General features: G+C 40.7%; 3 protein-coding genes across 5 annotated transcripts in view; 1 reads left to right on the top strand and 2 right to left on the bottom strand.

Moving 5' to 3' along the window:
• LOC149287429 (ELMO domain-containing protein 2-like) overlaps window positions 1-436 on the top strand; it is a 10041-nt gene extending 9605 nt beyond the window's left edge. Inside the window, exon 9 of the mRNA XM_089492935.1 lies at window positions 297-436. Coding sequence (XP_089349061.1) covers window positions 297-436 — 140 coding nt within the window. The remainder of the gene's footprint in view (window positions 1-296) is intronic.
• Window positions 437-3642: 3206 nt separating this feature from the next.
• LOC149287428 (dicarboxylate carrier UCP2-like) lies at window positions 3643-5972 on the bottom strand. The gene is made up of 5 exons (XM_089492884.1): window positions 5847-5972; window positions 5508-5715; window positions 4863-5060; window positions 4596-4697; window positions 3643-3827 (listed from the first exon to the last, which is right to left on the bottom strand). The coding sequence occupies exons 1-5, from the start codon at window positions 5970-5972 to the stop codon at window positions 3643-3645; spliced, it is 819 nt and encodes a 272-aa protein (XP_089349010.1).
• Window positions 5973-23305: 17333 nt separating this feature from the next.
• LOC149287427 (TBC1 domain family member 9-like) lies at window positions 23306-61285 on the bottom strand. Of its 3 annotated transcripts, none has more exons than XM_089492870.1 (21): window positions 61162-61285; window positions 51377-51487; window positions 48672-48790; window positions 46721-46949; window positions 45623-45884; window positions 45112-45319; window positions 42532-42738; window positions 42072-42242; window positions 40382-40532; window positions 39358-39572; window positions 37412-37529; window positions 36420-36705; window positions 35792-35921; window positions 35411-35509; window positions 34986-35054; window positions 34112-34352; window positions 33161-33226; window positions 31311-31412; window positions 30938-31012; window positions 30584-30687; window positions 23306-24010 (listed from the first exon to the last, which is right to left on the bottom strand). In XM_089492870.1, exons 1-21 carry the CDS (start codon window positions 61283-61285, stop codon window positions 23306-23308), a joined length of 3792 nt encoding a protein of 1263 aa, XP_089348996.1. The 3 variants fall into 3 exon arrangements, with proteins under 3 accessions (XP_089348996.1, XP_089348997.1, XP_089348998.1); XM_089492871.1 differs by having other exon boundaries at window positions 31326-31412; XM_089492872.1 differs by lacking the exon at window positions 30938-31012 and having other exon boundaries at window positions 31326-31412.
• Between the last annotated feature and the right edge of the window lie 10804 nt (window positions 61286-72089).

Genomic DNA, 72089 nt, shown 5'->3' with positions numbered 1-72089 from the left:
TCTGCTTTTAGAGGTCTGTGTGGAGTGCCGTGGATGGAGTGTGGGGGGGGGGGGGGCGCACAGTTATAGCTACCCTATCTAGGACTGAGGCTTGTGCATGGTTATACTGAGCTGTGGCAATATCAGAACAGGAGGAGGTAGAGATGCTAGATACTGTATTTAATTAATGCAAGTAGATACTGTATATGATTTCACGTTCACATCATTTTCATGAACGAATGGTTGGATAGATCAGTGTATATCATGGTGCATATTTGGTGCAAAATTATACTGTTTTGTTTGTTTTGTTTTTTCAGGCTACCTGGTATATGAATTTGACAAGTTCTGGTTTAAGGAAGAGCCAGAAAGTATAATGTTTTTCAACCAATACAGAGAGAAATTTCATGACCAGATAAAGCTTCAGCTCAGTAATCCTGATGTTGTGCTGACCCTTTAATGACTTCTTGCCTTTCCATTCCTCAAAGCGAGAAATTGTAACTAATATTTTGTTAGTATTCCTGTTTATTTTACAAAAGCTAATGGACAATCCAGCCTAGATGTTATGTGGAGAAAGCACCTAATCCAACCCAGATAATTACAACCGCACAGTTACAATTAAATTGCGTTGCCTGCCACCTCACCTTATATACACTAACATTCAAAAGTTTGGGGTCACTTACCTGTTTTAATGGAAAATAAGGACATTTCTAGTTGTGCTAATATGATTGCAAAAGGGTTTTCTAATGATCAACTAGCCTTTTAAACTTCAATTTGGATTACCCAACACAACAGAACGTAGGAGTGATGGTTCATATTTTCTTATGCAAATATTCCATTAAAAGTCAACTATCTCCAGCTACAATAGTCATTTACAAGATTAACAACATCTGCACTGTATTTCTGATCCATTTGATCTTTATTTTAATGAACAAAGTTTGCTTTTCCTTGAACAACAAGGACATTTCTAAGTGATCCCCCCAACCTTTTGAATGGTAGTGTATGTGTTATATATATATATATATATATATATATATATATATATATATCTATATCCAAAATATATCTTTCACAGTCAAATCACACCTGGTCCATGTGTTTCACGTATAATTATCAATTTGTGTTTGGCTGTAGCGCAGGTACTAATTATTTATTGCAGGCATGCAGACAACAATGCAAGCTAATAGAGCCATCCTGGTAGTTGCTCAGGAATAATAGAGATAACAACTAAGCACCGCTCCCAACATTTTAAGGACAATGGCTCAGTGGGTAATGGCACCAAAGCGAGTGTAGTTCATCATGTCCCTCTCGAGTTCTTGTGAGTGATGTGGACGTAAAACTAACATTAGGTGGAGCCTGTGGGACACCTTTGTGTTGTCCTCAGGGAAACCTCCAGTAAAAGTATGGGAGATTTTCTGCCCTCGCTATCTTTTGGTGCTGCTGAAAGCGGAGATCATCCTAAAGCACTTACAAAAGTAGTCATAAATGTAAAAACAATTTATTGTGAAATATTAAAATATTTTTTTTGCATGTTTTGCTTTCTTATGGCACAAAATCTATTGCTGGCAATGGATTTAGATGTTTAACATCTTGATGTGTAAAACATTTGTTTTCACGCTTGGTACCTCAACCTCTCATGTCACGTTTCCTAGGACTGTTAAGTCATGTGACTGTTAAATCTATAACTGTAAAATGTAGTTTGGCATGTTACCGGGGACAAACGCCATTTATTCTATATTTTATTTCATTGAAATATTGTACAATCGCAATTTTGATTCTTTTCCATTGTATAGAAAAACGAATTTCCATAGATGGTCACATCTCTGCAATTAAAGGCTCATTGAGTATTTAATGCTTATTAAATAGAGAAAAAAACACAACCCTAGATATATCCACTTCCAGAAAACTTCTATATTTAGCAAGACTCCTTTCCTGCCTGGTGTGCTCAGTAGTGCCATTGATATGTATTAACGTTTTACGTGTTTAGTTTGAATTCTTTTTGTGGTTTAATATACTAAAACTATGCAGCTTAAATAATTTGTACATTTTATTAAGCATTCCTCATCTACTTTTGCTCATGAACTGTCTTGTGCATACCAGAAATATAACTTCCTACCCATTGTTCTCTGTACATACGTTGTTTGTCTTGGTTAAATTGCATTATCCGAATAAATACTGTATTCGTTAGATTTAGCTCGCTGTGTCTTATTACAGGTTGTAGATTATTAGCCATCATGCCCCCATGATGGCATATGATTTCTACTCCTAACAGAGAATGCACTTGCTATTACATGACATGGTTAGTACTTGATTATACCAATAATCCTGGCTCTTAATTATATACTTGAAATATTGAGCTTAACCAGAATTTTAAAAAAAAGTTCAGAAAAAAGTCCAACATAAATTAAGTCCACAAGTCAATATGACTGTATTGGTTCTAAAATCTCCAGATGCCAATGATTAGCCTTATAGCCAGGGGCCCAAAAAAGAAGAGAGAGAGAACGAAACCGCATGTTCTACCTCCATAGTTTCCAGCCTTCTTGGAGCAATGAGCTATCTGGAGCAGCAAGGGGATGGCTTAAGATGATATTATGTAACATACATAGACACATTGGGTTTTGTTTGTTTTATTAAAAAAATAAAATCTATTAAACATTTAACATTAAATAGTAAAGTGAGTTAATATATAAGACATTGATTAGTTAAACACAATAAACTGACAATATGAAGTTTAAGTGCAAAAATATGTTAAAAGGGAAGTTTCCCTTTCTTTGGGGTATCATAAAGGAATGGTTAAACCACCTTGAGAAAATACCCCAGCAGTGGTTATGAAAACTATGCCTGAGTTTATCAATTTTATTTAAGCGCCGTAGTATCTTTCTCAGCTTGTCTCCTTCCAGTGCAGTACCGTGAGCAAGGCACGATGACATCATATTGACAATATGACTGTTCTGGACATGCCATGACGGCCCCCTCAAGATCCTTTGTTTTACTCTTATGTTTATAGATGGTATCTAAATCTAGGAGTAGTTGCATAGGAACGCTCCAGGGGATGTAAGAAAAGTCTTGGGATTTGCATTCACTCTGTAAATGTTCATCTTAGAATCACACGGCGTACTCTATTCTTTGTCTTGACATCATCATGGCTCGCTTCAGTTGTTCATAAGACACAAACATTACTACATTCCAGGAACCCAGCCGAAGGAAAGAAGGGACGAACCTGTAACGATAAAAAAAACCTTACATTTTCAGTTGACTTTCCTAAACGTGCATTTCGAGTAAACAGTTCAGTGTGCTAATCTATGCATGGCAGTCCAGATTCTGGGGCATTATCCTGTGCAGGCAGTGGGATTCATGGCCTAGTTGAGCAGGTCCTCTGATCTCCCCTGACCGGCCCAAAGGGGGGTAAAGTTAATGTTACAGTGCTATGAGGCGGTTCTTTGAGTAAGGTGGGTGATTCTGCCCTTACCATGCCTGCTGTCAGGTCTGGCTATGCACATCCTTGCCTATAGCCATAGTCCCCCAACATAGATGCCCTGATTTGGAGTATGGCATTTTGTGATGGTATTGGTTGCTGTGGTTGGGACCTGTATTTGGGCCCTAAGTCTGTGTGTGGATGTGTATATATAAACACATACATATAAACCAGGTCCTCAAATAAACCTCTTACCCTTTGTAAAAGGCTGTCGGTCCTTCTTTAATAAGCATGGTCCATGCACAATTAACAGCAGACTTGTACTGCCCAGGTGGGGAATTCATGTATCTGGTCTTCACAACATCCACCGGAGAAGCTATAACCGTGGTACAGAAACCAGCCCCGAAAGCAGACATAAAATGGCACGGGAGATTATCTACAAAGCACAAAGACGAACAAACATTAGAAAAAAAGACTGATTTTTATTATGAATTATATTATTGTATATATATTATGACTTTTTTATGGAAACTTTTTCAGTGTTATATATAACACTGCAGCAGAATATAATACAAAAGAGGTATTTGAAATATAAAAATATTTGAGAATATATGCTTTCTTACTGATTATCAAGTTGGACAGGGCTGGGTCTATTATTGGACTGTTACCATTCTCTTTTTTTTTCAGTTTTCTGCCTTGTTGGATGAAATGTTTGAACAAAGTAATACACATACTCTCCCTAGAGGGAACTCCGCTAGCATAATAGCAGACTTTTATGGGACTTTTTTTTTGATTACTCTATGTGTGATGTCTGGTTTCATACAAATGAATTGAGACTTTTGTACGTCGGCTATTGATTTAGGACACTTTGGTCTCCTGCTATTATTAAAGAAAGGTAAATAGTGATATCATCTGTGGGAACAGGCTGTGGGAACAGGCTATTTTCTTTTTTTTTTGTGTGTTTTGTATATTAATAGATCTCTTATGGTAGGTGTAACATTATGTTTAGTGAATGCCACATTCTCATCCCTTCTCCTTTCGATGGCACTCCATTGGCACACCCCAAGCAGCTCTATAAGCCATCATTATGCTCTTTCGGCACCATCTATCACCCTGTAATCCAGCCTGGTTTTGCAATTACAAACATGGCCCCAGAGCCCTCCAAGAAGGACCTGGACCTGGATTCAGTGATTTTGGTTGTTACCTGTTAATAGTTTGTGATGTAGAATGGTCTCTTTTATCAGGTCATAGGTCACCAGTTCAGTGCAATTTACTATGGCGTTCCTTGTCACATTTGGAAATGTTCCTGTATGAAAAATGCAATTGTGTTAAAACAAAAGTGTCAAGATTATGAACCTTAAATTGGTTCACTGACACAATCAGCATCTAATGAGATCATAACTGAAATATTTATTGATAGGCTATATACCAATATATGGTACTTGGATTTTAGTGTTTATGTTGTACATACCTTTCCAAAGTCCCCTCATGCCTTCTTCCTTGGCAATAGTTTTGTATGCATCTAAAGTGCCGTTGTATCTCTTTTTAACCCCACGTAGACTGATCTGTGCTTGAAATCTGACTTTTACTACATCTGTGGGCTGGGCAACGGTCACAGCCATCGCTCCCGTAGTGCACCCAGCCAATATCCGGGTGCCAATTCCAGCTTCTGTACCGAAAAAAGATTATCTGTATGATGTACAATGTAAACGACATACGACTAAAGAACTAAAATACCTAAGACCTGTGTGACGGTGATGGAATAATAATGGATGTACTGTAAATGTTATATATAAAGATGTCACAGGTACAAAAACAATGCATATTATGCCAATTTATATATAGATTGGCATCAACAGTTTGTCACACAAATATGTAAGTCTGTGGTGTATCCCATGCATAAATATTTGTCATATGTGAAAGCTCTACCCCCAAGTGAATGTCATCAATAACTGCTGCATCAAAAGTGATGATATTACATCATCAGGGATATATGAATAAAAGTTGATAATTTTGTTTAAACACATCACTATGGGATGAACATATAGTGCCTATAACGTGTTTATACATAGGGACCCATGCATCATCCATGTTCGGTAAAGCTATAGGCACTTACTGTCTCTTCCATTTGTGTAGAAGTGTTTGACTTGGTCATAGAGACCAATCCGAATAGAGGCAAAGCTCATCTGTCTCTGGAGTCCAGCCACTAATCCGTTATACAGACTCTTGGGGCCTTCTGTCTTTATAATGGTGCTTATGGTTCCAAAGACTCCTTTGTACCGAATTCCATTAACTGCCCCGGCCACAGCAGATTCACCCTGAATCTAAAAAGATTATGAAGTTCATTATTGTTAATCTGCAGCTTCTATTATGAACGTCTTCCAAGTGTTACAAAATAAGTATCTCTTCTTCTGGCTCCGTTGCACCTCTGACTAGCATGTCAATGATTCCTTACCTGTAACCGGACTTTTGCTGTGTCCAGTGGGAAAGTGAACAGGTCGGCTATACATGCAGCTGTTCCGGCACCAATGAACTTAACAGCAGGAGTAGGGGGGATGTCTGAGGGTCTTAGTCCAACCATCTTTGCAAGATCAAGTGAATGTTCTGTGGGGGAAAAAATAATTGAGCACAATATAATACTATACAAGCTCCTACAGCGTGTCTCTTAAGGTATCTGTTCAGTACCACAAGTTAGGCATACAAAAGAACACCAAGAGTTTCTCTAGTAGCTCTCCACAGCTATGACACACACACATACGCACGCGCACACACAAACACATTTATGCACACACACACATTCTCGCACACACACACATTCACGCACGCACACACATATACGCACACACATTTTTACATAAAGGATCTTAAGCATAAAGAACAGTTCAAGAGCAAAGTTGCATAAATGTAGTAACCATGGTAACCAATGGAGTTTAGTCTCACATTAATGTAATGATTGTTGGACTCAGTACCAGAGTACCACCAAATATCTAGTATTGGTTGTTTCTGACTTGTTCACCTTTCATAAAGCACAGTAGCAATTATGAATTGTGCATTGATATGTACTTACCGTAATCTCCACTGAAATAGATTGCCAAGACGTGCTTGTTCTTAAGTCGGTGATCCCCTTCCTCTGTACCTGTCACCCATCAAGCATGACTTATAAAGAGCCGGCAAGCTACAACGTCACAGGCAGATCAGATACATGAGGGGGAATTACCTGGGAGAGGTGCAAATATCACACACAAGTCCTGCCCACATTCTCCAGCTTGCAGAAGACAGCAGGTCACAGCGTGCAGTGGGGTATAGTGCACAGATTGCTTCAGCAAACAGTTAAAACCTGTCGTCTAAGCACCAAGGCCCTCCACATTCAGCAAACCATTCCCTATATTATTCCCAGACACGCACAAAGGCCTTGATCTGCGGATAATGGGACTGCAGCACAAACACATCCCATTTGAGTCTGTATTCTGTATACTGGGTTCGTTGATATTTTTAATCGTACCATAAATGCATTTTTTCATATTGATTATTTTTAATTATTTAAAGAGGGAGTTGACAGAACAGAGATACATCTCACTGCCTTCATTTAACATCATGATGGGCCAACTCAAGGGAGCTTCCCCAACCCCAGTGAGCTTCTGATCCAAGAATAGCTTGGATTTACCCGTATAAAGCATATTTAAATTGGTGAGATTTCTTGAGTCACCTCACAATGGAATTATGCATTATGCGGCATTGGCTTCTTTTTCTTTCTAGCCACCTGCATTATGATTGTGCCTTACATAACACCGAGATGGCAACCTACAAGGAGTGAAATCACCGCCAATTACCTGGAAATGCCGAAGAACATTGTTCACATGCAATATAGTTTTATTAGTGCACATTGGACCATTTTCTCTTTAATGATGATACATTATATATATATATATATACGGTATATATATATATATATATATATATGTATTAAAAAGTGTTTTTTCAAGAAGGATTTGTTTATAAGAAAAAATGTATATTAACCCTTGATGTTCTGTCTGTTATTGAAACATTTGGAAAGAAAAAAAACATTGAGGTTTATTGACTATAGGCAGCACAGTATAGACAAGTGATAATAGGTGACAAGAAAAAATAAATATTGGTTATAGATGACATAATAGATAGATGTCTTGTCTTTGTTTTTTTAATACCTTGGTAATTGAGCTCTATAGGAGTTAAAATATGAATGAACAAAACACCTTCACTCACAGGTACAGTTTACAGTAAGTATTTGACATGATGATGATAGGATGCACATATAGGTTTTATATAGGGTTACATTTTCAGGTACTCTCTGGGTTATCCCATCCTGAAAGTGTGCAAATTTAGCTAAATTAAGAATATGTTGTTTTCCTCCTTTTGTTTCCAAGATCGATTTTTTTTGTCGTGCCCAGGAGTTCATCTGTGCTCAAGTTCCAGCAGGCATTTTGTTTTTATATATAAATGGTTAAAACATTACATTTTACATACCTCTGGGCTTGAAAATGTATTTCCTTCTGCAGAATTCCCCCATATGCATTTCCCCTCTTTTTCCTCCCCAGCTACTTTCTGTATAGGAGATGTGTTCAGCTGAATGTGATATACTGACCGCCAGTTGGCCCCCAGATGGCTCTGGGAATGCTGCAGCTGCTGTTCAGACCCCCATGTAAATGTGCGTAAGCTATCCTATTTACTTCAGGTGAGTTTTTGTTTTTGAAGAATTTATATTAAAACAATGACATTTAAAATGAATTTGTCTTCAGTGAGCAGTAAACCTCCTGGACATTTTATACCAAAATTTGTATACATTTTAACGCTTCAGATAAATTGTTACGCTTCAGATAAATGGGTTTTCAATGCCAATACGACAATTCCCCCATACGAGCATTGCGAGTACTGATTTTTCATGCTGCATAATAATTTACAAAGTTCAGTATGTTACTTTTAAATTAATGATATTTTGTGGCGCCTATATTTATCCAAAAGGCATTGCTGCATTAACACTGTAATGTTACCGGGATATAAATTTACTCATTTCATGGGATATGAATCATACCGGGGAACTGAGCTGACCCTGGGATTCTTCAACTATTACCCCCTTAATAGCCCTTAAAACATTCTATATACCAACTCATCAAGTGGGTTACCCAACTGGCTCTAACCATGGTCCTCATGGTAACCTTGACATTATTATTATTATTATAATCTTTTATGTATATAGTGCCAACAGTTTACGCAGCGCTTAATACAATACATATATTCAAGGGGTATGACAAGACGAGAATTGACAGACTAAGACAAACTGATACAGTGGGTGGAGAGAGCCCTGCTCGCAAGCTTACAATCTTGAAACTTGTCTTTTTTTAAAGATACACTTAATCGAGTCACCTGCATTCAAGCAGGGATATCAGCCATAACATACTGGTGGCAAAAGAACCAACTGGGATATATGATCACAGCAGGGTAGGACAGCAAGGAGTCAGCGCCAGACTCAGGGTCAAGGTGTATATATATATATATATATAAATAATGGACTGGAATACATTGTTCTCTAAAATTAGTCTTAGTGCACCGCACCTCTTAAAATATAATCAATGCAACAAACCATAGAATAATATTAAAAATATATAAATTTAAATTGAAAAAAGAAAGATTTGTATCATTAATGCATTTATTGGAATGATCATACTGCTCTGCTGATCTTGCCCAGATTCTTCTCAGATTCAAATACAAAGTGCTTTCTGGCTGTAATTTAGTGACTCAGCTTCTGTGCGTAGAGGCTCGCCCTTCTCCGTCCAATCAGATAGGAGGCTTGTACTTTCTGTCCAATAAGAAGCGCAGCAGCCCTATGGGACGAGAAAAGGACTCCAGAGGCGTGCGGCGCAAACATGGGGCAAAAAAACATTTTTCTAATGAGTAACCTGTCCAGTACATAGATCACCGCATTAGTTAAAAGGTGCAGTCATAGTAGGATGGAAAACAACTTTGTTTTTTTACTTAAAAAAAAACCGCATCAATATATTTGAATGGGCTAAAAAAAGGTTTCGCTTTGGTTACATAGGGGAGAATAAATAAATTAAATATTATAGGACAAATAGGATTGCTTTTAAAAACATTTAAATGTAATGGTTGAAAACTCCAGGTATCTACTACCCTTTGTATGAAATAGTTTTTATTCACATTAATCTACAGTCTCGACAATTCATAAAATGTCTCCCTTTTGGACATTATTTAATCCCTAGACACATTTCTCCTTTCTATATTAGTCTTTTCTGATATATTTTGTTAGACCATCTACCATTTTAGAGTCCCATCTTTGAATCCTCTTTATTATTTACATATTTCCCATATCACAATCTCCAAAACAGGACACATTTTTCTAAATGAGGTTTCACTAAGGATCTATACAGAATCACTGTATGCCAGGCCATGTGCAACCTCTTTTTCTTTTTACCAAAGCAGACCTTGGCCAATTCCATAGAGCTAAATTAGTACATTGTACTTCACAATATCATTCACCTTTCCTAATAAATCATGAGGATCTTCCTCACCAGACAACTCTTGCTAAATTAGTGGGTCCACTGACAGCCACAGACCATCAGCCTAAGCTAATGAAATTGTCTTTCAGATGACTCCTGTAACGGGTCCACCAAGAGAGCTGTAGTCACTCCTAGAGATCACCCACATGTATCCTGCTGTTGTCCCCGAAATCACTTCCAGCACCAGTCAGCATGCGCTCCTCAGAACCCTGCTATGTTCAATTGAGTACAGCAAGAAGGAACATTTTATTGAACAGAATATAGCATATTTATCCACAGAAAAATCAAGACAGCAACCAGGTATTAAACAACAGAACAAAAGGGCTCAATCACATCAATACGTAATTGAATTACATCACACAAGATTAACAAGACTTTACTACAACAATTTAAAAGCTAACTTAAGGTACAGGGAAACAATGATTATGGAAGGGGCCTCCCATGGTGCCCTTATGTCCTTGAGCCAATCTTTCTTGTATTATAACGTTATTAGGTATTGGTTATTATTTGGCATTGTTGCAAATGTCAATCTAAATGATACAGAACTTGTGGCCCGGCGACACTGTTGTTTGCAGTAGCATAGATACCTGATAGTGATTTTTCTTTTATTTTGAAACTAAGGTAATTTCCAATATTTTTAAGTTTTACAATGAGTGCAGATGTTTGCTTTGGCTTTCATTGTGATATTTTATTTTGCTGTTATTGTCTATAGTCTACCCTTATTAAGTTGATTTTAGACGTCACTGAATCGCAATTCGCCTCCGTTAAATTAATTAGGATTTACATGGGTCATTGAATGTGGTCCAATACCTTTTTTAACACCAACGTTAATGGGAGTTCCCGCTGACGGCAGCAGGAAACACCCCCATTTAAAGGATAAATGGGCGGGGAGCGGAGGATTTGGGTCTTGACCCGGAGAACCGGAAGGAGCAGCGCTCACCCGGCAATCTCCGGGTCAAACCTGGAGAGTTCCCAGGTATGCCAATCAGTCCTTAAATATTATTTTAAATTGGATTTAATAAAAGTTAAGTATTAATATTTAACAAACAAATTAGGCTGTCCCAGTCATTCTATTTTTCTTGTTATCACCTACTGAAAGCATTGTGCTAAATAAATACATGAGTAATTTACCCATAACTAATAAGTAGAGCAAACAAATAAACACGTATTTATATAAACAAAATAAGTATGTGCAATATGTAAAGAAGATATTAAAGCTGATTAAAGTATTCTTAAATACAGACAGACAAGCTTTGTTTTTCCACGTGTGTCTGTTATTGTATTTCTATTTAAACATGAATATATAGATTCTACTTTTTGATAATATACCCAAGTGCATACGCTCAAATGAAAATACAAGTACAATTTATAGTCTGCATAGGGTGTGTAATGAACCGATAAATGGCAATAAAGCACATTTAGTTTTAATCAGGCATGGATTATATGACGCATTCATCAGATCTGTGTTTGTATTCTATGGCATAATAACAGGAGGGGTCCAGGGGCAACAGAGTAATAAAGCGTCCAATCTGTTAATGTATACATGCATGTATACACTGTCCTAATCAAATGACGTATGTTCATAGTCCGGCTGCTGGGTAGCAACTGCATCCTATTGCCGGTTTAATACTATGTGTGTAGATGATGCTTGCCACGGGTAGACGCTGGCCAGCCGACTGCTCCATATCTGCCGTGCGTAAGCAAAACGTTCCACTGGTAGAATACTTAAAGATTAACATAAGGTCCACACTTATCCTCTAGATCAGGGGTGGGCAATTAATTTTCCCATGGGGCCACATGAGAAATTGGAATGGTTTTAGAGGGCCAGACCAACATACGAAGGCTCCATGCACATTGCCGTAATGGGGCCGTATTCCAGCCGCCCGATTTGCGGCCAGAATACGGCCGCCATTGAAAATGAATGGCGCTGTAATACGGCGCGGTGAGCAACCGGTGTTTCACCCCGTTTTACGGCGCGGCCCCCGTGTCTGCCAATGGAGAGGGGAGCGGTAAGGAGCACTCCCATCTCCTCTCCGCAGCAGCACGCCGTAGTTTCGCCTGGGTTACGGCCCGGGCGAAACTACAGCAGTGTGCATGAGCCCTTAACTTCATTCTACCAATACATGTATACTGCATACATATACTATCCCTTCTTAAAAAAATGGTAAATGACGAGCGTGGAACGATTGTCCTGGCACTCCCCAAGGTCCGCAACGAGCATCCTGGCACTCAGAAGTTACAGTGGCATCACTTACTCAGCATCGGGAAGCAGTGAAACTACAAACTCCGAAGCCTTGTCCATTTTGTTAACTTATGTGCTGTTTAATAAAGTTATTCAAGCCTACGTCATTGGTAGAGGTGCTTGAATAAGTAAGGCCTGAATAACTATTAGCACAGCACAGAAGTGAACAAAATGAACAAGGCTTCGGAGTGCATAGTTTCGCTGCTTCCCGTTGCTGACACCGGACTCATTGGTGAGTCACCAGGACACTCTTTGCGGGCCGGTCCGAGCTATTCAGCGGGCCGGATGTGGCCCGCGGGCCGTGCTTTGCCCAGGTCTGCTCTAGATTGTAAGATAATTTTGTCAGGGCCCTCCTCACCTGTTGTTTCTGTATGTCATCTTGTTATATTATATACTCATTGTTATGTTCTGTCTACCTTTTGTACAGTGCAGTGGAATCTGATGACGCTATATTAAAAAATAATAATAATTTATGGGGCCCCTACAAAAAAAACCCAACAAAACATGCAAGTGTGATAGAAATGAGAGCTTAAAACAGCTGCCCCTGCCTCCTCCATAAGCCACAACCTGGGCTTGCATACCATAATGACCTGTTAACCAGAGCTGTGTCTATAATGTAAATTAAATAAAATATAAATTGTTTCTGCATTCATGACGAAGTGATTTCTGTTTGTGACTACAATGAAACAAAGGTTATATAATAACAGAGTCATAAAAGTATTTATTTTCAAAGAGAAGGAAAGATGGCCAAAGTTCAAAAAAATAGCCTTCACTAAATTATCAGCATTGTTTCCGGTCATTATTGCTAAAAAAATAAGTCATAAATGATATATATGCCTGGGTAAAGAATTGTGTTTACGTCTCTTTTTAAAACATTACCCTTAAAAAGAAAAAAAAAAAGTATAGAGGATCTGGTTTGAAAACTCAAAGGTCAATAATACAAATTAACAAAAACAAAGAAAAAGCCCTCTAGCAGTTCCACAACAACTGCAAAATCAATATCAAATAATAAAAGATAAGTTGCACAAAAAAAATATACAAAATGTTAAGATTATAAAATCTTATTATAGCACAAATATACATACCAAAACCAAAATAGTCAAATAAGTCAACAATTGCATTCAGGTCTCAATAAACCAATTGGTTTTATACAAAACAAAATATGCAACCAAAATAGGAAGACTTTTAGCCGAAACTGAGGGTTTGCCCTGTTTTCTAAATGCTTTTTTAATTGGGTATCTTGTTTTGTATTTGCATTAACCTGACTGAGGTCTATTGAGGCCTGTTATTTGCCTTTATTGGTTTTGGTACATGTATATTCATGAAATAATAAATATTTTTGTACCTTTTTGTATGGTTGTGCATCTCATCTTTTATTATTTGAAAATTCAAAGGGTCAGCATGGTCCCTGGCAGAAAGCAATTCAGTACTAAGTTAGGTCAAGGGATAACTTTACAATGCGACGCTACAAAACAGGACAAGAGCCTAGTGGTAATGCAGGGCTGGTTCCAATGTGTTTATGGTCAAAGTCCTAGTAACATAGTAACATAGTTCATAAGGTTGAAAAAAGACCGAAGTCCATCAAGTTCAACCTATATACATATTGTGTCCCTACTGTGTTGATCCAGAGGAAGGCAAAAAAACCCTTATGAAGCAGATGCCAATTGCCCCATACCAGGGGGAAAATTCCTTCCCGACTCCAAATATGGCAATCAGAATAAATCCCTGGATCAACGTTCTGTCCCTATTAATCTAATATCCATAACTTGTAATATTATTGCTTTCAAGAAACACGTCCAGGCTCCTTTTGAACTCTTTTATTGAGTTTACCATAACCACTTCCTCTGGCAGAGAGTTCCATAATCTCACCGCTCTTACTGTAAAGAACCCCCGTCTGTGCTGGTGTAGAAACCTTCTTTCCTCCAACCGTAGAGGATGTCCCCTTGTTATAGATACAGTCCTGGGTATAAATAGGTCCTGGGAGTGATCTCTGTACGGTCCCCTTATATATTTATACATAGTTATTAAATCCCCCCTAAACCGTCTTTTTTCCAAACTAAATAACCCTAATTCTGATAATCTTTCTGGGTACTGTAGTCCTCCCATTCCCCTTATTACTCTGGTTGCCCGTCTTTGAACCCTCTCCAGCTCCACTATATCTTTCTTGTACACTGGTGCCCAGTACTGTACACAGTATTCCATGTGTGGTCTGACTAGTGACTTGTACAGTGGTAGAATTATTTCCTTGTCGTGGGCATCTATGCCACTTTTGATGCACCCCATGATTTTATTTGCCTTAGCAGCAGCTGCCTGACACTGGTCGCTAAAACTAAAACTCCTAAGTCCTTTTCCATGTCAGTCGTCCCCAGTGTTTTCCCATTTAATACATATTCCCAGCCTGGATTTTTCTTCCCCATGTGCATAACCTTACATTTATCTGTGTTGAACCTCATCTGCCACATCCCAGCCCAAGCCTCCAACCTATGCAGATCCATTTGTAATCGTGCACTGTCCTCTATTGTGTTAACCACGTTACAGAGCTTAGTATCGTCTGCAAAGATTGATACTTTACTATACAATCCCTCTACAAGGTCATTAATAAATATATTAAAAAGAATAGGACCCAAAACTGAACCCTGTGGTACCCCACTAGCAACAGTAACCCACTCAGAGTATGTACCATTAATAACCACCCTCTGTTTCCTATCACTGAGCCAGTTACTTACCCACATACACACATTCTCCCCCAGCCCAAGCATGCTCATTTTATGTACCAGCCTTTTATGTGGCACCGTATCAAATGCTTTGGAAAAATCAAGATATACGACATCCAGCGATTCACCCCGATCCAGTCTTGAGCTCACCTCCTCATAAAAGCTGATCAGGTTAGTTTGACAGGACCGATCCCTTGTAAACCCATGCTGATATGGAGTCATACACTTATTTTCATTGAGATACTCCAAAATAGCATCTCTAGTCCTGTTGAGAAATGCACCATCTGACGCATGCACTTCATGACATGGAACATCCAGACCACCGATGGCGTTCCTGACCACTCATTTCATTAAACTATCGTTATAATCAAAACAAATCAGAGGTTCTCCATCGTTTATCAACCCATCCGTATCATCCCCCAACAGTAATTTGAGAGTGGGCCTAGGACTATTATTAGTTATGACCGGGTTCACTAGAGGTTTATTTAACACTAAATAAATGCTGGGATAGCAAGTGGTTCCTCAGGGAAATGTAGGCACAGTAACACAAGCAGGCCTCCACTCGTATCTCAGGAAACGTCTCCAGATCCTGTGGGATTCACAGCATAACCTCTTGGGATTCTTGTTGCAGTTAGAAACGTAGACACATAGAAATTGCAGCTCTGACCGGTCTGCTGCACAGCCTACGTATTCAGAGTACATGTTCTCCCCTAACATTGTAATTCAGGTATTAAGTATAATCAGAGCCGGCCTTAGGTGTTCTGGCGCCCTGTGCGGACTACTCCTCTGGCGCACCCCCATCCCCAAAAAAGAAAGGAATAAAAACTTGTAACAAAACCCCCCTTTCTCACTATCTATCCCCCTGTATCACTATCTACCACCTCTGCCTCTTCTCACTGACCCCCCCTCTTCTCACTGACCCCCGCCCTCTGTCCCTTCCCCTTACTTACCTTGTTGAGTCCAGCGGTGGGAGCGGGAGGCGTCCTTCTTCCCGTGGTGCGCGCTTCACAGCTGAGCGCCGGAATATTCTGGCGCTCAGCATGAAACGCGGCACCGCGATGGAGTCACGGAGAGTGAGGGGCGCCGAACGGTTGCTGAAAACTTCACAAGCGACCGCTCGGCGCCCCTGCCCGGGACATAAATTAAAACATTGTTTGTTTGTTTTTCAAAAAAAACTTTATTTAACATGGAGGATGTTAAATAAAGTTAAAAAAAACAAAACAAAAAAACCCCAGATGTTTTAATTTAGTTGCAGAGGGGGCGGCGGCGAACCCAGCAGTGGCGGCGGACCCCGCGGCGGCGCCCCCTGGAGTGTGGCGCCCTGTACGGTCGCACAGGTCGCACACCCCAAAGGCCGGCCCTGAGTATAATGGATTTCTCTGATTTATTAGATGGTTGTATAAAATATGGAGGGACAAAAGGGCTTACTGAATAAAGGGATGGAAGTAGTGGCGGAACTACCGGGATCGCAGGGGTCGCGACTGCGACCGGGCCCTGGAGTTCTGCCAGTCAGGGGGGCCCAAGGGGTGCCGAGCGGTTGCTGAAAACGACCGCTCAGCAACTCTTGGGCCCCCCTGACTGACAGAAATCTAGGATGCCTCTGCTCCCCGCTGCTGCCGCCGTCGCCGCCGCCGTCGCCTGCCTCAGCGCTGCCTCAGCGCTGCCCAGAGTGCAGTGTTGGGAGCGTGAGGCGTTTGTCTCGGGTGGCAGCGCTTCACGCAGAGCGCCGGCATATGACGTCTTATGCCGGCGCTCAGCAGTGAAGCGCCGGCACCCGAGACTCACGCTCCCAACACAGGAGAGGTAGATCTACAGGAGGGTAGATCGTGAGAAGGGGGGGTAGACCGTGAGAAGGGGGGGTAGGGAGGGAGAGGGTAGATTGTGAGAAGGGGGGGTAGGGAGGGAGAGGATAGATTGTGAGAAGGGGGGTAGGGAGGGAGAGGGTAGATTGTGAGAAGGGGGGGTAGGGAGGGAGAGGGGAGATTGTGAGAAGGGGGGTAGGGAGGGAGAGGGTAGATCGTGAGAAGGGGGTTAGGGAGGGAGAGGGAGATCGTGAGAAGGGGGGGTAGGGAGGGAGAGGGTAGATAGTGAGAAAGGGATAGATGGGTTGGGGGTGGGGGGGGCCCTTAACAGATTCTCGCACCGAGGCCCTGAGGTTTCTAGTTACGCCCCTGGATGGAAGGGAGAAGAGGGTGAGACTGGCAATCACCCGTATATTGGAAGAATGAACAGTGAGAGATGGAAACAAATAAAGAAGAGAAAGAAGCCCATGGGTTAATCTACGGAGAAAAGTATAAAGAAGAGTGGAGGTGGTGGAGGTAAAGGAAGAAACAACTGGGAAATAGAGTAAAGGAGATTACCCTTTAAAAAACAACACTAATATTTGATGTCTTTGGAAATAAGCCATAAATGTCAATAAGCAGATCGATAAGCTAAGGTGTTCTGCCCACTGGCAAAAAAACACACAGTCTGATGGCGTCACAATCATTTCATGAGCTATAACAGCTGGTACTTGCAATAAATGCTAAGAAACTCAAGCAAATCTAATTTATCTGTAATAATTACCAAGTCTATACAGTACAGTAGATAAGCGTTGAGAAATCCCAATGTCGTTAACTGTATTGCCATTGTGTCATCTCAACTTTGACCTGATCCTTAGATAATCTGCGTTCAAATGAACCTTTCCCTTTTTCCTTATGCTGACTGTTCTCTGCGTCCAGATGTGCTGTTCCAACCATGCACTTTTACCCCTGTTATCTTTATGATGACTTGTACTTTATGGTGATACTCTGTCCGTGACACACCTCTGGTGATATGTTGTAGCCGGTTTTGGTCACTGTGGGTGTGTGAGGGGCAGGTATAGAGCATGGTCCTATCTAAACTCTTCTAATGTGCTTACCTCTGGTTTTTTTTTTGGTTTTTTTTTTTTACTTTTCTTATGCAGAAATGAAGGGTATTAATTTGTTTGCAACTTTTTGTGAAGATCTCAAAAATGATGGACATGTTATTTAACATGACCTAGCATCTAAACCTTCTATTTATTTACATATGGACACTCACATTCATGTAAACAGCATATTTTATTGATCCTACAAACGTAAAATAGTGGTCATATCTGCCATTTTTTCCAGGACAAATTTTTCTGCCCAGTAAACTATACATTATGTGTTAACCAGTACTGGAATTGGCATGAAAAGGTGGCCCTGATGTGGCTACACATTGTTTTCTTACTCACGCAGTGTGCAGCCAGGCATTTCCAGCAGGCAGCAATGCATTGCAGCACATGATCTGCCGCTCCAGATTAAAGTGTAGCACTGTCAGCCAGCGGCCCTCTGGGCATTTGCCGCACATTGCCTCACATTTTAGCACCCCATCTGCTATAGGAGTATCGTGCTCTGTTGGCCAGTGGCCATCCGGGATTTTGCCTGGTTTGTCAGTTGGCCCGTCTGTCCTTTCTCCGGCATATAAATAATTCAACACAACAGGGTTGAAAAGTGTCAATGTGGTATAAATTACTATCATAAAAATATTCCAGAGCAACATAATAAAAATGTTCTCCAACATTTCTTGGCATGTGTTCAGCAGCAAAGTGAACATTTTGTCCTCAAAGTTGATGTGTTAGAAGGTGGAAAAATGGGCAAATGGCTTTGGCAAGGGCCAAATTGTGATGGCTAGACGATTGGGCATCACAGCTTCTTGCTGTATGGAGTTGCATAGCCTCAGACCAGTCAGGGTGCACACGCTGACTCCTATCCTACAATGGGCACATGAGCATAAGAACTGGACTACGGAGGAATGGAAGAAGGTGGTCTGGTCTGATGAATCACATTTTCTTTTACATCATGTGGATGTCGCTTACCTGGAGAACACGTGGCACCAGGATGCATGCATGGAGGCCCCACTTCGCAACGTGCAGGACTTACAGGATCTCTTGCTAACGTCTTGGTACCAGATACCACAGCACACCTTCCCAGGTCTAGTGGAGTTCATGCCTCGATGAGTCTCGCCAAAAGCGAGACCTACACAATATTAGGCAGGTGGTCATAATGTTATGGCTGGTTGGTGTATAAAAAAAAAACATCCCATGAGTGACATATTTAAAATTGTATTACAAATCTCTTGAGTTGAGGGGAGGGAGCTGGCCTGGATGCTGCATGGGCTGAGCTTGAACCGGAGTCTCCAGGCCTGGTTTATCAAGGTGCTTGCAAGATGAGTGAAACCCAGCAGGTGAATACTGAAGTTCTTGTATGTGCATTAGTGTAGCATCACAGAGCCCTGCTAAGTGCCCGACTGCCAGCAGCAATTACCCCTCCCAGGTCAGCCTGCCCTTACACTTAACTCTGGCTTGCACACCCACACAGCTCACCTTATAAGCTGGCTGAAGCTCCCCCAGCTATACCATTCAGCCTTTTAGACAATTTTACTATAAAGGTATAGATACGAAAAGAAGAGCTATTGTATTCAGTATAATGCATATACCCAGATGCTTTCTTACATGGGTGGTCTATGGATTTCAGTGGGGATCCAGGTGAAAAGAAGCTTCCCAGCATTCTAGCCGAGAACGTATTCACTAGCCTCGGCTCCTACTGCCAAACACAGTATCTTGCTAATTCATCTAATCAGTAGCAATTCCATAGCGGAATATAGAAAACAGGGGCAAAGTCTAACCAATCTGGCTTCAACTAGCTCTCAGACTGGATAGAGCAAAACATTATTACCCACTTGTCTGCTATACTGTCATTATTATAATAAGGTCAAGAGCTTCAAATAAAGTACAGTTTAATGGGGGTATTGTATGCATTCGCTTGACATTACATTACATTATTAATTCAGTTAGTTTACTGGCTTCTCTTGGAGACATCCTAAATATTTCTACAATGCTCTTGAGTTTATCAGAAAGGAGCTTGTCCTTTAGAAAATAGAAGCTGCTTTCGTTGGGTGGTTGCAGACAGTGATCTGGTCACCAACAGCCAATCACCGCTCATGAAATGGAATTGAGCTCTATTACTATAGGGGATCCTTACAGGATCCGCAAGCATGTAGTGAAAACGTTGCTTAGTAATGCAGAAGATGGTAAAAGACATTACATATAGCAGACAGTCCATACTTCACAAGATGTATAGTGCAGATATTCCATACTTCACAATATCATATTAATCCAATACATATGTTTTCTTCAGTGCCATGGAGATTAAAGCTCCCTACCCTCTCCAAAGCGGCAGCATAGGGGCAGTGGGAGACAACTTCAACTGGAAAGAAGGGGTATCAAGACACATTTTGAGTCTTTAATATGTTTAATGAATCACTTTATACAAAAATGTTACATTGAAGAAAATGCTCACCATTTCTGTAACAGCATATCTGTAACAAAAGCTACTGATTTGTAACTTCTGTACACTGGCATATCAGTAGCGAAATGTGGAGACAAACATCCCTGTTGGTTTTTAAACTCTGGCTATATAGCTTGCATCAGTTACACGTATAGAAGGCTGATGAACTCTGAAGGTGAGTACAAAGATTGTTGTCGCTCAATCCCACTGATGTATAGAATTTAAAGCCCATGTCGGGGGGGGGGGGGGGTGTCAACTGTTTGCCTTCTTTTGCGTCATTTTTGTTAAAGTAAATGTGCATGATGTTGCATCAGCTATTTGCATGGCATAGTGTGTTGTTGGTTCATTAGGTGTACTATATAAATTATAAACATATCAAGGGTTAGGACAAATGCGAGTTATTCATTATGGGCAATGTGCGTGGATTTTAAGGACAACTTTTAACATTTTGGTAAGAAAGGCCATAAATGTATAGCACTATAAATATTGCGTATCTTGGTTTAAGCAGAATATTCTTTTTTTTTTTTACTTGTCTTAAAGATGAGGTCCCAAAAAGTCTTATACATTGGGACCCAATAACCTTGAGCTGCCTCTGTTTCCATTGGATTACTAAAGTTGCTACCGAGTTTAAAGGTCAGATGTATTCTTTGTAAGCTGAAGTCTCCCAAAGAAGCCTTTCCAGTTCTCTAAAAAACAGGTTGGTTAACCGTCTGGATCCCTTTTACTGAAAACATGCACACCTTTATGGCGCAGACAGTGAGATACACTTTTTCATCTGTAACACAGTTTGTTGAATCAGCAGAATGTGTTGTGGGGTGCGGCCACCCACCCTTTTTAACCTCCCAGGGCCAATCGAATATTCACCACGAAACGCAAAATGAGTGCTTTGATTTTTCACCTTCTGGAGCAGATTTGTTGCGATTAGAAGGTCATACCAGCTCTAGGTGAGGTCTGACCGGAGCCTGCTTGCTTTTGTAGATGCTTTATTGCTGTGTCTGATTACCTTTAAATCATCAAAAATAATTACTCCTAGGTCCCTGTCTTCCATTGTCACTGACAGATCAGTTTACCCAATGCTATATTTTTTATTCCCAAGTGCATTATTTTACATTTATCAACATTAAACTGCACCTGACACTCTGATTTACTAATTAAGTCAATTGTCTTGTTCCATTAGGAATGTCTACCCTGTTGCAGACCTTTATATCATCTGCAAAAGGACATAGCTTACCATTAAGACCTTCTGTAATACCAAGAATACAATTTTTAAAAAGTACGGATCCCAATACTGACCCCTGAGGTACCACACTAGTCAAGTCCTTCCTCTGAATATAGACCATTAACTACAACCTTCTGCCGCTCAACCATTGCCTTCCCTTGTTGGCTCCTCTACCAACTGCTTTAGACACAGTCCTGTAAAGAATTTAGGATGTCTAATCTATATCAGGGAGATTAAAGTCCCCCATAATGGTAACCTTTTTTTTAAATTGACATTTTAGTAATTTCTTCAAGTGCAGATGGTCAAGATTCTGTGTGTGTCCAGGGGTCTATATATTACACCAATGCGAACAACCACTTTGTTAACAAGTTCTAAAGTTACCAAATGGTGTCTCGGTTCTTCCCTATTATTTTGTACAAGATTAACCTATAACAATTAATTATACTGTGTGTGAACCACAGGGGGTGTCGTAGTGGATATATTATCTTATGCCATGGGTAGACGAAAGCAGTGACAGAAATGATAGGGCAACCTCCCGTCCCAGAACTGGAAGCTGACCCCTTTTCTCTGGAGAACTGGACTTAGAAACTGCTAAACAGGTCATTGCGGAGTATGGAATTGGACCATTCTATCTTTCCCAGAAATAAAAAGCAAAATTCATAATGTAGTTAACATTGACAGTTTGGCATTCCTGACCCCCGATTTTTGGTCTATGTACAGGTTTCCACCCTGCATTTTCTGTTACTTTTATTTGTTCATTTTTCCCATTCACAGGTGATGTTGATTGCAAGAGTAATTTTGAAAAGTCTATACCATAAAAACTTTTTTTCACTTACATTTATTTTCTTTATGCCAGTAATTCCAGACACTTATTCGTAATATGTTGTATACTCCTTTGTGAATGTAGAGACACCAATAATTTAAAGAATTATTATGGGATAGGTCTGGGATTATTTTAGTAAATAAAATACCCTAATGTACCTTTCTCGTAAACAGCAGCAGCAGTTTTAAATGACATTTCAGTGACATGTATGTCATGACACTTCTCACTTTATATACAATAGTTAAAATAAAAGCAGATTAAAAAGAGCAATATGTACAAAACAGAAGTACTATACAAAGTAACATGTATGGCCTGAAAAATAAAACATATCAGCATTCTTTGAAAAATGAAAATGGGCAAGTTGGGAAATCAAGCAGGAAGAATCAAAGTGCAGGTGCTCAAGACTTAACCCCTAAAGCAATGCTCTTCACTTTCGTACTTGATGGGTTAAATGGCAAATACTATTTTTTTTTATATATATATTTAAGCTGCATATACAATTAAGTAGCTATCCCCTTTTTTTTTTTTTTTTTTTTTAAAGTCTGCAAAACAAAGCTAATATAAAACGTATCATATTTGATTACCGGTATATTAGATTTTATGATACTTTGTAACATGGGCAAGGACTAATTTTAATTAGCTTTTGTGTATAATATATAGAAGATGCCAAATAATGTTAACATTTTATCATCAATTTGTGTTTAATATTCATCATATCTAAAAATTTGTACATTGTGTTATTATTTTTTTTTTTTACCTAAAATAGTTTGAAAACCATCCCTATACCAAGATCTTAAATAATATGCAGGTTGCATTGTTAGTACACCATTCTATTTCTACCAGTTGTGCAAATAGTTTTTTCCCTTCGCTCCAAAAAAATCAAAATGGATTGCTTTTCATATTCAATTTTTCATATTGCATGGGCATAATGCATATTGCATTGATATTCATATTCAATGATATCTTGCAATTTGACCATCTTTTGTTAAAAAAAAAAAAAGGTAGAAGTTTGTGCTTTTTCGTTGGCTTTTCCCCTTATCCAGAGATAGTTGAGATATCATAGTCACTCAATGAGGGTAAGGCTTTACCCATCATCCGGACATTCTTTGCATTGGTAATTCTAGCCATCATGGACACTGGCTTGTCAAAGTATCTCACCAAGGCTCCCTCTGTCAAGAGAGAAGCCAGGAATTGCTCAAACGTAACGGCCCAATCCCTGTCCAAGGTGCTATCAGAAGACAAAACGCCTTTGTGTTGGCTGCGTACTAAAATGGTGTCATCCCCTATATCCTCGCACTGCAATTTTTCATCTTCATGTGATCCAGCACTTAAAACAGAGTATGAGGACATAGAACTGTCATCTTTAGTGTCATCATCTGATATAAGCATGGATGAACAGGCTCCATTGCCTTTTGGAGAAGAATCTTCAAGTTTCACCTCGTCCATCTGATCTGAATGTATCCTTTCTACAGAGTCTCTGGAAACAGGCTTCTCTGCAAACATTCCACCATGGTCATAGCAGTATCCACCAACCGACTTCTCAACAAAGGTTTTATCTGGGACCTCTTTGCTGCTGCCGTTTTCTGTGTCTTCCATGGTCTGGTTTAAGAAGAACTTGCCCACCTCTCCAATCTCAAGTAATAAGCTGGTGACCGCTGCAGTGGCATGATAAAGTTCTTGCTCATTTTGGTCCTCACTGAACATATTGTACATGGTCTTACATAATTCAATAAACTGACCCTACAAGTTTGAAAGAAAGGTTTGTTATGATGAATCCGAGAAAACAACTTATGCAGTTAGTAGCTATAAATATATACTGTATAATACTTTTATTAATAAAAGCATGCCAATATTGCAGTCACCATTACAGACATTGTCTTGTTTGCAGTTCCAAATAAAATACATTGCATAGACTTCAAAACAATTGCTCTAGAGCAGATCGGTACACATTATGTCTGTGCGACAGTAAGATATGAAAACAGCAAAATTAGGGATTAACCTAGCCTTGGTGTAGAGTTAATCTAAATTTTATTAAAGACAGGAGGCGAGTATTTTGCATATCCTTCTTTACTGATTACCTCCAGCAGCAAAGGAGTTAACAACAAACAATAAAAAAAACAACCAATCAGAAACAAGTAAAGTCTATATCAATCTCAGCAGACTGCAGCTCCTCCTCTTTCTTTGCGAAGATGCCGAAACAGGAACAGAACGAGAATGGAACCGGAACAATCGAAAATGAAGGCAAAAACCTCAGCATCCCGCAGTCAGCACACTAAGTCGCAGAAGGACGGCCTGAAAGGAGAAGTGCAGAAATGAGAGCACCAAGCGAACTGAACAGCCGCGCATGCATAAAAAACAAACACAAGAGCAACCACATACAAAGCGGCAAACAGCCCGCACGAAACGAGACAAGAGAATATATGCAAAAACATATGCCATAAAAACCAAGAACAGAGAACAAGGGCAGGGCAGAGCAAGTAAGGGGGGGAAAATACTCGCCTCCTGTCTTTAATAAAATTTAGATTAACTCTACACCAAGGCTAGGTTAATCCCTAATTTTATAGCAAGACAGGAGGCTTCATATTTTGCATTTTTAACGCCCCGACAGAAGAGAAAAAGCAGCATGCGCGTCGGGACGAAAATAAAAGGCTCGGAACGTAGATTCCCGAGACCAGTCCGCCGCCGCCAAAACATCCGACAGGGAAGAGCCCGCGGAGAAAGCAGCCGAGGCTGCAGCGCCCCGGACCGAATGCGCCCCAAAAGTCCCGTCGATACCGGCGAGACTAAGGATCCACCGGATCCACCGAGCGAGAGTGGGAGAAGAAACCGGCTTAAAAGGGCGAACATAGGAGATAAACAGCCGACCGCCAGAGGAGGAACGGAACGGAAGAGAGACGGCAAGGTAGGACTTAACGCAGTTAGCGACACAAAGACGCGGATGAGCTGGAAAGTACGGGTACGAGACCGACAAGGAATGAGACTTGGTCCGGTGCCGGACCGAAACCAGGACGCCCACCGGGGAAAAAGAAAACGAATTAACATCAAAAGCGCGGATGTCCGACACCCGCCGGAAGGACACGAGACACAAGAGAAGCGCCGTTTTAGCGGAGAGTTGTCTGAAGGACAGACGGTCGTTATCCGGCCAACCCTCCAGAAAGTCGAGAACCCGCGAGACGTCCCAAAAGGTAGAGTACCGAGCAGACGGAGGGCGCGCAACGCGAATGCCGCGAAGGAGACGACAAACCGACGGGTCCTTGCCAACCCCGAAACCGTGCAACGGGACATGAGCCGCCGAGATGGCCGAGCGGAATAAATTGATAGTGCGATAAGACTTGCCCTGAGAAAACAGATGGGCAAAGAAATTTAACACCGCCACTATAGGTGCCGTAAAGGGATCGAAGTGCTGTGCCACACACCAGCGACACCAGACGCCCCAAGCCTGGAGGTAGGACCTCCTGGTGCCGGGAGCCCAGGATCCCCAGAGTAGGTCGCGAGCCGCAGACGATAAGCCCGACACCTGCCAGGAACCCCTGAAACAGTCCAGGCCACGAGAAGCAACCGGTCCTGCAGGACGAGGGGATGAGGGTTCCCCACGGGATCCAGGAGCAGATCCCAAGAGCACGGAAGAATCAGAGGATCCTCGCAAGACATCTCCAACAAGAGGGGAAACCAAGGCTGAGACCTCCAAAGCGGAATCACCAACACAATCGTCACCCCCTGCCGACGGAGAGCGTGGAGAGTCCGAAGGATCAGGGCAAATGGAGGAAAAGCGTAAGCTCCCTGTGGCGGCCAGGGCTGGAGAAACGCGTCCACTGCTAGGGAGAGAGGATCCGGCAGCCAGCTGAAGAAAGCGTCGGTCTGCCGGTTGGCCCGGGTCGCAAAAAGGTCCAAGTGGAGAGGACCGCGAGAGAGGTGAAGGGAGTGAAACACGCTGGGAAGGAGACGCCAGTCGCTCGCATCCCTCCAGTGCCGGGAGAACCAGTCCGCCACCTGGTTGTCCTTGCCGGGAAGGTATTCCGCCCTTATGGACAAGTGGTTGTCCAGGCAGTATTGGTAAAGGTCCTTGGTAAGCTCCGTAAGGAGCTTGGACCTGGGACCCCCGAGGTGGTTGATATAACGCACCGCGGACACGTTGTCCATGCGAAGGACAAGGGAACAGTGGGTAACGTTCTTCGTGAAACTGCGCACCGCGAAAGTCCCGGCCAGCAACTCCAGGCAGTTGATGTGCAAGTCCTGCTCCTCGGGGGTCCAGAGACCCCCGGTAGCAGAGTCGCCGCAAGCCGCCCCCCAGCCACCCAGGCTGGCGTCGGAATCGAGGACGAAGTCTGGGGACGACCCGAAAATGGCCCGGCCGTTCCAGGCGTCCATGTGAGTCAACCACCAGCGAAGCTCCAAGCGGGCCTCGTCCGACAGGGGAATCACACGGTCGTAGGAAAGGGACTCCCGAAGGCGCCGCGTCTTCAGACGTTGAAGGGCCCTGTAGTGCAACGGACCCGGGAATATGGCCTGAATGGACGCGGAAAGCAAACCTATCACCCTGGCCAGGTCCCGGAGGGACACAAGGGGGCGCTTGAGAAACCACCGAATCTCCTTCTTGATGGAGATGACCTTGGCAGGAGGGAGCCTGAGCACCGCCGCCACCGAGTCCACGGTGAAGCCGAGGAACTGAATGGTCTGAGTGGGGACTAAGACGGACTTCGCCTGGTTGATGACAAACCCCAGGTCCTGAAGGAGCTGTACCGTAAGGGAGGTGTCCCGCCGAAGAGTATCCACGTCGCGCGCCATAAGGAGCACGTCGTCGAGATAGATGATGGAGCGCACGCCGCGGGCGCGGAGGGACTCCATGACCGGCTTGAGGAGTTTGGTAAAACACCAGGGCGCGGAACTCAGGCCGAAGGGGAGGCACGTGAACTGCCAAAGCCGGCCCGACCAACGGAACTGGAGGAATCTCCGGTCGTCTACATGAATGGGCACTGTAAGGTAAGCATCCTTTAGGTCGAGGCGGGTAAACCAATCGTTTTCCCTGAGGATGTCGCGCAACAGATGGATGCCCTCCATCTTGAAATGCCTGTACACAATGTGCGAGTTGAGGGAGCGCAGGTTGATGACAGGGCGGAACTCGCCCGACTTCTTGCGCACAAGAAAAATGTTGCTGAGGAAGCACGGGGGCCCCGCAACCCGCTCTATTGCCCCCTTGTCGCGCAGGGAAGCAAGCTCTGCGTGCACTAACGCCGCCGCATCGCGAGAAAGTCTGGGGAAAGGCGGAGGGAAGGACTGAAAAGGAGTCGAAAGGAACTCGAGACGAAACCCCCCCACGGTCTGAAGGACCCAAGGGTCCGAGGTGAGGGAAGACCACACATGAGAGAAGCGAGCCAGACGGCCCGCGACGGGTATATGAGGGAGGAAGGGGACAAAGCTTACCAGCTGATGATCTCCCGCGGAAGGACGTGTAGCCTCGTCCTCTGTAGGCGCCACGGGTGTCAGGGTAGCGGTACTGCGTGCGGTACGAGGTGGAAGCCTCCGTCTGGAAACGGGGTCTTGCGCCGAATGAGGCTGCTCTGCTGGCGGCACGACCCCTCTGCCGGCCAGCCTTGGGGGAAAAACGATTCCCAGACCGGAACACTCGCCGCATGGACACCTGCGCCTTGTTGAGAGAAGTAAACGCGTTCACGTGTTGGTTGAGGTCCTTGAGGAAACGTTCACCAAACAACAGGCCGTTGGCGTCGGGACCCAGCTCCTTGGGAGCCAACTCCGCTAACTTGGCATCCATCTTAAAAAGGGCCGCTCGTCGCCGTTCAGTCGAGATGGCGCAATTGGCATTCCCCAACAGGCAAACAGCGCGTTGGATCCAGTCACGGACCAAGCCCGGGTCGAGCGGTGAACCATCAGTCAGAGCCTCATCGGCCATTTGAAAAACTTGGGTGAGCGGACCAGCTACATCCAGTAGTTTGTCCTGCGCGGTACGCAGGCCCAATTCAATCCCCTTGCGGGGGTCTTTGCCATTCCTGGTCAGGAAGGTCACAAAGGTCTGGTCAAATTCAGGTGTATTAGACACCTTAGCCGGGATGGTCGGGCGCGGGCACTCAGACCGGAGCCTCTGACGAACCTCTTTGTCGAGTGGGCGACGGAGCCAAAACTTGAGGAACTCCGCGATGTGGGAAGAAGGGGTCCACTCCGCCGAACGAGGATGGCGTAACTCACGAGGATCAAACAGGGGCAGACCAGCCTCATCCGTGATGTTGAAAGGTTGATCCTGAACGGCCGTAGAGGGACCGGCGCGTTCCGGAACGGGGACCTTGGCTGGATCCGCAATAGGAGGGGAGGCGAGGCCCGAGGAACCCGCATGGTATTCATCGAGGGTCTCATATTCCGCGGCCAGGTCGTGGAATGGCGAGGCATCGGGCTCCTGAAAGGAGGGAAGAGCCACGCTCCTGACCTTCTTTAATGGGGCTTTGCCCTTGTCTGCAGTTGGAGGAACGTCATTCCAGGCCCTTTTGCGTGAGCCATCTGGGTCTGCCGGGGAGAGAGAGGCGTCCGCCTCAAAACCATCGCCCCGAGCGGGGGAGGCAAGTGGGTGATCCGGGCGTGCAGACTGAACCTCGGCCAAAGCGGCGGGCAGCGAGGCGGCCAAGGCAGAGTGGAGCCAGGCCTGAAAGGCGGCAGGAATCTGTGTGTTGGATTCCTCAGACATAACGCACGTAAGCTAATGTGATTCTGTGGTGGAGAAAACACAAACAGAACACATGGTTAATGCATGAATCTTGGGGGTTCACCCCTGAAGCGTGCGTGGGGTTCACCCAGGAGAAAAAAGCTCGTGGCAGACAAGGAAAAGAAGGGGGGTTCACCCCTGCAACAATTCAGGTAAGGGCTTGAGAATAAATGGCTGCAGAGAGACAGGGGCAGTGTGGTGCAAACTGGGCCGAAGCCTGGACACATACAGGGTATAGGGGTCACCTATATCCATGCAAAGCATGTAGGGGTAGATTAGAACAAAATGCAGAAACTGAAACCTAAAGAAAAAAATCAAAACCTGCTAAAGAACAAAAGAAAAAACCAAAATATAAGCAACAGACCCACCAAAAAGGGTCTGCAAAGACCACCTGGGACGGGGGCCAAGAAAAACGGGAGCGCAAGGCGGCAGATAAGCCCCTAGCGGCAGAAATAAGGCCCAGACACGCGGCGTGGTGGCGGGAACGAACGCACGATGTGCGGCAACGAGGGATACCGCCGACCGCGGTCCGGAGCCGGCACCACGCCGCGGAGGACAACTCGACCACGGGGCGGCCGAACAAACGGCCGCGCCGCGCGAGGGTCGAGGAAGTAACGGTAACGGTGCCGGTGCGGTCTTAAAAAGAGGCCGCGCGGCACCGCACTAGACAGGGGACCTACCAGGGCAGAACACTGCCCACGTGAGGGGAAAACACTCACCGCCGGGCAGAAGAGCCGCCGCGGGAGGAGAGAGGAAGAGCACGTGATGAAAAGGGTAAGGTAGGTACGATGACAATAAAACTTAGATGAAAAAGGAAATAAACGGTAGACGGAAATGAAAGGCCAATAGTATAAAAAGGGAAAATGAAATAAAAAAACGCACAATATACGCAATGTGTTATATATTAATAATATATATAGACATGGAAAGTTCTCACCTTTGGAGGCAAGCAGCAAAGAAAGAGGAGGAGCTGCAGTCTGCTGAGATTGATATAGACTTTACTTGTTTCTGATTGGTTGTTTTTTTTATTGTTTGTTGTTAACTCCTTTGCTGCTGGAGGTAATCAGTAAAGAAGGATATGCAAAATATGAAGCCTCCTGTCTTGCTATAAAATTGAAAACCCTACAAATTTCAACAAATATGAGGCTTTAAGCCAACTTTTGGCCAAAGCTCACCTGCCACATCAAAGCACCCCATGGGAGGTGAGCCTCAACTTAGATACCGTGTTACTAAACCAAGGCAAAAGGCAAGCTTCCAAAAGATGTACTGAGGTTGGAGGAGAAAAAATATCATACTTAAGAAAGCAGACTTTACACACCTCATTAACTCTTTTTATCATAGATATTTGGCTTTGACGCCTAACAGTTTTGTCTTAGTTTAGGGACACTATGTAATTCAGGTCTTACATCTCATGGGATGCCTTGAAATGGCACGTATACACCCAGATACTGTATGCCATGCCAAGACCTAGGTTAGTATATATTACCTGTATATTCCAGAGGAGGAACATTTTTCACAGTCTCACAACATTCCATATAACATTTACAATTTACCTATTATAGGATACAAATCTGACTTCTTCTGTAAAGGATCAGTTACAGTACCTGATTTAATCTGGGTAATTCTTGGGCTACCTTTTGCCTGGTCCTGTTTTCTTGTGCCCATATGCGAAAGTAAAGCTGATTATCCTGGCTTGCTGATTTTTTGCCTAGAAAACAAAATAGTGCAAAAAAAACTCCAAAAACTGCCATCATAGTCATTCTACAGATCAACAAATGCCAATAGAGGGTACAAGTTTACCTATATATTTAACTAGCCAGTTTTCCAATTTTGCTAGCATATTGTATATATAAAATAATGTACTTACCTGCGGTGGATGACAGGTTTGTAGAAGACAGGTCCACTTTATGTTCTGGTATCAGCTACAACACGCACATATATTTAGGATTATAGATTACCTTTATCTGTTTTTAAACTGAGAGACACACAGCCATCTTCTGCCCTTGGTTTTGGTCTTGACTGGAGTGCTTCAACTGAATGACAACACATGAAATTTCTTAGACACTGTATAACAATAGAACACTAATTTTTGTCACTACAAACTTGTCCCCAGACCTCTCTTTAGAGCTATCTTTTTTTACTGCATGAACGGAAGTCTTTGCTGTTTACTGGACAAAGGTAAAATCAGTCTGACACCATTTGCATGATTTTGTCTACCAATACCTGTCCACTACAGTTCATCCAACAGCTCATTCAGTGTTAGGGGCTTCAGCTGCCTCTGATGATCCTAATTGGGTTTACAACGTCCCTCTTGTAAATGAATCAGTCAACAATAAATTAGCCTACCTTGGCTACATTCTGGCGTGAGATCTTCAAAAAAGTACTGTGTGGCTTCAAAAGCAGAGTCTGGTTCTTCTTGGTCAAGGGACAGGTCTACATTACAGAATGAAACAAAAATAGTGACTCTGTAATCATGTTAGAACTTTAGCATCTTGCACTCCAGACACATACATATACATATACAGTGGCAAGAAAAAGAAAATGAACCCTTTGGGATTACCTGGTTTTCTGGATTGTTTTTAAAAAGTGATTTGATCTACATCTAAGCCTCAAGTATAGACAAACACAAACACAATGTGCTTAAGCTAATAACACACAAATAATAATAATCTTTCCTGAACACACTCATTAAACACTCACAGTGCTGGTGGAAAAAGATAGTGAACCCTTGGATTTAATAACTGATCGAACCTCCTTTGTCAGCAATAACCTCAAACAAGTGCTTCTGGTAAGCTGCGGATCAGAAATCATGACCAGGAGGAGTTTTAGACTATTTTTCCTTACAGAACTGCTTAAGCTCAGCCATATTCCTAGGATGTCTGGTGTGAATGGCTTTCTTGAGGTCATCCAACAGCATCTCTTAATGGGTTAAGACCTAGGCTCTGACTAGGCCTGTAGATTTACTTTGATGCTCAGGGCCATTGACCTGCTGCAATACACAACTTCGACTGAGCTTCCGCTGGTGGAAATCCTGACACTATCTTAATAAGCTTGTGATATAATTTTTCCTTTGGCGATGCCAAGCTGTCCAGGACCTGAGGCAACAAAGAAGCCCTAAATCATCATGCTCCCTCCACTATACTTCACCATCGGGGTTATGTTTTCATCTGGGTATGCAGTGCATTTTTGTTTATTTTACTTTTTTTACGTGGTGCTGCATTTTCTTCCTGAACAAATCGACTTTAGTTTCATCAGTCCATAAAAGATTTTCCCAGTGGCATTGTGGAGTGTTGGGGTGCTCTTTGGCACACTTTAGGTGAACAGCGATGTTAAGTTGCAGAGCAGTGGCTTCCTCTGTGTTGTAACCCTTTCCAGCTTTATGCAAAATAACAAATCTTAAATGCAGGTCTTTTGAGATTTCCTTTTTGTGAGGCATGGTTCACATCAAAACGTTTGAGTGTTTTTTTTTTTGTCAAAGTAGCTCTGAAACAATCCTCCAATCCTGTTTTATGGATTGGACTCCAGGTTTGCCAACTCCTGACTTTAATTAGCTTTTGTTGACGTGATTTGCTTAGGGGTTCACATACTTTTTCCAACCCACACTGTGAATGTTTGAATTATGTATTTAATAGGGACAATAATTTGTGTGTTATTAGGCAATATATATTGTATCTTAGATGAAGATCATATTCTATTTTTAGACAAATGTATACATAAATGCTGGTAATTCTGAAAGGTTCACTTACATTTTCTTGCCACTGTATATAAAAGGTATAACGAGATTTACATATATAAGTTACACTCGTGTTTTCAAGTCAGGTCTGAACTGTCACCAATCCTAGCGACCAAGCTTCCCAAAAGTCACCTCAACCTGTGCTCCCTTCAGCAGGTAAGAGTAAGATGGGTGCACTCGGGGACCCCAGGGTACATTTATATGTATCCGTTCTGATTTTAGACTTAAGCATAACAGTTTCACATAACATATAAAAAACACAAATGACAGCAATGATCTTAGTCCTGTAGTATACCTCTTCCATACTCTTTTCTTGTAAGCTTACATAGGGAAACAGACTCCTTAGAGTATTCAGGCCGTGTACATATGTGTTACCTCTGCCTGTATGCACCCTAACACCTCCTTGGAGTATGTACATACCCGGCTTTACTTTGCGACATGTGCTTACCTGGCAATGTGTGCATCCTATACAACAGCTTGAGTTTTTCTGTGAGGTCACCGTGGCACGCTGCACCTATTAAGACAAACCAACAAATAAAAACAACAGTAGTAAAGGTAAATGTTTTGTTATACACCACTTTTAGAAATTAAAAAATATGATTGTATTTTCCACTATTCCCTGACTACCATATGCCTGGGAATTGGGGGGCTGTTTTCCCTGAAGCTGGCATTTTTCACGGGTCAGTCCACAGATGTTATCTGCACCCACTTATTTCTGTCACAAGCAGACAGAAAAAAGGAACAAAATGAATTGGTCAGGTTTGATGTCTTTGTCGAGAAAAAAACCCCTCTGCATTTTGGCCAGTAGAGGTCCCTCACACACAAAAAACAAGCAGAACTGTCTATAAGTGATAAACATAGATAAACCAAACTCTATATGAATAACATGCTAAAGAGCTAAATTAGAGATGTTTAATTGAGATAAAACCTTAAACAATTACACACCATATATTTATATACACATATAGATACACACACACACACACACAGGTATCCTTATGAGAGGGTCAGAATTGGGACATCAATGTTTTATACACATCTCGAAAGAAAATGCACTTGTGGAGGTGACAGACGTCACAATTTCATTCTAACCAGTGACCCAAACATTAACCTCTGGATAAGGCAGAGAGCATGCTCTCATCATATATGTAAAGATAGGTACATGGATGTATATATAGTATGTAGGTAAACTCTGGACCCCAAAAAACAACATGTTAAATCTACTAAAAGTCAACGTAATGACGACACATAGAAGGCAATTTCAAATTAAAACACAAGATTGTTAACGAAATTACTTTTTTCACATTTTTATCTTGACGTGATGCCAGATGTTCCTTCAGTACAACAAGATACTGAAAAAAGATGGGCTATAGACGGCTGTGCCAAAAACTGTACTCACTGAGGCCAGAGACAAACTCTCGGAAGTTGATCAAGCCGTCTCCATTTTCATCAATCAGCCTAAACAAGCGCAGTGCCATGATATCGCTGCGTGCTCCGGATGCCCAGGGGAAGAGCAGGGCAAACATTCCCTTAAACTGATGGAAGTCTATGCGGTACTGCTCAAGATAAGGAAGGCTAGGGTCATGACGGTCACCGGCACCGCTGTTTCCTCCCCAGTAGCAGCTGGTAAGATGCTCAGCCTAAAAAAAATAAGTACATTTGCATTTTGCATATGGTTTCAAGAGAGTGGGGCAAATCGTGCCTTTACTTTATCAGTGTGGCTGGTGTTACAATCCAGATCGACATGGCAGATGCTCTCAGTGTAACGAGCAATGTAAAAACATGCTGGAGCTTGGAGATAAACACGGACAGAACTCACATCTTGTTAAGATAACTGTCCAAAAATTTTATCCGCAAAACATATATAATACCCCTCATAATCACGAACTGTTTGTATGATACGTGGAATGCCAAAAGTCTACATTTGGGCAGCTAAATATGTAATGTTTTGGTGAAGGCCTACGTGATATGACTTCATATCCTCATGCTCAGCATTGAAGCTGTGTGCACCGAGATGGAGTATGAAAAGGGAGAGAAAAAGAAGAGGTAGGTAGAAAAAGAGGAGCAGAGCTCAAGAAAAAGGGGAGCCATTGAGAGATACAAAGAAATGGGAGAGGGAAAGAGGAGGAGAGATAAAAGAAAAGAGGAAAGAGAAACGAGGAGATAAAGAGAACGGCTAGAAGGATAAAGTTTTTTTACTTTACCATAAGAGAGCCAAATGCATTCAAACATTATGTTCATACAGCACCGTACAACTGATGATAGAGACTTACCTTAAAGAGAGCATATAGTTCTTCTAACTCATCAATGGTGAAAGAGGTGTCTGTAACTATAGTTCGGACCTTGCAAAAGAAATAAACATTCTTTTGTTTTTGGGTTTTTTTCAATAATGCTTCTATACAGATCATGAAATTAAATCCTGCACAGTTCCAACATGGGGAAATTAAAGAAATTAATGATGCAGGTTAACCCTGTTTAACTACACATGATAAAGTTAATAGTTGTAAGTTTCTGCACTATTTTTTCTTACAGTTCTAGAAACATAAACAGAACAAAATATATTACTGTAACATTGTTACAACAAGGTTTTCTTACTGTATACTATTAAAATATTCTTGAATCTATCAAAATGCAAGACTAAAAATCTATACAAAGAGCATCAGTTCACAACAACATCAGGAGCTAAAAGGGAACTTACCACATTCCGCTTTGTAGTGTCTTCCAGAGTCTGGATCACCTTTAGTCTTTGTTTGAATCTCATCTGCTCTATCAGGTCTGCTCTTATAGATCCAAACTTCTGCAATATTAGAATACATTTATAACATGTTCCATCTGCATTTGACACATTAATGACAGTCAGACATCCCCAATCTCTGCTATTGCAATGCCAGATCACTGGCGAAATATATCTAGTGCAACATATTAGCAGAAAGCCTTACAACTCTTTGATGAACCACTGAAATACTCTTTAATTGGCTAATGTGTCTGCAGAATAGCACTCGTTCCCTAATCCATTCCTATTATTTTTCCCTTTTTCTGTGCAGATCATAACAAAACCCAACAATATAGACATTATAACCTGGTAGGACGTGGCGATCATTTTAAAGATATCAACTTCTGGATAAGGCTTCATATCATCCGTGAGGAGAGAATGGAGGTGAGGGATTGGAGGTAGTGTACTGTCTTTGTTAGTCACACTATCTAAATATCTAAACAAACAGATAAACAAGTAAAGAAATACTGTGTTAGAATTGGCAATGATTAGAGTTCACAAAGCACAGAAAGAATTGCAGTAAAACAGATTGTCCTCCAATGTAAGCTTACATATGAACAATGTGAACAGCTTAATTTCATTCTTTTGGGTAGTCATGAATATGAACTGAACTATTTTTGAAGGATCAATGATGTGAATGCTGAACTAAAATGTAGACGGGTAATCCGTCTACACTACTTCAAGTCATAAGCAGCCCTTTTTTTCCCTATGCTTACAGTTGTAGTAGTTGGGATTAGGCTCAGTAGACATTTGGACAGCACATAGCATTTGGTCACATTTTCCAGTGCAAATCTTCTTAACGATTGTATGTTATATATCAAATCAGGGAATGCTATTCTAATATTTGCATGCAATATATACCATGCTCCTTGAGAATGAGGGCATCTTACCCAGTAGGGTGATAAGGGGTATAAGAAGAGGTTATTAAACATACCTTCCCAAGACCGTCATAGCTTCACCATCATCTTTACAATTCAAAAGCTTGTCTACATTGGCCTCCAGTACAGTGAGGGCAAGTTGGAATATCACCTTGATCCCCTCATAGAAAAAGCAATCAACCACCACAACTGCACTTTCAAAGGGCATAACACTGAGGAACAGTGTAAGGAACCATGAAAGGGAAATAGTGGAGATCACCCCCAAGTCTTGCATGCAGTCATAAAGCTGTGGCACGTAATCTCGGGCCAACTCTTCAAAAACACCTTGATCCACCAACGCTCCTGATAGGAGGAAAGAAGACACAGTTTGCAATGAATGCTACTCGTCAACGTCTACTACTACCAGTTCTAAAAACAATGCACCCGACGGTAACAACAAATGTAACTTAAATTGGGGTCTGTTTTCTTCCCCACACTACATATTTATTTTTGAGATAACCAGAGTGTGTGTCCTCCAATGCACGTGTGAAAGTTACACCAGGAGGGTGTAAGAACTTTTGATAAAGTCTGTAGATTACTGTGTAACTAGAGGGAGAAAAAGCTGTTTCAGATTTTATTTTAATAATTTAAACACCCCAGTGCACCTCTTTAAAGAGACACTAAAGAAGCTCAGAACTAATTTTTGCATTCCAATGAAAAACATCAAACAGCATCTAATCAGTAATTAACTATAATTAGTGGGTAACCTTCATGACAAAGCCCGTACATGTACAGGCTCACAATGCATTGTTTTTAATGGGTTTAAGGACAACCCATTGTCCTTAAGGGCTAAATTAAGTATTATGTTTTCAAGAGCAGTGATCAGCTTTAATTTCACATTTCCAAGAAAGACAATATACTGAGCAGACACACATAACCCATGGAGAAACCTGTGAGAGTTTTCTCTAAAGGTGAGATGTAATTGAGACTATTCAGTGAATGTTATTGTAACCAGCAGACCTCTATATTGTGTAAACCACAATGCATCCCGCCAACCCACATCTCATACCAACAACTCTGGTATTGTAGTAATCAGGAAGCATGCGTTCACACAGGGCAACAAGCAACCAAAAAGCTTCCTCCTCCTTGGCATAAAGCAGCAGTACAGATGTGACTATATTCATGGCCTGAAAGGAAGAAAAAAAACAACAAATGAAACTACAGGGGAAAAGTGATAATACATAACCCCAGTATAAACACCAATAAGGAAGTCCACAAACCTCCATAAATTTGATGGTGTACAACCAAAGGAGTATTAACCACATTTATTCTAAAGGGAGCCTTGCCAAACGGCCAACTGAGTCACTGACATTCTGTTTACCCATGAAAATATATCAGCCTGCTCTGAAGCTCTATGCTGGTTGCCTTCAGATGTCTTTGAAGAATATCTGCTAGGCGCTACTGTTTCGGGATTCGTATGAAACCTCATTAGCACCATGTTTTCAAGGCCCTTCCCTGATGTTATCCATCCAGGGGTCAGAATTGTGCGTCTACAAATCTCACACTCCAGTCATCATCGCACTTTAATGCCTATGATAGCTGAGTGGTCCCTTTAAATTCATGGGTGGTGCCGGTTACAAATCCATGGGGAGATGCAGATACCCCCTTTAGGGTACTTGGCAAGCAGGAGATGTGTTTAGCCAAATGCATCTCCTGCCGCACGATACAATTGTCACCAGCGAGCAGTGTTCCCTCTAAGCTGTGCGCTTGTGCACATAGCATTTTTAGAGAGCGCACACGTCCACACGTGCGCACAACAGTTTTTCCCAATAAAAAAAAATATATATTAATTTTTTTTGATACTTTATGCGGCGCGGATATTGTGCGCACATAATTTTGGCCCTGGGAAAATTTTTGCACAAGAGAAATTTTCTGCGCACGCCACCTAAGAAAAATTAGACGGAACATTGCCAGCGAGTTCCAGCACTGGTTCAGGAAGCTCTCCCATTGATTTCAACAATACAGAGCATGGACAATGTTTTCATCTCAAGGAAAGTAATTTATTTTCTCTGCAGGTTTAAAAAAAAAGGATGCTGAAGTACTTTATTATGCATTCTTTTTGCTAACTTGCTAAATTGTTTCAACTCAGAAACTGAGATGCAAGGAAATTTTAAGTAGAAAATAAAATCTGCTGCAGTCATCAAGTTTGATCGAAATTAAACCATAACGGAAACCTCAAACCAAGCAACACAATTGCTTCAGGTGTAGCATGCCACAACGGCAAAAGGACAGAAAATATGCAGTGTTTACTATATTATAAAATACACATAATAAATGCTTTACTATGTATTTTGTTAACAGAAATTTAAGTGGAGCTATCTAACAACAGGGCAAGTGAGCACACTTCTAACCTACCTTCTATCAAGGGTTTGCTGCAACAATTACAAAAACTAGTGAATTGTTTGAAACTATATGCAGCTTGTAGTATATTATATATTTTTTGTATATTTGCAGGTTCTGACCAAACCTCAGGTTTAAGCAGCCCCTCGTGCCACACAGGTGACCCATTAATGGTCTCCAGAGATGTCTCTTTTGGGTTAAAATGCAGTGCAAGTACATAAGCCTTGATTATGAAAATATAGGAATCGGACAAAAACGAGTTAACATAAATTTTTTGGAAAATATCCAAAAAATATTGAAGATTTACAGTTATTACACACTAATAAAAATTGCTTATCTTTTACCCAAATTGTGGTGCATTTATCTCAGGTACAACACCGTGAAACCTGATGGTGTCAGGCAGCATGTTAATAAAAGATTATTCGGGGAAATTAATGGTTTTGGCCAGTGGGAAAATCATTAAATTGTGTAGTTAGCCAAAACAAAATGTTATTAGTTTGGAGAATAAATGTCATACTTTCCCCCAGATGGACCAAGGAAAATGTCCAGCCCTGTATAGAAATTCCTTACTCAATGATCACTGTGTTTGCGACTAGATACGAGTTGTGGACTTACCTGACAGTAACCAATATTTGGGTTTCTGAAGGCATAGGCAGTAAGCACCCTCCTCAAAGCCGAAATTCCAATTTCATTTTGGAATGCAGGATGTTCTGGGAGGGAACGGTGCAAATCCCTCTCAATCTCCTCTGTGGCCAGGTTATATTTCCCCATGGATTGCTCAACCAGTTCTGTATAATATCCAGGGTGTGTCGCCATTTCGTTGATGGCTCCTATTCATATGCAACATAGAGGTGAAGGTTACCTTATGACAGACAATACACAGAGGGTATGGATATTCTGGATAGGGTTCGGAGGAGGGTCACTCAAGTCGTGCATGGTTTGCGGGATACAAATGGCTGAATGGCTAATGTCTGCCATTGAATAGTATGTTTCAATGTTTCAGAGAAGACTCCAGTTGAAGTAACTTAATCATATCTCATAAGCAAAAAATAAACCATAGAATCATCTTAATAATTGTCTGTAAAGGGTCGTATACAGGTTAATTAAACGAAGCACATATTTTGCCAAACATTATGGGTTTCTCAAATGGCCTTAAATCAATGAAAAGCTATAGATTAAAAATTGTGAATACATCTGCTTAATGCGACTAGTGGTGATCTCTGAGCATGAATAATGTCTTGTGAGAACCACTTACTGTGAAACAGAAGGAAGATTACCGTGCAAAAGTACCATGTTACTGAACCTCCCATCAGGTGAACTTCTCATCCCACACACTACGATGGTCATAAAGCCCTGTTAACATTTAATTGCCATTCATTTCCATGCCTTTCCAGCTTATGTATGACTAAGGCATGCTAAACAGTGTCGAATCATCTGTGAAATGATCTGAATCAGACCGCACCAGCTCTGTAATAAGACAAGCTGCACCGGCACACACTCTGCCTAGCGGGAGGCACTTTACGGTGTCCCAGTTCCTATTACCCTGAAATAATGCTTAAGAGTATTTTGGTGACTTCACATACAGCACCCTTAAAGAAATCCGGTGGCTTATAACCATAAGGCATCCCAATGCACTAACCTGAAAAAAGCAGCCACAGCTCTCCCCGCATGCTCTCAGGGATGCCTTTCAGCACCAGGTCTCTTGTTTTTTCCGTGCGATACATGCATATCCCTTGACCGTATTCTGCGAAGTGCATCTTCCATGCTTGCTCCTTTAGAAATTCCTTGGCCTTTATTTCATAAATAAGAACAATTATTCTTCCCATGATAATGGAAATTATATGCAAATTTTTTTTTGGTATAGAGATAAAGTGCCATCGTACCTCTAAAATGTTGCAAAAATAATCCTGGAAATCTGTTCTGATTATGTATTTATATATATATATATATATATATATATATATATATATATATATATATATATATATATATATATATATATATATATATATATATAGTATGTAGGCAGCATGAATTCATAACCTTTATTTTTAATGGGACAGTTTTTTACTGTTTAATGTATGTCGATGCTTTAATATCCACCCAAATGTTTCACATTGTGGCTGGGTCCTGGACTAAACACAGCAGCATCCTATTTTGCCACTGGCACTGAAAATACTAGGGTGCCAATAGCAGCAAATGGCAAGAGCAAAGCAACAAGGGCTTGAATTTTATTTTTTTAAATATATATATTTTTTACTGAGATAACTGCTGTTAATCTAATATAACCTCTGTCTCTGTAAATAGCTCATCAACACAGATTTCGGAATGCACAAACAACTCCACTTGCTATCCAAAACATCATTTAATCTCAACATTATCATTCTGTATACTATATGTAACGTTAAAATGGTATTTTGGGATGACTAATATCTAGTCAAGTTTCTATAGAGGCTACAATTCACACACTTCAGCGAACATTCATCGCAGCACCTCCACGCTTTTCCTTTAAACACAGAAATATTTAAAATCGACTACCAGCATAATATATTCTATTTGTTATGTTTACATGAGCTCATAAGAGATAGCTTTGAGACACATGGTTTGATGGTGGATGGGGCTGATGTGACCTACAATTATTTCACTAATTAGAAGAATTAACGTCAACAATAGTTTTAACCCCTTAATGACAAAGACTGTACATGTACAGGCTCAAAATGCATTGTTTTCAATGGGTTTAGGGACCGCCCATTGTCTTTAAGGGGTTAATGTTTAGATGACATGTGTTTTGTTGTGCTCGCTAGCATTATCATCAACTAGCTGCCAAATGCAACCAGTGGGTTCCAGTGACTCCGGCCTCAAGCCAGCAAAGCACTGGGAGTGTTTGTATTCATGCCTATGTGACGATACCGGGCACTTCTGACTGACCAACCAACAACAGCCTTCATGCTCCTCGGAATATAGGGGACGGAGACATCGGAGGAAAATTCACCGATGACCGGAACAAAATTAGCGTGACTGACCCTTAAAAGAGTCCAGGGAAATAGAAAACATTTGGTCTAATAGTACTTGCATTCTGATTCTTTTAGTCAGCTCTGTTTTCAATACTTCCTCCTTCGTAATGCATTATTTAATATTTAAATCTGAAAAAAGGACCTTAAACCCTAATCAGAAATGTCCAAAATCTAGGTTTCCGAGTAGATCTACAAACATACACGCACATAGAACAAGGGACTTGCCTATTATTCATATGGAAACAATATTTAACCCCTTGTGAAACCACTAATTTGCATTATTGTAGAGCTGAAACTTGGTGCTGCAATGATTACCAGTTTTGGGTTAAACTCCTCGGGGGACCTCCTCCGATACATTGTCATTAGCGTCTGTGTAGTTGTGGGAGCACTATTTCCGTTAAGGTTGAACGGACGTGTGGCATCTACTTCCCCACTGAGACTTTGCTGTGGAAAGCACGGCAGAAAACCACCAGACCTGGAACAAACCTATTAGATACATGCATTGATAAGTGCATTTAGCAAGAGAACTTTAGTTCCATCGTAAGCATATGTCATAGTAAACCGGCTATCATTTATTTATTTTTTTAGGTTTCACATGTTTGTTTGTTTTTTTTATTTATCCAGAGACAGGTAAATACACATGCCTTTGCCTACGCGATATGCAAGTTCTTATTAAAGTTTTCTATACATACAATGTGTCAAGTATATTTATATATATTTATAGAAATTGTGTGACTTCCACTGCATTTGAATTTACGCATGATTTTTTCCTTACCTCATCATCAAGGCTACTGTTACTTCCGGACATATCTTTATCAAAGTACATCTTGAGAGTTGTTTGTTGCAGGAAATCAGATATCCTCTGGACAAGAAAGTCGCGGTCCTTTAAATTGGCAAACAGGAAGGTCATTCTGTTTTTGGTGCTGATGGAGAGAGGGCTTGGCAGTACACTGGAACTGTCTGCCTTTTCCACAATGGTTACCTAAATCAAAACCAAAATAAAAAATGCATGTTTACATTATGTTAAAATTACAATTCATATGTATGCTGCACAAGCTTTTGGATTGTTTACAGTAAAATAGGGATACACAACTTGTTCCGCTCATTTTCACCGCTGTAAAGACTACAATCTTAATCAGTCCATGGTCTTATATTAGGTTCGGTATAGCTTCACGCACATCCCATGAATGCTTGAATTCTCTCACTGTTCTTGCATCTACTACTTGTGCTTTTCTACTTATTTACCATTCAGTAAAGTTAAACTTTCTTACATTACATCTAAGCCTCCAATCCGGTAATAAGTTTATTATCCTACTCAATGTATCTAACCAACAGAGGGCAGCATTCTGCCCGAAGATATATTAGCCATATGTGGTAGTGTGCTCATTTTCATTTATTAATTATTTAAATAAAATATATTCCCATGATCCGCTGGTCTCCCCGCTGCAACAGTTAAATGTCTGCACTCGCGGACATCAATTCTTTCGAACTTGCAACTCTTTTTTTCTATTTATTTGGGGGGGGGGTTGTATTAAACCATTACAGGAAGGATTTTGGGAATATATTTTATTTGAATAAATGCAAATGAGCACACTAGCATATATGGCTAATATATGTTCGGACAGAATGCTGCCCTCTGTTGGTTAGATACATTAAGTAGCATAAAAATATATTTTATTTAAATAATTAATAAATGAAAATGAACACACTACCACATATGGCTAATATATCTTCGGACAGAATGATATATTCTGCCCGAGAATATATTAGCCATATATGGTAGTGTGCTCATTGGTCTAGAGCTGCTCATACGGATATTTAACCCCTTCAATCCCAGGGGTTTTTGGTACCTCAAAGCCCGCAGCAATTTTGCCATTTTTGAGCTATGTCGGTTCAGAGATTATTCTCATTTCTTGTGAATAGTGTACCCATGTAAACTATATATTGTTTTTTCAAGGAGAGGTAGAGCTTTCTTTTGATACCATAGTTGGATGATTAGCTGAAAATTTAGAATGAGAAATTTAGTAAAAACTAGAGAAAATTAGAAAAAAAACCCTGATTTTATTTTACATTTTCCCTCTGAATCTTCACATAATTAGGTAAAGTGATGGAAAATCCCCTCCAAATTTATCAATTTCAAAAGTCCTGATTTCAGAAATACCTAGTTTATATAGATTTTCCATACTTTCCCAGCACCAGGGACCATACTATAAGGTATACATTTTTTGTATAATTTGTATGCCTATGGCTTAACGGGTGTGGGGGTTGTGAACGGGGACAGGAGGGTTATACTGGCTAGATGTTATGCTAGGGCAATGGGATGTAAGGTTTTTTAATTATTTTTTTTATTATCATTTTTTATATTTTCTTTTATTTTTTTTTATATTATTTTTTTTTTATTTTATTTTTGTATTTTTTATATATTTTTCTTAGGGACCTCCTGAACATGCCAGTGATGTCACAAGGACATCACAGCTCACATTAGTATTTTTTTTATTATTATTTTAATTATTTTTTTACTATTATTCTTTAAATGAATAAACTTTTTTTTCTGCTTTTCTGTTTCAGGACAGGAGGGGGAGTGAGAGAGATGGTTTCTCACTCCCCTCCCCGCGATCCCCCTGCACCGATCACACTGTGATCTCTATGCAGGTCCTCACAGACCTGCACAGAGATCGCAGCGTCTGCGCCTCATCGGAGGACAGGATATCCCCTTCCGGGTTATGTCAGCAGTGACGCAACCCGGAAGGGAATGCCTGATCGCGCGATACAGCAGATCGGACAGCAGAAAGCCGGCTTCTGCTGTCAGTGGGGAGTCCAGGCTGTCCCTGACGCTGCAAGAAGGGCTGGACGTACCGGGACGTCCATAGGGGTTTCTTTATAGGTGTTTTTTAGACGTCCCGGTACGTCTATAGGGGATTGAAGGGGTTAAACTCCTGGCGCCAGAGCTGCGGTACGCGTTAACCCCGTATTAACCCCTTAACCAGAAAAAACAAACACGAAGAATGTCCACGAATATTCGCCCGAAGAGAAGACAGGAACTTTCGCGGATATTCGCGGAATACGAAGATTTTTTTTTTGGCCGAAGACGAGCACGAAGACGAAGAGCCCCCTGGTGCCCAAGTCTAATTTAAATCCAATGGACCAGCAAAATATACAATGTGAATCATTTTTATAGAAATTATATTAAAACTTTACTAAAGGGTAGTTGAACTTTTGTAAGAAATCAGAATATATGTGCGGAAGTTGGAAAAACGCAACAGAGCCGTTCTGCTTTATAAAAACAGAGCTGCTTTATATATAAAAAAAAACAGGGTAAAAACCTAGAATCAATGCTTCTGACAAGTATAAGCACCTCTCGCAGTGGAATGATTAGGCTGCACAGATTCTCTTCTTTGCTAGTGAAGCAGATGTAATTTGTGGAAACAAACATTTGCCCGGCAATGTGACGTTTACTGAACGGTGTCCAGAGAGTACAGTCTGTATGCCCATCTAACTTCTCATCTTTCGGTAAACGGAAGAGGGTCCGATATCTTTCACTTTTGGCTCTGGCATCTAAATCCCTGCAAAATACAATTAGGATACGAGTGTCAGAAGAGTTTTAAATGCATGATACAAAAAAAGTACTTTTTATACAATGGCGTAAAAAAATTTCAGAAGATGTAGTGTCTGAAGCGAACATTGATATTGATATATTTTCATGTCATCTAGTTGTTTATATTAACATACATTGGATGATGTTTAGTAAGCTAATGGATTAGTTAGCATGCATCCTTAAACTGCTCTACACCAAGTGTCAAAGTTTTTATCAGTTGGACACAAGCCCTACATTATGACAACGGTAATAGGTTCAATACTGTACTTACCGTTTCAAGGCAGACACCTTTTTCGGAGATTTCTTCTTTAACTTTGGTAGAGACTTATCCTGTTCAAAACCCTCGTTATCGAGAAGCTGCCTCATGGCTATGTTGGCAAGCTGTTCCATTAGTTTGAATGTCTCGTTGATGTTGAGGAACACAGAGAAGAAATGCTCACTTGACCTTGTGCTGACTTTAATCATGTCAGGGAGAAGAAGAGTGGCTGTCTTTTCCAGTTGCGTTATGTCCACCCATCGAATCACCAACTTAGCTATGGATAATGTAGCAAAATGTTTTTTTTTTATTATTATTATTATTGTATCAAAAGCAACATTTTTTTGCACTGACCACTGGAGCTCTTTAAAAATGATTACAATATATTTATATATCATAGTTGCCAATGATTACTTCTGGGCCTTTTGGCTAAGATCCAGTGTGATACCCTAGTGGATCAGGGGAAAACCTGGTCCTCTGGCATTAGCGCCGAGGTAGCTTGAAGCCCGAGGTGTCTTTTTCGAGCCCCCAGAGCAGTCCTAGGCGCACTCACAATCTTTCACTTTTGATTGGGAGGAGCTAATAAGTGCGGGAAGAGCACCTGGCTAGCTACACTTCCCTCCATTATTCCCTGACCCTTATGGGCTCGGAATATGAAGATTTTTTTAAAAATCCAACCTGGATTTTAAGTAAGGCTTAAGTAAGCCCCGTAAGGCTGGATATTTTTCTCCTTAACCTCACGAATTGCACGTGTGACAATGATTTTTTTGTAAAAAAAAAAGTGTGTGATTTTTTTTTTTTCAAAAAAACAAACACTAGCTTATTCGGTGGGAGAGATGTGGATGCCTTATGGCTCCCCATCTCTTCCTTATGGTTACAGGAGATTCCCTCCTTGTATTGGGAGGAAGACCAAGAAGATCCAGCCCTCCTGCAGGGGAGGGAAGGGAGACAAGGCATTTCCCTACAGGGAGTGCTTAGTCTGCTGTGGCTCTTAACTGAGCATCCTGACAGAGAAGCACAGCACTTTGGGCTTTAAAAAGTTGCCAATGATTACTAGTACTCCATACTATTAACAAATTAACCAAACAAAATGACCAAACTATGTTTAATTACCTTCTTTTCCCATGAGAAAAGAATAAAAACAAAGATGGTTGATGCTGAGATACACCCATCCCTGCCTTGGAACTCTGCCCTTCCAGTAACTGCAGGAGTAATAATTGACCAGTTTTTCTTCTTCTGGCATGCCAAACAGTTTGTGGAATTTGACAATTGCCTCCTTAAATTTGTCTGTGTCGTCATCTTCTCGGACTCCATTTATTTTATTATATTCTGCAATGATACCCTGCAAACCACAAACACAAAAAAAAAATGTTATCCAAAGAATATGTTATTTGGAGAACCATTCAAATGCTGCAAAAGATTCCTTTACAGATATATTACCGGTACTTAAAATAAAAATGAACTGGTATACTTTATTAGAGTTTGCGGTCTATGTCCAATCTCAGTTTGCCGTCAGCACAAGTTAAAAGCGCTAAGATACAGAAGGTTTGTTAAAGTCAAAACAGGTTAATTTACAGATAGCAAAACAAATAGACGGGGCTCCTGCAGAAATGTGTGCCCAAACACTGAAATGGATTATTTTCGGGTATGCAGAAACATTTGCCGTTTTATTAATTTACTGCCTGAATTGCAACAGACAGAAACAAGATAGCTGCGTAATTGCATAGGATGAAAAATAAAGTCCAACCTAGCATCTGCGGATCCTGAAGAAAACTAAAATGAATACTCTAAATAACAGTAATCCAGTATTGTAATAAGGAGTAAAAAAAAAACAAACCTTGACACCAAAGACAATCAAATTTTAATTTGGATCAACATTACCTATGCTGGTAAGTAAATTGTTATAACACTGAATGCCTGTTTTGCTAGAAAGGCATCCGACCTGTTTTTATTATTATTTTTATCCAGTAATAACACTCTATTTGGCAATGTGCTCCACAACTTAACTGGGTTGACTCTTCAAAAAAATGAAGCAAAAAAGGCAAAACAAAAGAAAGTGAAAAGATCCCCGACAGATCTTTACTTTGCCTTTGAATGTACTTGCATATGGTAATCATATCCCCACGTAGGGATATCTACTCCTGAGTAACCAAGCACAATTTGTAAAGTCTTTTTCTATATGTCTTAAATTCCTTTGATTTCTGCTGTTGCTGTCACTGAACCCTCTCCAGTTCCATGACGTCTTTTTTATAAAGTAAGATTTGGCATTTCCAATATATACAATAATGAACGGGTAATATTACACTCTTATAAACACACACTCTTCCACCTTCTAATACAAGATAGCAATTTGCTTGTTTTTGTAGCACCTGCCCAATGTTGCAGGCGCTACAAAAACAAGCAAATTGCTATCTTGTATTAGAAGGTCGAAAAGTGTATGTTTATAAGAGTGTAAAAACATAGATTTCCCAATAAGCAGCCATTCCATTTATAAGTAGCATGCTTGTTTTCGCAAAAAAAAACCCTGCCATTTAATTTATAATTAGCATTTTTGCCAAAATGCATAATTTTATGATTTTCTATGTTGAAACGCATCATTTTCTCTAAATTCCTTCGCAGGAAGATGACATCCATTTTTCATATAATAACCTTCCTTTATTTTGTGTCATCTGCAAATATTTCTAAATTGCTTTCAAATTCAAAAGAATGGCACCAGGGAAGGATACGATGGGTAGTCTCTTTCCAAGTGCAAATGCTTTCTCTCAATTCTATGCTTTTTAAGATAAAAACAGAAGACTGTTGCTGGATCAACACATTTTGAATTTTTTTTAATCCCAGCTAAAGCCAGCATCATTGTTAATGTCCATTTTATGCCATATTCCGGTTTCATAATTAAAACATTTGGACTGTGTGGTATGGATACAAGTACATCGGGACCAGTGACTGTGGAGTGGGAGTACCTTTTTGTTTTAGTGAGGTTCATTATACAGTGGGCCAGCAGAATGGGATTACAGATTTTTTTTTTTGCATTATTTTGGTTCATTGGAATGTAATGAAAACGTACCTGGATTTTTCCCTTGACAAACGTTGTAATGTCATTTTCATTTTCGAAAATAGACAAAGTCTGCAGTAAGTTTACTTCCAGCCATTCCCAGTGCTCAGTCACCTCCCTTCGAGAGCCACCTACAGGAAAAGGCAGCAGAAAAGTCAAAAGGCTGATTACCTTGGTTTCTATGTTAACCAGAACTTTATGGACATTGCTTTGACTGAGTAATATTTCCAAAATGTGCACTGATGTTCAAGCCAATTACAGCAATATATCACAAAAATGCCTTTTATTTTGTCAAAATAAGCTTTTTTGTTTTGAAGGTACTCATAAAAGTACCGTAATTAATAAATTCTTCTGTAATACGAGCATCAGTGACGTTAAACTATCTCTTTTATTATGCCTTTTTCCTTAAATATAAAAAAAAAAAAAAATTACATTTCTCTTTTTTTTTTTTCTCTGGTCTTACCCCAGTTTTTAAAGACACTGATGTGTTTTGTATTTTGTTATGCAGACGACAGTCTTAAGTCTGCAATAAAAACCAATGTGTTGTGCTCTGCCTAGCCCGCCTATTTCTGACAGATGTGAGCAACCCTCCTTAAACAATGTAACATACAGGACAGGACTCTGTTGCTAAGCACCACTAGTAAGTTAATTTAACATCTGATGCAATTTTTTATTGGAGAGAAAAATAAAACAAAATGTATTCTTATTTTCCTTCTCTCTACACGATGCAGAACTTATCTAGTGATATCTTATAAGACACTCTAGGTGGAACAGCACCTTTAAGACCAGAGTATAAATAAGACCTGAAATGTGCCCTTTCTGAATAGTTAATCAATTGAACGGATGTTGCCTTTCACATTTTTTCCCCTCAGATTTCAGGTACATGTTTTCTACTGGGAATTTGTGGTAAGTGAAATATGAAACAAAATCATTATTAAAGAGGTTCACCGGGCAATTAATGGAATATTGGCTCACAAAGGCTTTTACTTTCACAGCATGAATTAACACTAAACCATTCATAAAATTCTTACTCGGTTCCACAAAGGTTCACACTTTGGAACACAAAACTAGGAACAAGAATAGTTTGAAGAGCCTTAATTCTTACGTGCTTATTCATTAAACTGTGAGATTTCACCTTTCCAACTTCACTGTGCATTGAAGGGCTATAAAGGTACTACCCAGTGAAAGGTGCGGTCATACCCATATATTAAATACCGTATTTGCCTGATTATAAGATGAGGTTTTTTCCAGAGCAAATGCTCTGAAAAATACCGCTCATCTTATAATCGGGGTCGTCTTATAATCAGACTTCAAATAGGTCTGACTATGAGACTAAGATCCAGATCCCCCACAGCGATGCAGAGGACCTGGATCCTCCTGTGTTATGCCCCCCAACTTACCGGTGCTTCTGAGTCCCCGGTGCTTAGTCCACGTAGCGTGTAGAGCTCTAAGAGAATCGCGTAGAGCTCTACACGCTGCCCGGACTAAGCACCGGGGACTCAGATGCAGGGGACCTGGATTCTCCTGTGTTATCCCCCCCCCCCCCCAACTTACCGGTGCTTCTGAGTCCCCGGTGCTTAGTCCGGGCAGCGTGTAGAGCTCTACGCGATTCGCGTAGACAACTTCCGCTCAAGCGCGTGGAGCTCTACACGCTGCCCGGACTAAGCACCGGCAACTCAGAAGCACATGTAAGTTTGGAGGAGGGAGGGGGAGGGAGTGTTAAATGGGGGGCATTAGGCATTTCTGGAGGCAGAGTGCTCTGTGAAATGCCTTGTAACCCCCTTAATGCCAATCTGCCTCCAGAAATGCCTTTTAACCCTCTATACGCCACTCAGCCTCCTGAAATGCCTTATACCTCCCTATATGCCACTCTGCGCCATAATATGCCTTTTAACCCCTTAAATGCCAGAGTGGCATATAGGGGTATAAGGCAATTCTGGAGGCAGAGTGGCACATAGGGGGTCAAAAGGCATATCATGGGGCACAGTGGCATATGGAAGGTTAAAAGCCGTATCATGGGGCACAGTGGCATTTAGAGGGTATAAGGCATTTCTGGGGCAGAGTGGCAAGCCTGGAGGCAGATGTGCATAACTGGGGGGGGCAGGTTGAAAAAAAGGAAATAAAAACAAAATCATTTTATTAACAAACAATTGTTCACATAGTTTACATGAATTAACATTTACTGGTAAAACTTTTTTCCTATAGGGTCATCTAGTATTCATGCTTTTTCTTTTTTTTCATAAATTAATATTCAGATTTTGGGGGGTCGTCTTATAATCGAGCAAATAAGGTAATACCCATATATTAAATAATACCCGTATATTAAATAATACTAAACTACTGGCATTGCTCAGAAACACCTTTCTTTCCCCCATGATGGGTGCACCATTGGGTCTTGTGAGGATGTACAGACATTGAGAGTGGCTTGCTACCAACAATTAGGTTTGTTGGGCTCTACAAAAAGGGTAAAAAATGTTTACCAATTGGCAGATTTATTCCAACTATTCTTTTTTAAAATATTATTAATATGGTTACTTTTAGTAAGAAAACTCATCACCAAAATGATCTTACGTTACAATAGGTAAAGGCATGATAGAATTAGGGGAAAAATAGTTTCCCTGAATTGCACAATTACATTGTTCTAGTGTTAGATAAATAAAACGCACAGTAAAATAGACAGTAATCACCTTGAAATTTGTTACCATATTAATCCTTACCACAAGCAATGATCCAGTATATGAGCGTGTCCGGTGTCTGATAAAGGATACGATATGGAGCAACTCTTGCGCTGGAATCTAGAACAACATCCAATGTTCCAACAAGAAGACCTGCAAAATAATAACAGAAGCGAATATTGTAACACATTTCAAACTATAATTCAACATTCAGAACACGGTAATATGGCAAAGCAACATAATGTTAGATTCCTTTCACATTCACATTCAGGATACCAAACAAAGGCATGGACGTTTTTTTAGTATTAATGTTACAAAATGAATACAGTATAATTTTAAAAACAGATGGTGTAATTGTTTGATTATTACATTGTGGATGATAAGACTGGAAACCATACTAATAAACATGTACAAAACACAGGAAAGACATAGCTGCTTCGGAAGGTTCTATCACCTGCCCGTATCTTATCCTTGGGGATGTCGTAGACCATACCAGCCTCTCATAGTTTCTTGTGCACAGCTTAATTCTAATTTAAACTCAAAATGTTATGGAATCTTCTGGTACTCTATAAATAATAGTTAGAAAATGAGTTTCCTCCATAAAAGTTAGTTCCTGTTTTACCTTCGATACGAGTCCTGTCTTGTTTTTGGGGTAAGCATTGTCAGGGCATTAAAGCACTGTATTGCTATGCTCCTGTATACTACAGCGCCGCTGAGTTCGACGCTAGTCCTGCTTGACCAGTTGGGGTACAGGTCGTTCCCGTCACAGCGGGGTATGGGGAGGGTCGAATTAATATTGTCCGTGCCGGGCAGACTGTTTTGTGCAGTATATCCACCAGAAAAAGCACATGGTGCACCTCTTCAATAGAAATGTTAATTTATTCCAGCATAAAGCAGGCAACGTTTCAGTTCTCTCAGCCGTGGCTTGAGAAAGGTCCATGAGGCCCGAAACGAAAAGTTGCCTGCTTTTATTTTGGCATACATTACCATTCAAGAGGTGTGCTGTGTGCTTTTTCTGGTGAATATACTATATTGGGATGAAGTGGAGTGCTGGATTACTTGCACCCATACATGAGTGTTGGGGTGCATGCCTGGTTTCATAAAGAGCAGACTATTGGATACATTTTATCATCACTGTTTGTTCAGTAGGCAGCACTTTTCTCAATTAGTGTACTGGGAATTGTGCCACGATTATGAAATAAAAGCCTTCAAGGTCAGTCTGCTAAGAAAGAAGCTCCATTATTATAGCCTCCTAATGCGGGTACGAGACTCATCCTCAGCTAAATCAATAGCATGATGCATTAAGAGTATTTGTTCTCCGTCTCTCTAAATATTCCTGTTTCATGCTAGACATTCATTAGCGCTTTTCTGCAAAATGAGGTTTTAAATCCACCACAAAGTCTCCTAGAACCCAGAAACACATTATGTTTTAGCAGACTGCTAAAACATTTTGAAAATGTGACTTCATACCTTGGATCTTTTAGGCTGCGGCTACCCGAAGCCTCCCTTGTGGGATGTGGCACATAAGTGGATGTTCCTGTTGATGTTGAGGGGCACAACCCCATTTAAGGGGGAAATGGGTGGGGATTGGGGTGTGTCAGGGAGATTTCATTGATATCCAAGATATGACTTATGGATCATAATATGAGGTTTATAATAATTTTTAAGAAGATGTTCTATGTCATTGCCCCCCAGTACTAAAATAAATCTTTCTAACAAAGAAGTAATCCTCTGGATAAGTATATGACCTATGACCATAACTATGTAATATCTGGGTTTGCCCTGGGATTCCAGGGGAAGAGCTTCTTCCCTGGCTAAATGTAATCTTCCTCTGGGCAGGGGAACAATGATGGTCATGCAGAGTACCTTTCCCAATCCCCAGAATGGGAGCCCTACAAGGCTAGCTCTGCTCCTCATGAAGCCATTCCCCTGTAGTGCAAAAGCTCCAGGTAGTCTACCCTCGGAAGCTCCCAGGTATGCCTACGCACACCTGTGCATCAAAAAACCTAATTTAAGATCTACATTTCTGTCCAAATCCATACATTTCCTAAACCAGGAAAATAGGCATACTAAATAGGCTACATTTCTATGTGCATCAAAATGTTTAGAAATGCATGGTGAGATGCGTGAATACATGTCTGCAGCCTCTCTCAGGGTGGGCACAAAACCTGAATCTTTTTCTATGCGTGCGGACGTTGACCATTAGAACCTACAGATGAGATTAAATTGCTTTGTTCAAGTGGATATCAGGCCCACTGAGAATGGAAACGTTGATGGAGTTTGGCTTAACCCCTTGATGACATTTGCCGGTCCGGGCACGTCACGGAAAAACATGTCGTTAACGACAAATGACGTGCCAGGACCGTCATTTGTTAAAACGGGTAAAAAAAAAAAAAAATTCGATCCGTGATCGATTTTTTTACCCAAACGGCGTTGCTGTAATGCCTCGACCTCGAGGCATTCAGCAACGCCATGATCGGAATCAGGGGCCATGTCTGGCCCCTCCCCGGGGCGTCAACATCCGCCATACAATGTATGGCGGCGGACGCCCGTTTTAAAAGCGTTTAGGAGGCGATCAACGATCACCTCCTAAACTTAAATGGTGTCGCTGGAATGCCTCGATCAGGAGGCATCCAGCGACACCAAACACTTACCTCTTGATGGACTGTGACCGCAGCTGCCGGTGATCTTCGCCATCAGCAAGATGGCAGCGACCCGGGAAAAAAAATAATAAAGACGAAAAAGTTCGCTAGACGGTCTCCTGACCCTCTAGAGAACTCTGGCTCCACTTGCAGGTTGAATACAGGTACTGCATTCAACCATGCAAGTCAATGGAGCTCAGCTTTCTAATCACAGTGTGATTAGAAAAAAATAAATTAAAAATAAAATAAAATTAATCATTAGAAAAAAAATAGTAAAAAACCAGTAAAATGTAAAAATAATTTCCCTCTGATGTCACTATCAGGGGAACCTTCAAGTTGAAAAAAAAATCTTAAAAATGTTTTAAAAAAGGCCAAAAAAAATTAAAATATATATATAAAAAATATATTTTTGTGAGCAAGTCCTAAAATTAGCACATTAGCTTAAAACAATTCTCGCATGGAAAGAGTTAAAATACTGGCATATTAAATGCCCATGGAGTGTCTACTTTTAAAAAATGTATGATTTGATGGGGTAAATTGAATTGGCCGGGTTCAACAACGTCCCAAATAACACGGGGGGAAGGATGGCCACACATCTAATTTCCAATTAGAAAAATGCACACGTACCAAATGTGGCCTTTTAGTTCCCCCCAAAAATGACAAACCCATGCATGTGGGGTATCACTGTACTCAGGAGATGTTGCTGAACACATATTGGGGTGTCGCGTGACAGCGGCATATACCAGGAGCTGTAAATTCATACATAAAGTAGGTGTGTGTGGGAAAAATACACACACAAAAATACTACTGCAAACTTTGAAAAAATGCTGGTGGTAAAATGTGTGCATGCAAAGAGTTAAAATACCAGCATTTAAAATACCCTGGGGTGTCTAGTTTTCAAAAATATATGGCTTTATTGGGCACACTGAAATGGCCCGGCTCAAAGATGTACCAAATAGGGCATGGGCAGTGGATCCCCAAATGCCAAAGTTCCACATTGAAAAATGTGCACGCTCCAAATGTGGCCCTTTTGCCCCCAAACAGCCAGTCAAAATCATTCATGTGGGGTATCACTGCGCTCAGGAGATGTTGCTGAACACATATTGGGCTGTTTTGTGATAGTGACATATACGAGAACTTTTTAATTCATACCTGAAGTAAAATGTGTGTGACAAAAGAAATGCAAAAAAATGACTACCACAAAGTTTGACAAAGACTGGTGGTAGATATGGTGCATGGAAAGAGTTAAAATACTAGCATTTGAAATACCCTGGGGTGTCTAGTTTTCAAAAATATATGGCTTTATTGGGCACACTGAAATGGCCCGGCTCAAAGATGTGCCAAATAGGGCATGGGCAGTGGATCCCCAAATGCCAAAGTTCAACATTGAAAATGCGCATGCCCCAAATGTGGCCCTTTTTCCCCCCAAACACCCAGGCAAAATCATTCATGTGCGGTATCGCTGTACTCAGGAGATGTTGCTAAACACATATTGGGGTGTTTTATGATAGTGACATATACCAGAACCTGTTTATTCATACCTAAAGTAAAGTGTGTGAAAAAACAAATGCAAAAAAAATGACTACCATAAAGTTTGACAAAGGCTGATGGTAGAATTAGTGCTTGGAAAGGGTTAAAATACTAGCACTTGGAATACCCTGGTCTGTCTAGTTTTCAAAAATATATGACGACTTGATGGGGTAAATTGCATTGGCCGGCTTCAAAGATACCCGAAATGGCACATGGGGGGAAGAATTACCAGATTTGGAAAAAAAGGCTTTGAAATAGCAAAACGCTACCTGTACTTTTTGCCCCATAATGTGTAGAAAAAAGCAAAAAAAGATTGGGTATTTCTAAACTCAGGACAAATAGTAGAATCTATTTAGCAGGTTTTTTCATTACCTTTTATAGATGAGTAAAAGATTTTTCAACTAAAAGTTAGAAAGTCATTTTTTTCTAAATTTTTCACCATATTTTATACTTTTTTTAATAGTAAATAATATGATACAATCAAAACAATGTCATCTAAAGAAAGCCCTTCTTGTCCTGAAAAAAACAATATCTAATGTGTGTGGGTTCAGTAAACGGGAAAGAAGAAAATTACAACTAAACACGAGCAGCGCAGAAAAGTTAAAACGGCCATTGTCGCGAAGGGTACAAAAAGTAAAATCAGCCTTTGTCACGAAGGGGTTAAATGCCATTTTTCACACACTGTTCTATTGCACCAACATGCTGTAAGGAAGAGGAACATAAGTCAATGGTTTGACCTTTCCTCCAAGAAATGAAAGCATCTTGCTGGACATGTTCATTACAGCAAAAACTTTCCATTAAGTTTGCATAACTAAGTTCATTTCATATGGTTGCAGCGCCGCCGGGAACTCCGTGTCACCCTTTTTTAAGAAGTTTACTAGTTAGGCAATAACGCCTACTTCCGTTTAATGCCATGATCATTTTAAATAAGCGACACTGGATAGGCCTGATGATCTGTTCATTTAGAGACCTATAAAATAGGGAAGTATAGTTTACCAAATGAGAAAAACACGACTTTTTTACACTGAAACTTACTGACAATTAAAGGAAATTCCAGCTCATACAAAATACTGAAGAATTAGGAAATTGGAATTTTTGTCTTTAGTAATGAACGTTTTTGACGTGCCAGTCAGACACAGAACTCTCAGATTACTCATTTGTATAATGAGCAAATGTGGGGGGAAAAATCAAACATTTTTTTCTTAAACCCATGTTGCAGCCATTTTTCAGTATCCTACATTCTGTTATTTGGTGGTAGGTTTAACTTGGGAACTCTGGCTCCATCCCTTATATCTGAACTGACTTTAGAGGCATATACCACTTTCTGTGTGCTACGTTCCTAAGTGCCAATAATTAGGTTTACCAAGGAGTGCAACAAGAAGGGACAAAGAGGAACTTGGAAGCGCCCCCTCAAATCAAAAACGTACTGGTTTATTGTGTTTGTTTCCATCATTCCCCAAACACCATGTCCACAATCCTTTTGTTGCTGTTCTCATTTTCATTTTATGTTAATATAACTTTTTTTAATCTCTTTCTAGCCACCAGCACCTTCACACTATATCTGTACTGCTACCTAATTAATTTCACCTTCACTATCTCCCCCTTCCAATAATTTCTCAGCTCCCACAAGTCCTTCTTCTACTTTAAGCAGCTGGGATATCCCCCCAAATCCTGAGCCTCCCTTTTTCTCCCTTCCCTTTGCCACTCAAGGTTCCAGAAACTTCAATAATCTCATCCACATACCTTGCCACTCCAACTTTTACTCTGACCGACTTGCCTTCCTATACACTTATTCTTATTGTACAATTAACAAATTATCTTCTCATTTTAAAATAGTCTCATTCATGTACTATTGTCCCTACACTAGCTCATATCTCCCCCTCTCTACTGGATCATTCCAGTCCTCCCTCAAGCATTCTAGCATAAATCCTACCTTGAAAAAGCCCTCCCTGGCCCTGACTTCTCACTTTAACCCTGTCTTAACCTTAAACCCACCTCACCGCCTCCACAATCCACCACGTACACCGCTGCCACACTTGCCATTGCTTTTTACTAACACCTCTCCTCTCTGTCAGTCTCTTCACAGGCTGCCTGTGAGCTTCAGGATTCAAAATCCTGACTCTTATTTTCAAAGCTCTTGATAGTGTTTCACCTACTTACATCTCCTCATTCATCTCTAAATACACTCCTAACCGGTCTCTCCGCTCATCCAATGATCTCCTTCTTTCCTCTCCTCTGATTTCTAGGCTGTCCATATACTACCCCTGATTATTTGCCTTTCCCCCTACTTTTGCGCTTTCAAAATTCCCTCAAGTCCACTTCTTTAAGGAGGCCTGCAAATTTACGCGTTAATCCCCTTCCTCGTATATTCCCTAGCTCAGTTTTCCTAGTACGTCCATGCAATACTTATATTAGTGTGGCTGGTCCATCCCTTATAGTAGCACTTTTACCTATTACCCTATGTCCCTATAGATTTTCAGTTTGTTTGAAGGGCCCTGCTCAAATTGTTATGTAACATATTACTTGTTATGTCCTCTTCTCCCAGTATACAGCACTGTAGAATATGAAGACGCTATATAAAAATAATAATAGTAAATAATGACAATAATGTGTACTTTAATTCTCTGGTGTACCCATGGATATTTATGAAGGGATTCTCCAATTGCCCCTTTGCCCACCCAAACACATCTCCTTGCATATGATATGCTTACCAACAGCCAGCTCCAGCATTGGCTTGGTGAGACCCCTTAGCCCATCCATGGAAAGCTCCCATTGTGTGCTTCCCAAACACTTAACTGGATGCGGGAGTTGTCTAACCAAGGAGGAAGGGAGCTGCAGCTTTTCCCTAATGTACTTAGGGTTCTGGGAACCAAGGTGGTTGGTTACTTCATTAACACCAGAATGCTGTGTCTTCCAGGGAGTACAATAGTAGAATATTCAGTAGCAGCATTAGAGTAATGTAATGTGGCTAATTGGATACTCATGTCAGGTGTACGTTATACTGTAGATCATGGTGGTTTTAATGGTAGTATTGAAACAAACAAGAAAGTTACTGTAAACCTGAGCCGTGTTAGGTTTAGTCATCTAGCCCGTTCTGTCAAAATCAACCTGGTTCCTACATATTCTTTGCATTGTATGTCGAATACACCAGTGAATATTTGTTTTTAGTACATATTATATGTACAGATTCTGTAGAGCAATTACAAAAGGAGAGAACACGAAATTACTGATAATATAAAACGGACAATATACAAGATGAACAATAATAAGATCACATAAGACATATTGGCACAGAATAAGGGGGCCCTGCTGTTAGAATGCATACACAACAGTGAATGAAGAATACAGAATTGTATCATCATGTCAGTTAGCAGACCATAATTGGGCAGTACAACATAAGCATTAATCTTATTATACAATAACCACTCCACAAATGCACACACATATGAACACGCACTCGTGGAAAAAAGTACATGAGATTTGTAAAATACTATGTTATTCAAATAACAAATGTCGTAACACCGAAGAGTAGATCACAAACATATTTGTATCATGCTTATTTCATATAATAGGATGTTACTCATGCGTTACTTCTAAACATGCAACATGCACATAGCTGGAATGAATGTCCATTCATCAATGTAGTCTTGTTTACAAATTTTTGAGATGAGCCAGACGATACTTCCAGTTTAATAATAGTGCATACCATATTATGTCATAACTGAGGACAAAGTAAGGTGTGACTATTAAGATTGCAAGTCAGAATCTGGAAACCTTTGAAGTGGCCACGTGACCTGTCATAAAAGGTGGAATTCCTGGGACGGGTAATATCTGCCTGCCAGGATCATATGCAGTTCTTTTCAAAATGCATTAAACAAGTTTTGTCGTAGAACCACAATATGCATATGCATACACACATACACAATGTATTCAGCAAAACACTAGTTCAAGCTAGGTCAACACTTGTTTTGATCTGTATGTTTCCAAGCTATATCTTAAAATCAAACGGCACTTTAATTTAAATTTAGTAAAGCATACATAATAGGAGAGAAAACTGTGGTATATTTTTTTGTTATACATGTCGGAATGTTTCTGCATCCAGTGGAATGGTATGCCAATAGAATATGTATAGCGGTAAAAAGTTCCTGCTGAATTGATAATTTTCCCCAATATTTACATTCTGCTGTGTCAGTAAATGGACCTCTGAATGAGGGATTTTTAAAAAGTAAAAATAAACATTAAAGTACTGAATACGACAATATACACTAATACGTGTTAAGGCTGTTTGGAGAAGTTTCCAAAGAGATGACCCTTCATCCTCGATCCTTAACATTTTACGATGTTTCTGTGTAGCTACCTTAGGAGAAGTGAGCAACCGGTAAAACTGGTCCTAGTGGAAACTAAATGAACGTTCACTGAAATCCTTTAATTTAGCCATTTCTAACTAAACAGGATTTTCAACATCTGCATATTCTTGAGATAATAATATGACTTAACAATCAGGCACAATTGATGTTACTGGGTGCCTTCCATTTCTGGTAATGCTTGAGTAGCAAAGCAGTTACTGTTTACCGGAGTTTCTGAGATGAACAGACAGAAATAGGCATACTGTAGGAATGAACTAGGCCCAGAACTTTACTGAGAGCTTTGTCAATAAAAGAGACAATGACATGGGCGCAATGACCCTTTTGCCCACACCAGTCCATTAACACAAATAGTGACAATTATGAGGCTGTTTTGACAGCCTGAGCAAGAAAAAGCCAAGACTTTTGTATTATTAAAATAATGACTACATAGGAGATCAACATATTTATAACTGTATCCTTAACATCATGATTGCAGACATTTTTAGCCGCATGGGTTGCGTTAGACAAAATCTCAGTATCTCTTTGTGACTGTGATAGACTTATTGGAAGCTATATTTTAATGAAGTAACAAACTACAACTCTAAATAAATATTTTAGTAGTTCTAAAATATATAAAAGACAGTAATCAAAGACACACACTAGAAATGGCTGGATGTATACCTACAACACCTGAGCCCAAAAAATAATGCACATCCCTTCTCAGGAAATGACGTTTAACTAGGCATCATCAATGGAACGCCATGCTGCTGTTATTAATAAGGCACACAATGGACGCGGCACTCATATAATAGTGATGTTATGTAACAAAGGTTAGCCTTATTTACAAACAGAACATTTTCATTAGTTGGTTAAATCACATAAAATGGTTATGAACAAAATCACTATGGGGATTAAACAAAACAGAACTATTTTAACCCTTCAGTTTACATTGTCCAACTCTTCCCAAATATACTGTATAGAGAGAGAGAGATAAATGTAATGAGATGGTATAGGGAAAATAGTGAACACACACGTATTACACAGAACATATAGACATGCTAATCAACAGCACTGGGCATACTATAATGTAATTAAACCAAAAATAGTATCTACTGGTAATGATCAGGTGGATGATTCACCGTAACATTGGAAGTAGCACATCTCTACCATGATCCAAGAATCATAACATTGGAACACCACATCTCTACCATGATCCAAGAATCATAACATTGGAACACCACATCTCTACCATGATCCAAGAATCATAACATTGGAACACCACATCTCTGCCATGATCACAGTGCCTTACCAGCTAGACCCCCTCCACCTCGGGTCCCATGCCCCTTCCTCCTCTGCAATATGAAGTAAGGGTTGGCCCTCTCTGTGATCCAAAGGGCGTTTGCCAGCAGCACTTCCTCAGGATTTACCCACATCTTCAGGGACACTAAGGGAACAATGTGATGCGACTCCTTTTTCTTTCCTCAATTAGACGCCATTCATAAGATAGGGACACCGTCCAGGCAGCGTCTTCTGATTTACCCCAAACAGTAAAAAGCTGAGCCACCCTTCAGCAGAACTGGGGAAGACGGGCACCTCTTCTCACCAGATCCCAAGCCACCCGAGTCAGGAGTACAGATACTGGGGGTTCTTTCACTGGTTCAACTCACCACATTCTAATCTCCCCATCTCATTAGAGTGAGAGCTTCACAAAGGGAGACGATCGCAGCTGGTTTGGGGAATGTTCCGTAGGACACACAGTCAACCCATCAGAGGATGAGATCCGAAGTCAGGACAGAATGAAAGCGGCAGCAGCAATTGTCAGCAGAAGCGGCAGTAGCTGTCAGTCCTTGACGGCAGCGGAGCTATTATTAACCCCAAGGTTTCTCTGTAGATCGGGAAGGGCAGGTAACGTCCTATCTACCAGGAGACACTCAGCACTCGTCTCTGTCCAAGGTACCGCTTTCGTATTAAACCCCAGCTAGTCTGCGCCGAGAGACCTGCTTCTACCCCGGGATCTCGGGTGCAGATCTGTATATATTAGCAGGTTGGGGATGTGTCAAGCGGTCTGAGGTTAGATGGATGTATTTATATAAATATACATATATGTAGCTCCGTATTTCGGCAGCACAAACAAAAGGGGAGGAGAGCAGAGAAGACAACCGCCCGGCTGGGAGGCAGAGCCAAGCAGAGAGCGATGACATCATCAGTGAGCCACTGGGGACTGAGCAGCGGCATTGCTAACACTGCGCATGATGTCATCGGCTGCAATCCCTGCACTGTCTGTGCGGCTGTATACAAAACACTCAGCAGCTAAATGCGTCACATTCCCACCGGTGACAGACACACATCTAATGTGTTTCCACTCATTGACAAGCTCACAGGGCAGTTTAGTGCATTCTATCTTCGTTTAGGTGACATTCTGATACAGTTTATTATTAGTATATTTTATTCATATAGCAACAATTTACACAACGATTAATACAATACATATATTCAATTGAATTGATGGACTAAGGTAAACCGATAGAGTAGGTGGAGAGGGCCCTGTTCACGAGCTTACATACACTTTACGTAAAATAGGAGCTTTTGGCATACATCTTGTAATATATCTTATATGTACAGAGGTCCCAAGTGTCCAGGAAATCCCAGGAGTCTCCCAGAAATGCACACTCTCCCTTCCACTTCCGGTCTCCTTTTCCACAGCCCCACTTCTTCTCTTGCCTCTTCTTGTTCTTACATTTTCTTTCATTGTCTGCTTCTCCGGTATCAACTCAGTTAACCAGGCCTGCCAGACAGTGGCGTCTCCAGCTTTCATATTTAGGGGGGGGCACATGGGGGGCCAGGGACCAAAGTAGGGGGGCCAATTATAAAACGGCACATATACACTATATATATGTATATATATATATATATATACATACACACACACACGTACACACGTTAGACGTGCATTTTTAACTACATAATAGTAAAGACCGTGATTGAAATATGGCAGTTATTTTTCATTCTTTAATATTAGCCCCTGCTTCCGATATATAGAAATATTACACCCTGCTTCCTATATATATTAATATTAGACGCTGCTGCCAATATATATAAATATTAAACACTGCTGTCAATATATAAATAAATATTAGAACCTGCTGCCAATATATTTTATAGTGAAAAAATTGGACCCTACCCAAGCATTTCCCTGGGCCCCGCTCAACGCTTCCTTGCATGCAATCACTCCCTCCGCTACCACACCAAAAAATATATATTTGCCACACTGACTGCAGATCAGAGGAAGACCGTGAGAGTCAGTACTTCTGACTGCACCGTGACATTGAGAGGTCCTCTCCCCTGTAATCATCCCCAGAGTCCCTTTGTCCCCTCATTCACTAAACCATACCGCTCTTTTACTTTCACCCTGTAGTTCAGGTATAGATCAAATAAACAACACATGGAAACAGCACATGCAACTGAATGAGATAAAAAAAAAACTTGTATTTGCAGGGGTACATAAATAATGTATGGAAACATAGCATTGCAGGTATAAACCAACAGAACACACAAACCCAGCATTGCAGGTATAGATCAACTGGAAATCACATGTACACTCAGCACTGAAGGTATAGATCAAATAAACAACACATGGAAACAGCACTCCAGGTATTGATCAACTGAATAAGACATACAAATCCTATATTTGCAGGTAAACATAAATAATGTATGGAAATATAGCCGATACAGATCAACTGAATAACACAAAACCCAGCTTTGCAGGTATATATCAATTGGAAATTACATATAAACTCTGCATTAAAAGTCAACATTGTCCCCAAACAGCTCAACGTACGCCATGTTTGTCCCATAAACACACTAACTGTGCCATCTTTGTCCCCATTGCCTAAACACCCTGCTTATACAATCTTTGCTTTTTTGACAAATCAATAATACACCTATGATTCACAAACACCTTTACAGTCACTCACTAATTCACACAATCATTTATTCTTTCACACAAATTATTTACACATATTCATTAATGCATCCACACATTAATCCATTCATTCTCTCTCTCATTCTCTTTATTTCAATATTCTTGCCACCCTCCTATCTACCCCCTCTCCCTCCCTATCTACCCCCTCTCCCTCGCTATCTACCCTATCTAACCCCTCTCCCTCCCTACCGCCTCTCCCTCTTTATCTAACCCCTCTCCCTCCCTACCGCCTCTCCCTCCTTATCTAACCCCTCTCCCTCCCTACCGCCTCTCCCTCCCTCCCTAATCCCTCTCCCTCCTTATCTATCCTATCTCTCCCCTCTCCCTCCCAATCTATCCTATCCATCCCCTCTCCCTCCCAATCTACCTCTTCTCACTCTCTAACCCCCTCTTAACTTTCTACCCTCTCCCCCCTTCGAAGTTCACTTACCTTGGGCTTGTAGAAGTCCAGCGGTGCGATCGTGAAGTCCCCGTCTCCCTGGTTCTGCCGCAGTGTGCGCGGCTTCACTGTTGAGCGCCGGATATGACATCATATACCGGCGCTCAACTTGAAATGCCACTGCGACCAAGGCAGAGGCCTCGCGGAGAAGAGTCAGAGGCGCCGAACGGTTTCTGAAAACGTATTCCTCAGCGACCGTTCGTCGCCTCTCTCTCTCCTCCGCGTCTATTACAAAAAAAAAAGGCGGCGTTTCAATTGGGGGGGGCACACGGGGGGGCACAGCATGATGTAGGGGGGGCACAGCATGATGTAGGGGGGGCCATGGCCCCCTCTGGCCCCCCCTGCCGACGCCACTGCTCCCAGAGCCCTTTTGCAGAAGTACTCCAAGAAGCAAGAATAATGGAGAAGGATTGGTGGAGAAAGAAGCGTTCCTGCGCCTCTCTCTGTGAATCCATCTGCATTATTCTAGCTTCTTGGAGAACCTCTACAAATAGCCAGAACCACGGGGACAGAGAGAGTAACCAATGAAATTCAAGCAATAAGTAGGCGCTCTCTGCCTAGTTTTCGTTTGTTTCATTGGGGTCCCGCCTTGTTTTCAAACATTCGTACAAGTTAAAAGTGGACAAAAAGGTGCCAAATGCATTTGTAACGATTTGAAACAAAGGGAATATTCTGTGAATTAACCAACAAATGCAAAAAATACACATAATAAAGGCAAAAACAACTACCCAAAGACACATGCTCACATACAAATGTACCTAGACACACTTTCATTAACATACCCTCACACATATTCACATACTTACACAACAAAAAACAACAGTAGACCACGCACACGAGGGTCTGATGGTGGAAGTTATATTTTATTAAATTAGCCATTGCTAGTTTACAAGGAGACTAGAAGACTTAACGCGGGGGGGGGGGGGAGTGAGAGAAAGAGTTAATGAGGGTGAGTCCAGCTTTGATTAGAAATGGGGGAAAGTGTTTTTTTTTTTAAATAAAGAAGAACAGTCTGAACGCCAGACTCTACAGCAAGCTTCTGGCTCCATACACTAATCTTCCCACGCCATAAAAGACTGCACGATAGAACAATGATTCTTTACACGTCAGGAAACTGCTCAACAGTCATTAACCAGAAAACACATTAATATTTTTTGCCTTAATGAACTTCTGAAGCACTTTTACCTTCATACTAATTATGTCCTGCACTCCAATAGATTTAAAAAGTCGTGTCAATGTATCATTGCTATGGATGACAAAAAACAAATTAGTCAAAGGCATTTGGCGTAATAACAATCTTAAAGATGTTACACACCTGTTACCAAACCTTACAAGTCAGGTTTCAAATATGAAAACAACACAATAAATACCGGTACTTAACGTAATGCATCTATTATTAGATGTTGTATAGGTATTCTACAGAATGAAGACCCACGACATACTCTTGATATTATTATAAGGGAATACAAGGAAAATATTATAATGATATAGGCTAATAAATAACATCCAACAGCTGTGAAGGTTGAACTCACACTTTTATTTATTATTACTACCAGTTGATAAAGTTTTGTGACATTTTCATTTTGTTAAGCCATTAAGGACCAGGGATTTATTTACACAACAGAAGGCTCTCTACAAGAGTTGGAGTGTTCCTTTGACAATTTGAGGCCATTCAACCAAAACAAAAAATATTTGTGAGGTCAGGCACTGTCGATATTGGATGAGAAGGCCTTGTTCACAGTCCTCGTTCTAATATATCCCAAAGGTTTTCAATAGCCAAGGCTCTGTGCAGGCCACTCGAGCTTCTCCATATAGATGTATAGACCTTGCTTTATACACAGGGGCAGAGTCATGCTGGAACAGGAAAGGGCCTTCCCCAAACTGGAGCCACAAAGTTGGAAGCATACAATTGTCTTTGTATGATGCAACAGTAACAATACGGCCCCAGACCATTATCCCACCTCCACAAAACTTTACAGTGTGTACTATGCATTGAGGTAGTTAGCGTTCTCCTGCGTCTGCAAAACCCACATTTGTCTATTATACTTGGAGTGACGCTTGATTAATCACTCGAGAGTCTGGTGGTGGTGTGCTTTACACCACTTCATCTGACACTTGCACATAGTGATCCTTGGCTTGCATGTAGCTTCTTCATTTCATGAAGCTCCTAACCCACGGTGCTTGTGCTGATGTTTCTTCTAGAGGCAGTTCAGAACTTTGTAACAAGTGATGCTTCAGAGGAAAGGTGATTCTCTGCATTGTGAGTGTTCGTGGTCTACCGCTTCATGGCTGAGATGTTACTCCTAAACACTTACACTTCACAATAATGATACATCTGCAGGGCAGAAAATTCACGAACTGACTGGCATCCTACGACAGTGCCACAGTCTAAGTCACCGAGATCTTTGGTACGACACATTCTACTGCTAATGTTTGTCTATCGAGATGCCCCTCCATGTGCTTGATTTTATACACCTAACAGTAGTAGACTTGGGCACCGGGGAAGTCTTCGTGTTTGACTTCTTGCTCAGAGCAACTTGGCCTGGGAGGAACAGGGATTTTAGCCCCCCTGGCAAAAGGCTGGGCAAGGTTCACCTCTGAGCAACTTGGCCAAGGGAGACCAATAGTTTTGGTTGATGCCAGATGAGCCCCCTGCCGGTAAGCAATAAAGTCACTCTTACAGACCTTTAAATCCTGGCACGATCCTACATATTCCTGTATTAACCCCTGCTATACTACGGAAGACTTAAGATAGGCTAGAAGCAGTGACTTGTATGGGGGAAAGGGACAGGAAGATTAACGAGGCAATATCTGGGGATTTGGTTTTAACTAATAGGCTAGCCTAGAATATATACAAAGGCGAACACAAAGAAACGAAGATTCTTCATGTTGTGCGTCTTCGTCTTCATGTATGTTTATCCGCCACGATTAGTTTGCTCTTTATCCGGTATGAACAACGAAAACACAACATTCATGTTCATTTTCATGTTCTCCTGAATAGGAATGCACAAGTCTAATAAGAAGGGCTGTCAACATACTTTTTGTCATATACCAGGGGCGTCCAACCTGCGGCTCTCCAGCTGCTGCAGGACTACATCTCCCATAATGCTCTTTCAGCTAAGGGCTGAGGAGGATGGGAGATGTAGTCCTGCAGAAGCTGGAGGGCCACAGGTTGGACGCCCCTGTCATATACTGTAGTGTACATGCAAGTTCTCAGTTACCCTCCCCTACAAATACACTAAGTTTAACTAAAATTATCAATACAGCAACAGGAGGCAATTCTTATGGTTGCCACATTGGAGAAACAGTTTTGGATCAAGCTTAGCAAATACTTTTAAGCAGATCTGTAATTTAATTGTTTCCACAAAACTATTTTTAGTCACATAAAAAAAACACAGTGGCTTTTAGGAGGCTTTTTTAGTTTCCATGACCACAACCTATTTGGGCCGGCTTTTATGTTAGAAGACACATTGTCTTGGCAAAAATTATCAATGAGGCAACATTATACATCATTAAAGAATAATTTACGCACAGACAAATCCTAGTACTAGCACGGAGCATTTTCCTTTACAAGAATATTGTGGAGTTTTTTTGCAGTTTGGCACTAGTTAGCTTTTAAAAATTAATATTTGCGAAACTAGTCTTAAAACTTAATTGAAGCCTAATAGGGAACTGACACATTTACAACATTTATCTGAATTTACTCATTAGGACAACATATAGCTTTTGTTAGGCTAGGTTTCCACTTGGGTATTTTTCCTGCGTTATTTTCATGATGAAAAACACCAAGAAAACTGACACTGCATTCTCCTGCGTTTTGGCGTTTTTTCTGGTGTTTTAGCCTGTGGAAATTGCTTTTTTGACCTTAGGCAGTTTTTCCAGCCTTTACACGTTAGAATTTTCACCCAGCTAAAAGGGGTTAGGATAAATGGCAAGTATCTGCCCCCTCCTGATGTAATTTCCTTGGTAGAGTTCTACTTAAACACGCCCCGGCGGACCCTTTTGTCTCTTTTCTGTGGTTTGTAAGGCATGCTTTATTCCGATTTTCTGCTCCTCTAGGAAGATTGGCCCCAAATGATGGTGCAAATTGCAAGGGATACTCACTAGTTGAATAAGCTAATTCTGGGTGCCATGCTGCTAATAAATTACACAGAGACAGCACACAGTGTACAAGCAAATAAAAGTTTTACCACACTACTGGGAAAATGGCAGCTCTTCCTCTTCCTGGGTTTCCTTTTTTGCAAAACCCACATGGCGTTTTCATGGCGTTTTTCTCTCCCATAGACTTCTATTGGAGAAAAACGCCAAGATTTCCTTGCAAAAAACGCCAGAGTGTCAACATGCTGCGATTTTGAAAAACTGCCACGGAGCCCAAAAAAGTAGTAAAACGCCAAAGAGAACTGGAAAAAACGCCAAACAGAAAAACGCCAAGTGGATATGGCATTGTGCGATTTCCTGTTGAAGAACAGCTAACATTTGGCCGCAGCGTTTTTTGGCAAAGTGGAAACCTAGCCTCAATCAGTAAAACTATTTTGTTTAAAGGTGCCAAACTATAGTAGGAAAGATCTATGGTAAGGTGGCAAAATTAGGATATTATTTCTTGTTTAGTCGTCCAGAATTTTTAATATTACACCAGTTTGGGACAGCTTTATATGATGCAGATTTTGTACTATAAAGGGATCTCCTAATTTTTATTGTATAGCTATTGACTCTGTGTTTTGTGCTTTCATATTGTTTACTAGATTAACCTTTTAATGTGAGGCCCATGTAGCAAATGTATGCTGCAGGACTGCAGAAAACCAAAAATGTAACAGAGAAGCAGAATCAGGAACACATTATAGAGATGCAGACATGTATATGAGTACTTAAAGGAGAAGTGATCAATGAAAGTATATGCTTGGAGCAGGTAACTGAAACTTGAGGTCCTTGTGGTTTGCAACATTAGATCATTTTATAGACATAGCTAAACACATCAACATTAAATATATCTGGATTTATTTTACATACATTACATATTTAAGGACACGTATTACAGGAGACTTGTAAACTGTCTCATTTAATTATGCATTGTGAAGGATCAACCACCCTTCCACGTTCCTCCTACCAGAAGAAATGAGCAGGCCCTGCATAATACATACTCCAATCAGCAAAGTGACTTTGATTAATCTATGCATTATAAAAGGCCAATTTGGTCATTTTTGCAACATTACTTCACTGGAGTTGGCCCTGCATATTGTATAGTAGAGGTGAACTGAAACCATAACTTCCCTGCAAACTCCTACCAATTCGCGCTTTAGTAAGTAAATCACAGACTCAGACATTCAGTATGCCCATGAAATCCAAATATTAATTTAATTTACCATTGTTTGCATAACTATTTAAATGTTTACTACCCCATTAAATAAGAATGTATATTAAAGTACCCTATCAACACTTGAATATGCATTCTTCAAAAAAATAAATGAAAAAAAGTACTAACTTGAGGTATATTATTGCAAGTGTTTGAGTGTGTGGGCATGTTAGAGTGTGCGTGTCTCTGGGATATGTTAGTGTGTTTGGGTGTGTACGTGTCTGTTACTATGAGTATCTGATTACATTAGTGCCGATATCTGTGTGTGTTGGTGTGACTGTCTGGATGTGTGGTAGTGATTGAATGTAAGTATGTGATATTTTATCTATTTTATTAACTAGTGATGTGCTGTGATTTAATTATATGTTCTGGTAATGCCCCTAATCAATTTCTGAGTTATTCTAGGCTGTTATTTGGATATGCCCTCCATGCCAACTGCAATCACACCCACATTTATTTTATATGATTCATTTAAATTGTAGCTCCCCTGCAAGAGAGGCCCTTGCTAGATTAAAAAAGGTATTTTGGCAGATCTACAAGCAAGTTTATTATTTAATATTTTGTCTTATCGTGCATGTTGTTCTATATAAATATCAAATATATATTTTGGGGACATTGTAAAAAAAACAAAATAAAAAGTATCGGTAGGCTGGATCCCCGTAAATGTACCCGAGGCAGTCATTTGGAACCATTAACCCTCCCAACTATCATGCAAGACTTCCTTTAAGTTGCCAGCAGATCTATAGTTATATCATGCTGGGGATCAGACATTATGGAACATTATGATAATTAGTGAGTACTTTAATAATGATTCTTCAAAATGGCAACAGTTGCCCCTTTTCTCTGTGATCCATCTATTTTTGCCAGCGATTGGCTCCTTAAAACATTTAAATTATTGGGAGTACTTTCCATGCATGTACAATAGGGCGACCACATCGGCCAAGTTTTCCAGGAGACATATAATTTTTACATATTGCTGACCAGCCTAGATAAAATGCTGCCCTGCATTATGTGAGATGTATAGACTTTTTTTTTTTTTTTTTTTAATTCACACCGAAGCACTGACCTCAGGGCTTTAAAAAAAAAAAAAAACCCCCACAATCTCCTGCACAGTATTTAGCTGCGGGTTGGGAAAAGGGGGAAAACACATATGGGAGGATATTTAGAGACTCCCCCCCCATGCATTTGCAAAAAGCACAACACAAAAATTATAAGGAACCACACAACTTATGGAGACCCGTATATGGTGGCTGGAGTATAACAAAGCAACAATTCATGGAACATTAGAGAATGTATTTCATAAAAGAGTCACATACAAACAAAAAAACACCAAGATAGGTTCTATGGACGCCTCTTACCAGTTAGCAGAATAAATGTCTGCACTTCATCCAACTGAGTGGGTTGAGTTGCCCCTCCAATGTGACAATCTCAACCTAACCAACACGAACCTAGTCACAGGAGAAAGCCTGCAATATTGGCCCTTCATAATGTATTCTCTCAGGTGAATAATCTCTAGTATACTTTATGTGATCCTTCACATCGGATATTCTCAAAAAGGCAACAACCACTACTTCTGATATTTTAGAAAAAGACCAACATTTTTAACTTCACCAGACTTCATTTCAGAACAAGTTCTTTTATTTCTATTGAACGCACTGGTTCAGTGCAGTTCTTTTGCCAATTACGGTGAATACAAGATGAAGCAATTGACGATTGCTTGTAGGGTGAATATATGCTCTAAAACCTCTTCGCAAAATATTAATTTTGTTCCCAAAATGAAATTTCATAGCCACATGACCAGAGCTACAAGTACACTTTTACACAGTGATAATTATGGGTTAATACAAAAAACTTGTATGCTTTAACCATTGTAGGATGCATTTACAAAAACTAGTTCATTAAGTAAAAAGCATGCATTTCATGTATTATTCTTACCGATAATCCCATCTTCGCACCCTTTTCTCCTTTGGAGTAGAAAGTATGGATTGGCTCTTTCTGTGTCCCATAACAAATATGGGAACAATGTTTTCTGAGGGTACATTATCATATTAAATCAGAACACTGGGTTTTTTTGTCTTCTTCATTTGGATCAATTCAAACATAAATACGGAATCAAAGAAATGGAGGCTGAAACATTAACATTTGTCTGATTGAATGCACACCAGGTTCTCATGAATGGATGAAATGCAAAAAGTCTAAAATGTGGTATAAAAAATCATGATAGCAAAGTACTGATCTGTATTTTTATCTATGTAAATAGGAGAGTTTGGACATTTAACCATTTAGTTGGTATACAAGAAAAACATTGCAATTCTTATTTCAGTAAATTAAATCTTCTTCTCAAATCAAGCTATTTTAAGCTGCCGCATGTTAAATACGATGAGTTAAATGACATAATTTCTGAATGAAGCCCTGGAGATTCATGATTAAATAATTACTGGTTCACATCTGAGGCCCAATGCAATA

The sequence above is a fragment of the Sceloporus occidentalis genome, unplaced genomic scaffold (genome assembly GCF_023333645.1).
Source record: "Sceloporus occidentalis isolate IW3139 unplaced genomic scaffold, rSceOcc1.0.p SCAF_61, whole genome shotgun sequence".
Taxonomy (NCBI): Eukaryota; Metazoa; Chordata; class Lepidosauria; order Squamata; family Phrynosomatidae; genus Sceloporus; species Sceloporus occidentalis.
Note: the sequence above shows the minus strand (reverse complement) of the source record. Positions and strands in the feature narration are given on the sequence as shown.

What these genes read in the sequence shown, in the direction of transcription:
- LOC149287427 (XM_089492870.1), bottom strand. Translation starts at nt 61,285, where the DNA reads ATGTGGGTAAATCCTGAGGAAGTGCTGCTGGCAAACGCCCTTTGGATC. An exon ending in TTTTCTCATGGGAAAAGAAG is followed by an intron (nt 45,885 to 46,720) that starts GTAATTAAACAT and finishes CATTATCCATAG; the next exon opens with CTAAGTTGGTGATTCGATGG. An exon ending in ACACTACAAAGCGGAATGTG is followed by an intron (nt 35,055 to 35,410) that starts GTAAGTTCCCTT and finishes TTCTTTTGCAAG; the next exon opens with GTCCGAACTATAGTTACAGA.
- LOC149287428 (XM_089492884.1), bottom strand. Translation starts at nt 5,972, where the DNA reads ATGGTTGGACTAAGACCCTCAGACATCCCCCCTACTCCTGCTGTTAAG. An exon ending in CAGCAAAAGTCCGGTTACAG is followed by an intron (nt 5,716 to 5,846) that starts GTAAGGAATCAT and finishes TAATCTTTTTAG; the next exon opens with ATTCAGGGTGAATCTGCTGT. An exon ending in ACATCACAAACTATTAACAG is followed by an intron (nt 3,828 to 4,595) that starts GTAACAACCAAA and finishes TGTGCTTTGTAG; the next exon opens with ATAATCTCCCGTGCCATTTT.